This window comes from Aquarana catesbeiana, linkage group LG01 (assembly GCF_042186555.1).
Source record: "Aquarana catesbeiana isolate 2022-GZ linkage group LG01, ASM4218655v1, whole genome shotgun sequence".
Classification (NCBI taxonomy): Eukaryota; Metazoa; Chordata; class Amphibia; order Anura; family Ranidae; genus Aquarana; species Aquarana catesbeiana.
The window spans coordinates 370768955-370822532 of record NC_133324.1 but is presented as its reverse complement, the minus strand read 5'-3'; the positions used below and the strand labels follow the sequence as shown (position 1 = coordinate 370822532).

At 41.8% G+C, this 53578-nt stretch overlaps 1 protein-coding gene across 1 annotated transcript; it reads right to left on the bottom strand.

Moving 5' to 3' along the window:
• Positions 1–21673: 21673 nt before the first annotated feature.
• GAS1 (growth arrest specific 1) lies at positions 21674–27805 on the bottom strand. Its single transcript, XM_073633373.1, has one exon. The coding sequence runs from the start codon at positions 27592–27594 to the stop codon at positions 26767–26769; it is 828 nt and encodes a 275-aa protein (XP_073489474.1). The 5' UTR covers positions 27595–27805; the 3' UTR covers positions 21674–26766.
• Between the last annotated feature and the right edge of the window lie 25773 nt (positions 27806–53578).

Here is a 53578-nt window from a genome sequence, read left to right as displayed (position 1 = left end):
CATCCATCTGAGTTGTGTAGCGTAGGTAAAGGAATCTTTTAGATTTTTTTCTGTTCAGCATAAGTGTATGGCAAAATTTAACCGCTGGTTGCTCCCACTATACACTATGCATTCCCTGTACTGACCTACTTGTATGTAAATACGCCAACTTGATCATACTGCACACACACACACAATACTGCCTGCAAATAGCCTTGTCTAGAAATCTTCTATTTTTTTTCTGGGCGTAGGGGTTCCTGCAGTATTCAGTTATGCAAATATTGACTCAGTCTAGGAATACATCTAGAAAATGGCTCCAGCCCCTCCAATCTGTCTTGTACTACCATAAGTTAGTGATGCCGTCTATCTCTCTCCACAACAGAATTATCATTTCACATACAGTAGAAATTAGGTAAGTATGAATTCTCTTTCAGTACAAAGGGAACACTTGCATACTTAAACAAGCTGCCACACCAACACTGATTTCACATTTGTAGCTTGGCCAAAGTTGCCATAACGGAGCAGGATCACTATGGGGTTTATTTACTAAAGGCAAATCCACTCTGCACTATAAGTGCACTGCAAGTGCACTTGGAAGTGCAATCGCTGAAGATCTGAAATGAGGGGAAGCTCTGCCAAGGAAGAAATATAGAGCAGCAATTATTCCATTCCTACTGAATACAGCAAAGGCATTAATTCCGAAACAATGGAATTCAAATACAATCCCGACGATAAAGGACTGGTTTAGGGAGGTAGATAAAATTAGGCTAATGGAAGAAGTAATACATATGCAAAATAACTCGGAAACAAAATTTGTACTTGGAAGAGCTGGTTGGAATTCAGACAAACCCAGATTTATGTGAACTATGTGGGAAGTAACTAGACATTCCGCCGTTTCCCGCATTTGTCCCCGTCCCCCCTTCCCAACTCCCCCCCCCCTTTTTTTTTTCTCTTTCTGATATTGGTACACAGAAATTAGGCACACTTCATTGGAGAACATTGCGATTGATTTAAAAAAAATCGAGACTTTCTCCTCTTATAAATTAATAAAAGGATTTGGGAAACTCACAGTTTATTTATGTAAGTACTTCATTTATGTAAGTAAGAAGTCACAGAGAGTATGAAACAATATAGATGACGGGTGAGGGTATTATTAGGGGGTGTGTTTTTTGTTTTTTTGTCCACGGAATAGGCACTTTAAGGAGGAATCTCCAATAGGTCGTAAAAAGTTGAGTAATTTCTCTCTTCATAAATTAATAGAAAGGGATGGGATATGTCACGTTTTATGTAAATAAGAAGGAATGTCACTAAGAGGATTTTATGTTATGAGGAACAAGGAAATTAAAAAAGACAGTATTATGCCTGCACATGATTGGGTGATGGAAATTAGCAGAGCTTTACTTAATTTACCAAGCTAAAGAAAAATTCCCTTGCAAAGGGAACTGCCTATTTGCCTTTAGTAGATCAACCCCATAAAGTAGGTTATTATCAGCTCTTATTTAAATACTGGTTGTATAATCAATGGTGCATTAAAAGTAAGTGATCAAACTACTTGCTATGTCTAATACTTTGTGGACACTGGTAACAAAGAATAAAGGGGGTATTTATTTGTTTGTGATTTACATATTTTGCTGTCTATTCAAATAATGTTGCCCCTGTATGCCCATGAAAAATATATTTATAGTTTATTTCAGGCTCATGGTTGTAGTATTCTATAAAACAATGTTTGCAAATTTAATATTGAGTGTAGGCAATAATAGATCATTAGCTGATTGCAATTTTCTCATAATAAATGCTTGCTTCCACGAAAACCGCCTAAAACCATACATGGATTGAAATTCAGCTGGTTCAGCAGGGACTGGCCATATTAAGATTCATGTATGGACAAGATGTTTGTACAGAAGTCGATCTACTGGTTGACTTCTGTACAACCGCTCTGTTGGTAAATTTCTGCTCGATCAGCAGTGCCGCCATGTATTCTGCAGCGGGGAATTCTCCCCACCCTCAAAATACAAAGGCTCAGTAGGAGGATTCCCCCATCCACCTTGAATGTGTGATTAGGGGAATTGAGTAATTTATTTTTTTTGTTCAACCTGCTAGTTGAATGATAAAAAAAAATAAAGCATCTATGGGCTGCCTAATAGGGTATTTATCTCCTTTCTGTTGCATATTTGGATATTTATCTTACTGCTGGGCATACAGGACAGGAAATGAGGCTGAAATATCTCCAATGGCAAAAAAAAATAATAAATTGTGAACATTTATTAAATTCCTAAGATATTTTTCCTACTTGGAAATAAAGTAATGTGTCCTACCTCTGTAAATATTTTTCTGTTTTGATTACTTGGGGTTTGAATCCTGGTAACTCCATTGGCTATCGAACGGGTCTAACTAGCTGTTGTTTGAGCTCCCTACCCTAAAACATATGCTGCGAAGTAGATGCATGTGCATTGTAACCTTCTGCTCAGAATTGGAGGAAAAATGTAAAAGAATGTGGAAAAATAATCACATTTTTATAGTAATAGTAAAGAAAACTGCAGGGCAAATATTTCACAACCTGGACTGAACTAGAATTTTTATTACAGTTCAAAAAATATTTGAAAAGAATGTGTGACCCTAGCATGCCCTCAGTATTAGTACTGTTGTTCTTAAAAGCAGTAAAAGCTTTTTAACAAGCATTTAGTTCTGGATGGACTGCAGCAAAATTGGGTTTCAACCCAATATCCCCCTCAAGATCCCTGCTTAACCAACGATATCCATGGCAGTTTCTGTAGCAGTGTCTAGCTACCCTTACAGGATTCTCCATAGATGGTGGCATATGGTATAGGATACATCACTGGTATAATAAGAGCAAGGTCTGTGTGAGTGTAATTTGTAAGGAGCCTTGCACCGATACCAATACCGGCATCGGTGCCGATACTAAGCATTTGCACTTGTGCAAATGCTCCGATACTAAAACCTACACCTTCAGACTCGGTTCACATATGTGTGGGCCCGGTTTGCAGTGGGATTTCAAATCTCGATCCAGGGCCATTTCGTTCAATGGTTGAGGTGAGATTACAATGGGGATTGTAGTGTATAAGATTAGAAATCGCACCCGAACCGGACTTAAATCGCACAGGACTTTTTTTCAAATCACACGGCTTGCTAGCACATATGTGAACAGGCTGTAAAAACTCACTGAAAGGCGCATGAAACTGATGTGAAACTGGTGTCTCTTCAAGAGAAATCTGTGTGGTATTCCCATCAGTTTTCATTCATGTAAGGTGTAAATGGACTCGCAAAAAAAACTGTCACATGACACTAAAAATAGGTATCGGTAATTGGTATCAGCAAGAACTTGAGAAAAGTATCGTACTCGTACTCAGTCTAAAAAACTGGTATTGGGTTGTTATCTGGTATGGAGATTTCCTCGCTGGTGTAATAAAGACTGAAATAGACCTACCACTATCACTGGGACAGAAAGTGAGAGAAAACCTAAAATCCTGAGTTGTCACCAGAACAGGAATAGAAGGGAAATCTTCCAATAAAGACACTTGTTTTGGGGACAACTATCTAAGAAAGGCTTTCCCTTGCATTGGACACATTTCTCATCACTTCCAGTTGGGTCTACAGGGGAGAAAGTGAAGGGAAACAAGAAATTCAACCATTCCCTAGTCTATCCAAAATAAAAAAAAGGTTCTGGGTTTAGGTAAATGTACTTTAATAGTATGGATGCTGGGAAGACAGCGCATGTCATTTCCTTCTGTCACTACCAGCAGAAGACTGCAATAGATTATAAGGCATGTTTTTTCCTGCATTAAGGTACAATTCATTCCACTAGCTCTTCCCCCTCCCCCCCAACACACACCCACTACCCCTAAACACTTACCTGCCTCTCAGAATCCAGCATCATGCCCGTCTGCAGCACCGATCCACTGACTTCCTGGTCTCATAGGGGACACAGGCAAAGAGTCTAGTAGAAGCAGCGCTCACTAGAGCACGATTCAAATGCAAGATCCACACACAGGTGCCCAGGCTCGGTGTGTCCTTCCACACCGGAACAGGATAAAAAATAGATGGAACTGACAGCCCTCTATTCCGGATAGCAAATTTTATTGACTGCACAAGAGTGATAATAAAACGGGTTTCGGTGAGAGCCTTAGTCATAGCATGTGACTAAGCAAATTTGGGTGCCTCTATTCATTTAGACACAGGCAAAAGCGGGAGCCATTAGCTGCATTGGCTGCATTCTGGAGATGTCGCTCATTTCCTGTCCTAAAGACACAACAGTAAGCAAGAGGAAGTCTTTCCAAACTGAATGGAAATTTCCTCTTAAAGTTCACAGATGTGGCCATCCTTTGAAAACAGTCAGTGATGGATTGCTTTTTAGAGGCATTTAACAGATGTCTTGGAGGCCATATGTTAGTTCCCTATCGCCTGTGTTAACCACTGAAAGCCTAGAGCACTGCACCACAACTGCCTGCGTTGCATGCGGTTGCATAACAGTTACGGCATTAACCCATGCACATGAATGGGTCAAGTTTGGTGGCGACTATACCTGCCAAAAATGATAGGTTGTATCATTTTTGTTATGGCATTGTGTGCTGCCTGCCATGTTAATTTGTGGCTGGGCAGTCAGGGCCAGTGAAACCACAGCTCAGCCACCAATATTTATTGCCTGCCCTCCACCTGCCTATGTAAATGAGGCTTTCACTGCAACAAGTGTTTCCTTTGGAAGTCTTCTCCTCACTTCCTGTTCTGGTGACAGCTTTTAAACTCTGGGATTTTTTATTGCTTTCATCACGTGGACAGTGGTGACCAGGATAAATAGAAAAGGTAAATTCCCAGCGCCAGCAAGGACACAGAAAACAATAAAAATATGACAGGGCTTTTGGTCTTTAGACTTTCTGTGACCTGGCTGTACCTGCAAAGTAGCTCCCCACAGACTTCTCAAAGTTGGAGGCTTTCAGGAGACTGTCCTACAGAAGTCTATGTGTAAGGAAAGTGTTCAGGCTGGGATGTAAACCAAAACTGGGGCCCATGGCCTGCTAAACCAAGGTAAGTATGCATCTGGGGAGGGGGACAGTACAGTAGTGCTTGATCAGTGAAAGGGAAAGAAAAAGAATGTGCACTTATCCTTTAAAGTGAAAATAAATGTACACTGAAACACATCTAAAAATTGAACCAACGGCATGGCAGATCCTATTTTCAAGCCTTTCAGAAAGTTGTACTTTTATGATATGACTTTTTTATATCTAAGTAAAACACTCCTTCAAGAGCACAACGTAACAGGGAAAACAACCTGTTTCTCTTGTGTAACTCTGCAAAAGAGCATTTTGAGAAAAGCATTCTTCAATATAAACTATGAGCTTCAGCAGAGAGCAGTCCTTTCCCACATCCTTCCCTGCAGCTCCTCACTGAGAGGTGTCAGCACGGCTGAAAGAATGAAGTGGCCCACACATTGTTTGCCTCAACTATTATATACTTAACATTTCCATGACAAAAGTGCCACTCGACTTCTCACCGATTAATGCAGCTTGAGGGTTCTTGTCCTCCTTTAATAAAACATTGTTGAAATCATTTATTTAGAGCCCCTGGTTACTACGGGGAGAATGGCCATCTTTGTGCCAATATATAGTGTATACAGTTCACTATTTTGTAGTAGATCATTTTTTTTCTTGGGAGGAGAAAGACACTGACTAAATGGTACCATGGGAAGTATTTATAGAAAAGGCTTTTCATTTTTTATATCACAACTTAACCATACAGTACACCCTTAATCACCTCCTGGGGCGAGCTTGGTGGCAGCATTAACCCTTTCTGTCATGCAGAGAGCAGCCTGTAATGCCCCTGTTTTTTCAACATAATGCTTGGCTTTGTTGGATATTAGGGATAAGAAAAATACAGTGGCATCTGCACAACAGCTATTCCTCCTAGACAGTATTATGGAGGCAATTCAAATATACTACTGTATATATTATAGCATGCAAGGTGATTGGGGCATCTGAGCACATTTTAATACATAAAAAGCAAATCTATTGTCAAAATCTAAAATCATATATTAATTTCCATATAATCTGAACGATCTTGGCTTTGTAAACTTACTTTGTGAAGATGCCTTACATTCACTTCCTTGAATTCTGTGATCTGTATTGACTAGCCCTGTGAGTAGGCATTGCTGCGTCACACATTTCACAGATTATGCCTCCTGAACTACGGAGGTGCTGAGAGAAGGAGACTTAAAGTAATACTAAAGCTTTGGGTTTTTATTCTAAAATGTTTTGCTGTTTTGCACACAGCAACCTTGACCCTCAACTATTCGGGTCCCTCGCAGGCGTTCCTGGCTCCTCGCCCTCAAGCAGTGCCCCCAGAGAAAGCTGCTTACCCTGGGGGCACGGCTGCCTGCTTACTCCCGAGCCACTGCTCTATGTGTCCATAAGATGCATAGAACCGCAGCTTGGCCCCACCCCCTCCTCCAATGGGCTCCTGCTGCTGTCTCAGCCAATGAGGAGGGAGTGTCCCCATCCAGCCAATGCTATTGTGAACATGGATCGGAGGGGGCTCAGATAAGGATTGGGGGGGCGCTGCACACAGTCATTACAGGTATCACTGCTTGCTGGCAGCAAGATACAATTAGATATGTAGCCCTTAGAATTTTAAAATAAACCAAAGGATTGCGCGAATGAGATACTGCAAAGCATGCAGGCGGTCCAGGAAGTTGTGAAAAGAGATGGTCAGCACACAGGCAGATCAAAGTTGTCTTCCTCTGGTCATTTATTATCCTACAAGTAAAATGCTTACAAAAATATTGGTCAGCTTTATGAAATCATATAGTTTTCCTTCAAGCTGACTTCCAGGAATTCAGCAAAAAATGCAAGCATACTATGAGTTATGTCCACTGAGGTGCATGTCACCTCTGGGACTTATCACTATTACCAATATGTGACAGGTTTATTGTGCTCCCAGGAGAATACACTGCAGCTTTGAGATAAGAGAAGCACACACAGATCTTATAGCTGCCCTTCCCCTCTGCTGCACATTCACAAAAGCCTTTCTATTTTATGAATGAGCTCACATAATGCAAAGGCTTCCTTGAATGGGCAGGAGGGAAGGGGGGGCATAGCTGTTCCAGTGACTCTGCTCTTGAAGAAACTGACTACAGTGAGCTGCATTGGTGCTCTGGAAGTTATCTTCCTGGAGCACAATAAACCTGGAAGATGTAAATACTACACATGTCTATGAGGCAGCAGGCACCTCCCTATACTTAACTCATTGTATGCCTGCAGTTTTTACAAAGTAGCTGGATTCTTCAAATTGCTTTGCTTTGCATTGAAGAGCTCATTCATTTTAAATGGCACCTCAATGCACATAGATAGCACAGCACAATGCACATGTATTGTAGTGTACCTCAGAGCACAGGTGTGATTCTTCTGTGCATTTTTGTGCGCTGCAATAAATCGAATATTTCATGTACAATTTTCAGTACATTACAGTGTGCTGGAAGCCCATTCACAATGAATAGCTTTCTTAGGACAACACACAGTTATATGCAAATACTGCACAACACATGTGCAAACAGGCCCTTGCTGTTTAGATACATTCTTATGACAATCTGAAAGTATGTATCACAAACTTACTGAGTGACGTATCAGTATGGATGTCACACCACTTCCTCAAACTCAATCTGTCTAAAACTGAGCTTGTAATATTTCCTCCTCCCCAATCCCCTCCCCATGACTTTACCATTAAGATCAACGGCACAACCATCGGTCCCTTCACACATCATGCCAGGGTGCTGGATGCCGGGTGTAATCCTAGACTCTGACCTCTCCTTCAGCCCCCATATCCAATCATTGGCTACATCTTGCCGCCTTAACCTTTGCAACATTTCCTGAATTCGCTCATTCCCGACTAACGACACCACAAAATAACGTATTTACTCCTTGGTTATTTCCCCATTTCGACTACTGCAACTCTCTCCTCACTGGCCTACCTTTATACAGGCTACCCCCCCTTCAGTCTATTATGAATGCGTCTGCTAGACTAATACACCTTACTAACCGATCCGTGACTGCTGCCCCTCTGTGCCAATCCCTTCACTGGCTTCCCCTACCCCACCGTATAAAATTCAAAATACTAACCACAACATACAAAGCCATCCACAACATCGTCCCCAGCTACATCACTAACCTCATCTGCAGATATCGCCCAAACTAATCCTCTCCGCTCCTTCCAGGACCTCCTGCTCTCTAGCTCCCTTGTTACCTCCTCTCATGCTCACCTCCAGGACTTCTCCAGAGCCTCTCCCATCCTCTGGAACTCACTGCCCCAGTATGTCCAGTCAGCCCTACCCTGTCCACCTTTAGGCGATCCCTGAAAACTCACAGTATTCGGGGAAGCCTACCCCACCTCCACCTAAGAACTTTACCCGAGCCACCTCCATCAGATCATCCCCACAGCCATTACCCTTTGTACCACCTCCTCCCTCCCTTTAGATTGTAAGCTCCACAAGCAGGGCCCTCCCATCCCTTCTGTATTGAACTGTATTGTAATTGTACTGCTCCCTATACATGGTAAAGAACTGTGCAAACTGTTGGTGCTATATAAATCCTGTATAATATTAAAGCGGAGTTCCACCCTAAAGTGGAACTTCCGCTCATCGGATTCCTCCCCCCCTCCGGTGTCACAATTGGCACCTTTCGGGGGGAGGGGGGTGCAGATACCTGTATAATACAGGTATCTGCACCCACTTCCGGTATAGCTAGCCGCAGAGTCCCCGCCCACCCTCGTTGTGTTGTGGGAAATACACAGTTCCCACAACACAACGGGGACCAGTGTAGACGCGCAGCGCGACTTGCGCATGCACAGTAGGGAACCGGGCAGTGAAGCCGCAACGCTTCACTTCCCGATTCCCTCAGTGAGAATGGCGGTGGCAGCACCCGAGGATCGAGGGACGGTTCGGCCTCGGGTGCCGACATCGCTGGACCCCGGGATAGGTGAGTGTCCTCATTTTAAAAGTCAGCAGCTGCAGTATTTGCAGCTGCTGACATCTAAAAAAAAATTTTTAGCGAAACTCCTCTTTAATAAATCACAGTTAAAATTTATGGGACATGATTATTCAACTGTGACTATGACATTCACAAAACATTTTTTGCAGGTTACTCATCACTAGTGAATGATTTGGTGAATGTCACATTCACTGGTTTATAAATATGCCCCATTCCGCATTATTGTTAAAAAAAAATGTCTAGCACACTGGGAAGTTTATATTTTATAAAATAAATTACAGTAATAAAGATTTCCTGTTGACCCATCCAATACAGTTAGCACAGAGAGGAAGTTACACAGTACAGTGCTCAATAATGCTGGTTATATATTTTTCGACAGAATCAGCCAAATTTCGAGCCATGGGTGACCCTGTCAGCACCACCTGACTCAACAAATGTCTACCTGAAAATTTGTAGCCAAACAGTAACTGCAACCATTCAAATACAGTCACTGTTCAAGTATTGCTATAGCTGCGGAAGCAAGGGAGATTCCTTCATCTTTACTTTTTAGTCAGCATTGGGGAATCAAACACTGAACTCATATTAGGTTACAGTGATTGCATTGTCTGATTTTAGCAGTTGCTTCATTTGATATATATTGATATTATTATACAGGATTTATACAGCACCAAAGGTTTGAGCAGCGCTGTACAAAATGGAGGGAGATGCAGTCACAATACAATTCAATACAAAAGTGATCAGAGGTCTACTCATTAGAGCTTACAATCTAAAAGATGGTAAGTAACAGTAGCTGGCTATCTGGTGTCACTTGATACATAGCATTCCTAATTCCTGCAATTCTCCTTCCTGGGTCATCAAACCCTGTTTTTTTCTTATATTAATGGCCCTGAGAACCATTAAAGTTTCCCATAGATACAATGTTGCTCAGTTGGAATGCTTACAGTTGGATCAGGAAACAATGTTTAGGGACATTGGCAGTAGGGAAGACCACTTAGTACATTCAGTCAATACCACCATGCAGGTTTATATACCAATCGTTCTAAAGAACAGCTGTTCGGCAAACCAATCTCCTTGTTGCTATGTCATACCTGGAAGTACATTGCACTGTGCTGCAGCATTTATTTATTTTTCATTTATTTATTACAGGTACTCATATGGCGTTGTCAATTTACGCAACGCTTTACATATGTATTATGCATCCAAATCGTCCCTGCCCTCAAGGACCTTACAATATAAGGTCCCTATCTCACATTCATACATACACATACTAAGGCCAATTTAGACAGCAACCAATTAACCTCCCTGGCTGTATGATTATTTCAGATTTTTGTGTCTCAAAGCGGTACAATTATTTTGCATAGAAATTTAGCGTTTTATATTGTAGGCCTGTAATTTTTTGCAATAACACACTTAGATCAGTCCATGAAGAGTCTAGTAGATATCCCGGGTATGATGAAGTTTGAAACACAAAATCATAAATTATAATATAATAAATAAATATAAATAATTAAAAAAATAGTAATAATATAATAATAAAATGAATTTCCCCACGATTCACTATCGCTCAATTCTGCAAGTGTTCTAATTTGCTATCGCTGTTTTCTAGCTGGTCTAAAGTTTCCAGACAGAAAGAACAGTATATATAATATAAAACTGCATGCAGGGCACGGACCAAAGCATTGGGGACAAAAGGGATGTGAAATCATTTCATACAGTACTGTAATCTGTAAATTACAGTACTGTATGTGTTATGATTTTTACATTTTTTTTAATTTGCCGCCAGGCTCCGCCCCCGTGCGTCACGACGCTCGCAGGGAATGGAGCCTGGCACACAGAGGCTTTGGGCAGAGGACAGAGCCCGCAGACACCATGGGGGGACATCACAGGATCCTGGGGACAAGGTAAGTACATCGCACCAAGATCCTGAGATGTAATCCCAAGTGTGGCTCGGGGTTACCGCTAATGGTGCTGGAATTTAACCCCGAGCCACACTCGGGAATACCGTCAGGGAGCGTAGCCTCCCTGGCGGTTTTCCCGAGTGTGGCTCGGGGTTAAAATTCAGTACCATTAGCGGTAACCCCGAGCCACACTCGGGATCGCATTGCAGGATCCTGGGGCGGCGTTACTTACCTTGTCCCCGGGATCCTGCGATGTCACCCGCAGTGTCCGAGGGCTCCGTCCTCCTCCGAAGCCTCTCCGTGCCAGGCTCCGTTCCCTGCGAGCGGCGCAACGCACTGGGGCGGAGCCTGGCGGCAAATTAAAAAAAAAGTAAAAATCATAACACATACAGTACTGTAATCTTACAGATTACAGTACTGTATGAAATGATTTCACATCCCTTTTGTCCCCAGTGCTTTGGCCCATGCCCTGCATGCAGTTTTACATGATATACACTGTTCTTTCTGCCTGGAAACTGGAGATTGTCCATAGCAACCAAAAAGTGTCCCTTTACGTCAAAAGTGGCTTTAGACCAGCTAGAAAACAGCGATAGTAAATTAGAACACTTGCAGAATTGAGCGATAGTGAATTGTGGGGAAATTTATTTTATTACTATTTTGTTTTATTTTTTTTAATTATTTATTTTTATTTATTATATTATAATTTATGTTTTTGTGTTTCAAACTTTATCATACCCGGGATATCTACTAGACTCTGGTTTGGACAGATTTAAGTGTGTTATTGTTAAGATTTACAGACCTACAATATAAAACGACAAATTTCCATGCAAAATAATGGTACCGCTTTCAGCACCTAAAATCCGAAATAATCATACCACCAGGGAGGTTAACCTACCAGCATGTATTTGAGTGTAGGAGGAAACCGGAGTACCCAGAGGAAACCCACGCAGGCACAGGGAGAACATGAAAACTCTGTGCAGGCAGTACCCTAGTTGGGATTTGAACCCTAATGCTGTCAGGCAGAAGTCTGAGCATGAACACAGTCTGATTCTGCAACCCAGGTCAATTCAGTACAAGGCTCCGCACTCAATATACTTGTACGCTGGGTTGTTCCGAGGCTTGGTACATTATGAAAGTGTGCCAAAAAGTACCTTTTTACCCTTGTTTTTTTTCAAACATTTAAGTACTTCATGAGCTACGACTGACCTTGGATAATACAGGGCCAGTGGACTGAAGCAGAGCTAGAAGTACTTTGCCAGAGGTCAGTGGGGACAAATGAAGCGTATATATCCTTTATCCAGCATGACTCCTTAATGGTGTGATCCTAGGCTTCATGCTGTTTCCATTGTTTTCTATTCACAATTAGAAAGCTCCGAGTTAGGAGCTTTGTGAAGTTACTCTATGTAAAACAAGTTGAGAATGGCATAATAATACACTGATATATATATATATATATATATATATATATATAGGCATACCCCACTTTTAAGTACACAATGAGGTTTATTTACTAAAGCTGAAAAGTTCGAAATCAGGCTCACGTCTGACCAATGAGCTTCCAGGTTTTATTACCAAAGCTTAATTGAACAAGTTGGGGTTAGAAGCTCATTGGTTTATATGCAGAAGTGAGCCTGATTTTGCACTTTCCAGCTTTAGTAAATAAACCCCATTGTGTACTTAAAAGTGGGGTATGCCTGTATATATATATATATATATATATATATATATATATATATATATATATATATATATATATATTAATGTATATATGTATAATACAGATGCTATTATATACAAATATTATAATGTATATATGTATAATACAAAGGCAGTCCCTTTAAATAATATGGTACTCTATTGACATGGATACTGCTATTGCTCTATTACCATTTAGTAAAGTGATTTCAATAACAGCATCATTTTGTGTCAACTATAACCTCTCAATCAAAGTTTCAAGAACAGTATTTAATGGTGATTATAGTTATGATGTATGGGAATTATAACTAAACATGGGGAGGCGAACAAATATGCAATTCACTTATAAAAATGAAGGTATTCATTAAAGGAGACCTAGGGTGTACAACTGAACATTTAGGCCTCATACACACGGACGTTTTTACAGTGGCGTTTTTGAGCTTATTTTGCAGCTTAAAAAGCCACTCAATGTTATTCAATGGCCTCATACACACCATGGTGTTTTTGATCTCTAACAGGCATTGACGTTTTTAAGCTCCAAAAAAAACCCCAGGACCAGTGCGTTCTGAGGCTCCAGAGTTAGAGCCGTAAAAAATGCCAGACGCCGGTAAAAGCTGTTGAACGCGGCTTAACACTGTATACAGTGTTAAGCCTCGTCAGGCGTTTCTCTGCCTCTTTTCGAAATCAGTGGTTCCCTATGGGATCTTGTTGATTTGAAGTCGCACCAGAAGTCGGATCATGATGATCTCATTTGCGGCGCGACTTGTGTGCTGAGGATCTTGAAGGGGAACCCCTGCCAAAACGAAAAAAATTGCTGTAGGGTTTCCCTCCAGGACAATACCCTTCGGCGCGGGGTCCCCCCCAAGATCCATACCAGGTCCTTATCTGAGCACGCAGCCTGGTAGGTCAGGAAAGGGGGGGAGAGCAAACGCCCTGCGCCCCCCCACCCCAAAGCACCTTGTCCCCATGTTGATGAGGACAAGGGCCTCTTCCCGACAACCCTGGCCGTTGGTTGTCGAGGACTGCGGGCGGGGGCATGGGGGGGCATGGGGGGTTCCCCTAAAAACCATACCAGACCGAAGGGTCTGGTATTGTCCTGCGGGGAACCCCACGCCAATTTTTTTTTTTCATTTTGGCGGGGGTTCCCCTTGAAGATCCTAAGCACACAAGTCACGCCGCAAGTCGGATGATCCGACTTCTATTCAAATCAATGGGATCCCAAAGGGAACCACTGATTTTGAATAGAGGCAGAGAAACGCTGCTGAAAGCTAGCGCAGCCAAACATGCATTGACGTCAATGCAAAACGCTGATAAAATCGCGTTTTTAACGGCTCTTTTTTCCTGGCATCGGTACTAGCTTTACAGCCATTTTTATAATGTCCGTGTGTATGAGGCCTCAGCATTAGCATGGCAGAATCAGGTGGAAAAAACGTTGAATGAACAGTGATTGACTCCAACAGTGATTGACTCCAATCACCATTCGGGTGTTCTGACAGCCAGGGGTGCCAACTGTCAGAATACAATAGTTGGCAGGGTAGATTCTTCCATTCATATTGTTTGGCTTGTTCAGGGGAATCTGTTAGATTTCTTTTGTTCAACTTGTAGGCTAAGCAAAAGAAATCTATGCATGTTTGGACAGCTTTAGTGAACAGCCCCTATTTCATTAGTAAATTAACTTTCCTGACTCACATACCTTGCATTACTTGACACCTAAAAAAATATACCCCTTCTTTTCATGTAAAAACCATAAGGCCTCATGCACACTGGATCTTTTTTCAGCTGCCCTTAGGGGTATCAGGCTTTTTTCCCATGCCTCTAAACTCCTCTGCATGTTAGCCTATGAGGTTGATTTACTAAAACTGGAGAGTGCAAAATCTAGTGCAGCTCTACATCGAAACCAATCAGCTTCCAGATTTTTTTTTTGGCAAAGCTTAACTGAACAAGCTGATTTTAGAAGCTTATTGGCTAGCATGCACAGCTGCACCAGATTTTGCATTCTCCAGTTTTAGTAAATCAACACCTATGTGTCCATGCACACATAGGCTTTTAGAGGAGTTTAGTGGCAGAGGCGCTTAGAGGCAGGAAGAAAAAAAAAACAACACTGTCAGTGCGCTCATGACCCGCAGAGTTTTGGCATGTTTAGCGCTTGAGCGTTATTTATTTTCAATGGCCAGAATAAATGATTTATTCTGGCCAATTAAATGAATTAACCCCCAAGAGCTTGACGCCTGTAAATATGCCCAAAAGCGTTTTACAAGCATCAGGCGTTTTTTCCTCTAAAAACTGCTACCAGGAGGAAAGGCTTCTAGGAGAGCTTGCAAAACGTCCAGTGTGCATGAGGCCTAAAAAGAGCTAGTACACTGAATTGCAAGCAACTATTCAGACTCTGAGACAGATTTACTAAAGGAGATAAAAATCTTTACTCAATATTATGTATAATGGTTCAATGTAATTATCCAATCATGTGAAAAGCAAACTCTTGTTTATTTGTTTCATTTGTACATGGTTGGAAAATTAATGCGAATCTTCAATCGGAGTATTGAGTAAAGATTCCCAACTCCCAGCTTTCCAGTATCAGTACCCATGTGTTGTAAAGCGCTGTGCAATATGTTGGCACTATATAAATCTTGTATAATAATAATAATAATTATGACAACCACATTGAGCATACCATACGCCAATAAGGTACAAACATTACCACAAATCTAACTAAATGATGGGCAAATTATGCAGACATGTACAACCCAGACAACAAAGTACAATATAAAATCTTTACCTAAATGGTACATCCATGAGGGGTATGTTATTATGTGCTTTCATGCATAGTTAGTAAGTCTTCTTCTGATTTGCTTTTCTGTATAAATATACTGGCTTGTAGGTAACTGCATTTTCAGTTACTGAATATTTAGCTACAGTATATAGCACACTTAATGACACAGGTTTAATGAGCTTTCGGGTATGAGTAATAAGTCTTGTTTTAACGTGCCTGTTTTAATATACTGGCTAGCAAGTATCTAAATTATCTGCTTTTTCAGTGGCAAAAAGTAGAACATTTTGCAGTAACACAGAGTGATTGCCTTCAGCGGGTTGCTGTACTTTGATAACTGTTATTGCCAAGTAGTTATCATTACCTCCATTAAAACTGTAATGCCGCGTACACACGGTCGGACTTTTCGTCTACAAAAGTCAGACGGACGCCGACGGACTAAAGCTGGCTGACAATCCGATTGTGTGTGGGCTTCCCCGGACTTTCAGCGGACTTTTCCAGCCGCAAATCTGACAGACTTTAGATTTGAAACATGCTTCAAATCTTTACGTCGTAACTACGCCGGACCCAGAAATCCGCTCGTCTGTGTGCTAGTCCGACGGGCAAAAACCCACACTAGGGCAGCTATTGGCTACTGGCTATCAACTTCCTTATTTTAGTCCGGTGTACGTCATCACATACGAATCCGTCGGACTTTTGTGTGATCGTATGTAGGCAAGTCCGTTCGTAAGAAAGTCTGCCGCAAGTCCGCCAAAAGTCCGCCAAAAGTCCGTCGAAAGTCTGTCGGACTTTTGTAGCCGAAAAGTCCGACCGTGTGTACGTGGCATTAGAGCTGATTTACACTAGCTTAGCTCTTTGAAAAGCGATCCACAGAGGATCACTTTTCAGAGAGCATTTGACAGGCGGTGAGGAAGTGTTGTATCACCTCCTCATTGCCTGTTTTAACTCTTAAAAGCCCGCACCTCTATTCACTTAAATGAGTCGGGTTCAGCATGCTATACTGTACTGCCTACTGAACGCGACAGGGAGAATCATTTATGCTGCTCCATGATTCTTTGCATGTGTATGGCTGGCTTTGTAGTTTAGGGGGAGAAAAAAAATCGCAGATCAATTCCCTGTTTTTACCCCCAACCACAAGTGAAAAAATAGACCTAAAACAGAAAGAGATTATAGTGTAACTAAAGGCAACGCTTTTTTAGTTTTAGTTTTGGACAGAGTGGAGAGGGATTAGAACACCTGTCAGCTTTTATTGCTGTCTGTGCCCTCATTAGGGAGATTCCCCCTCTTTATTTCTCTTTATTTCTCCTGTTTACCTTTATCATCGAATATGAAATAAAAGAAAATCCCAAATTTTGGGTTGACACCAGAACAGTAAAAGAAGGGAAATCTTCCAATGGTGATACTATTTCTGGTGACACTCTGGGAATCCCTCACTTTAGAGGGATTTCCTATTACTTCCTATTTTGACTATGGAACAGAAAGTGAAAGGAAATTTCCCCAATGGGACACAGATGGCAAAAAAACCCTGACAGTTTATAACCCTTCCTAAAGCCCGGGGCACGTGGACTGAATATTGTCTGGGGTCAGCTGGTTCAACAAAAACTGGCCCACATTCAGCCAGTGTGTACTTCAGCCTGGCCGACTTCTGTCAATTGGGCATACTGGAAAACCAGCATCCGATTGGCATCCAGTGCTGGCAGCCAATGATTGCGAGTGCTGACAAGTGTGTTTTGACGGGGGGAGAAAACAATAGCTCAGCGGTGGAGATCACTTTACTAATATTGCATAGTTAGTACAGTGAGCTCCTCACAAGCTCTTCGGTTGTTTTTTTTTTTTTTGCTTAGCCCGCTTGGTTGAACAAGAAAAAAACTTAAAGTGTGTACCAGGCTTTACTCTATTCGAAAGGAAAAAAAAAAGTTTTAACTTTAATTACACCTTTAGGACTCTTTCACACGGGGCGGATCAGTGATGATCCGCCCCGTGAACACCCGCTGGCTCAGCGGGGATCGCTCCGCCGATCCCCGCTGAGCAGAAAGATGACAGGTCCATCGCTGCACGCTGTGCAGCGACGGACCTGTCAGAGCGCCGCTCTCCCCTATGGGGGATCGGATGATGACGGACCGTAGTGTCCGTCGTCACCCGATCCGATCCGAAAACGGATGGAAAAGTAGGTTTTTCCTCCGTTACACTTTTCGGATCGGAGCGGCGTCGGATGTCAGCGGACATGTCACCGCTGACATCCGACGCTCCATAGGGATACATGTATGTCCGTTTTTCATCCGAAAACGGAAGGATGAAAAACGGACATACGGATCCCCCGTGTGAAAGAGCCCTAAGTCTTACACAGACATTTAACACAATACAAACACACATAGGCTCCATGCACACTGGCTTACAAATCACTGCTTCTACAGGAGTTTTGTGTTCTGCCTGTAGAAGCAACTCAATGTTATCCTATGTGTCCATGCACACTAGGACGATTACAGGCATATTTTGAGCTCAATGTTTACAGGCAGGGAACTTTCTGGCAGAGAAAAAACGCAAAACTCTCCTAAACGTGTTTAAACGTTATCCAAAAAATGCTCTACATGAGCGTTTTTTTTTCTGCCAAGGGAAATTGCATTTTTTTTAAGCCTAGTGCGCATGGAGCCTAAGAGATATGTTAATGTTCTAAAGAGCCAAGATGTACATAGCATTCAATGGCAACCTATCAGAATTTAGTTTGTTCCGGCAAAAGAGTAGATAAACCAATGGGAACTAATTTCCCAGTGGCTGCTTTAGCAGACCAAAAACTATTTTTTTGTTTGTGCCATGCAAGAAAAAAGGTGTAGCTATTATTTTACCATCTGTTCAGTAGGTGAGTTCTAATGCCAAAATGTGTCTGTCTAGGCTGATTATTATTTCCACTTCATGAAATTGCGTAACTATTAAAGCGCTTTTTAAGCTGGTCTCATTTGCCAAGATATGGATGCCTGTTTCTACCATATTGTTCCATAAAAAACAGAGACCCCTATGTATGTCTATTGTAATTGTGTACAAAAGCCTTTCTGTGTGCTTGGGTGCCCAGTGAAGCTTGAACCTCCTTCTATTTACTGTATGGTCACTGTCAGTTCAATGAACTGCCTCCTTGTTCTCCACTATTGTCCACCACTCGCTTAAACATTTGTCACTGAAGTGGCTCTCAAGACAAATAAACTGTCACCCAGAATGCAGAGTATGCAAGTAGGGATAAAAAAGAGGGGTTAAGAGACATTAGATAATTTTACATTAAGTTAAACAGACTAATGACTAGGCATCATCAATGGGGTTGGCATGAAATCCATACGATATACAAGAGAGAATTCTAAACCAGCCAATAAATGTTAATTGCTATTAAACTTGCTTTGCCACAGCTCTTGTTCTGCTTGCAAAAAAAAAAACAAAAAACACACACACATGCTGATTTTGTTGGTAGCAACGAGTGAGATACCAAACAAATAACGATCTTGGTATACTATGGAGAAAGTGACGCTACATATTGGGAGAGAAGTCACTTAAAAAAGATTACACGGAGCATTAGCTAACAAAAACATACTTTGAAAATCCCATCCAGATCTCATAACCACTTGGTATAGATTTCTCTTTCAGGGGAGTGGAGGCATTCACCCTATACCCCCCTCCCCCACTGCAGCACTCTGTTGATTTATGCTAGGCAGATGCTTTTGACAGGAGCCTGTAGAATCAAGTGTTGCGTTTATTGTAGTAGTTAATTATCAATCCAGCTGCCAGCATGGTCCCCTTTCTGCTGCTAATGTCTTTTTAACTTCTGAAGTAGGAGGGACATAGCTAAAGTCGCTTTTAAACAAAAGGGTACATTTTCCCAATGATAACTCTTAGCCTGTGTATGTCATCAACCCCCCGATGTCACCGAAAAAGTGTCCAAAACTAATGGCGTCATGTAAATCCCAAATTATAATAGTATTAATAATTGCTAGCCCAAACTTTTAGCGCTACATAAATCCAACATTATAACAATAAGAATAATTACTAGCACAAACTGTTGGCACTATATAAATTTGGTGTTAAAAAAAATAATTAATAGACCCAACTGTTAGTGCTATATAGATCCTGTATAATAATAATTACTAGCCCAAACTGTTAGCGCTGAATGAATCCGGGAATTATAATGAGAATTAATTCCTAAATCTCATTAATTAATTGATTACTGGCCCAAACTGTTAGCGCTATATAAATCCTGTATAATAATGATTACTGGTCCAAACTGTTAGCGATATATAAATCCAGAATGATAATAATAATTACTAGCCCAAACTGTTAGCGCTATATAAATCCTGTATGATAATAATAATTACTAACCCAAACTGATAGCAATTAAGTAATCCGGTATTATAATGAGAATTAATTAATAGCCCAAACTGTTAGCACTATATAAATCCTGTATAATAATGATTACTGGCCCAAACTGTTAGCAATATATAAATCCGGAGTGATAATAATAATTACTAGCCCAAACTGTTAGAGCTTACAATACTGGATTATTTCCACACTAACGAGCAGGGCCCTCTGATTCCTCCTGTCTTGAATTGTATTGTAACTGTACTGTCTACCCTCAAGTTGTAAAGTATGGGTAGACCGATATCGTTTTTTCAGGGTCGATACAATACCAATTTTTTGGGTACTTTTCAGGCAATCAGGTGCCGATATTTTGTACATTTAAAGTTTTTATTTTTACACTGACCTTTTAATCTTTTTTTTTTTATCACGTTTATTGCTCTCACAATGAATTTAACATCTTTGTGACAGTAATAGGTAGTGACAGGTACTTTTAATGGAGGGATCTGGGGTCTATAAGACCCCAAATCTCTCCTCTGCACTTGAAAGTACTCAAAACAACAACTTAAATCAATATCGGTACGTTTCTGGCCGATACCGATACTTTGAAAAATGTGAATATCGGCCCCCGTTAATCGGACGCTCCGATAAGAGGTCGACCCCTATTGTAAAGCGCAAACTGTTGGCGCTATAAAAATTCTGTATAATAATATCTACTAGCCCAAACTGTAGGCGCTATTTAAATCTGGTATTATAATAATAATAACTAGCCCAAACTGTAGGAGCTATATAAATTCTGTATAATAATAATTATTAACCCAAACTATTGGCACAATATAAATCCTGTACTATAATAATAATTATGAATTCAAAGCCTGCCATTTACAAATTCAGGCAGTCTGAAGATGATTGCTTGTAGGCCAGGGTTTACATCTATCCATGTCTGCTGTTTTGTCCATTTTTTAACATGTGATGTAGTGCATTTTCATTATTCTATTGAGAATAACAGCACATGAACATGCGTGTATATAACACAAACATGTCTCATTTTTCAAAGTGCACCACACCGCATAGATCTGAACAGACTGCTTCTTATGAAGCATGCGTTGTTTTGTGTTAAAACACCAAAATGTGAACAGGGCCCTAGGCTGTGACTGTGAACTAAGCTCTAACTCTTCTTAAATAAAGATACGCAGCAAGATTATAAGTTAAACCTAGACAAAATTGTAAAAATGATGTTGCCCATAGCAACTAGTATCCTAGTCCCACTGGTAGGTTACAGAAACATGAACCCTTTCTGGCTGCTAATGGCAACTGCTCTATTTTCAGTTTGTATAAATAAGCATGTAGTCAGTAAAATAAATAAAATGATTAAAAGTCAAACACAATAAAGAACTACAGTACACATAAACTATAGGTTGACGTGCATCCTTGTGCTATTGTCAGCCTGCCATCAGCTAGACTCTGCAGTACTTATGTACTGATGGCTTTTGCAAGACAAGCGTTACAACCAAGTTAAATAAACATTAGCTAAGGAGGATAAATAAACGTTCCTGTGTGCCTAACTTGGCGCAGGAGAAGTTAAAATCCCCGAACGACGGGGCTCTCCCACTCTCTTTTGTCCTCAGTGTTTGAAAGATCTTCAAATGCCCAAGTTTATTCCTACAGCAAACATTTCTATTTACAAGGTCAAGTGTATCAGCACTCGACACAGCTTAAGAGCGTAATTATTTATCTAAGGGCGTTTGAGAGTAGATCAGTAGCGTTGGCAGCCAACCAGCCCCCCCCCCCCCCCCCCTCCCCTCCAAAACAAACTAGTTTAACAATATTACAACTTCTAATTGTTCACTCATCTGTTTACCTGGTTTTAGGGATGACTTAATGGCCTCAATGAGTGATGCTGTCTGCCTTACAAACATTGCTTAGTAAATGCATGGCAATCTTCACTGTTTATTAAACAAGAGGAGCTGGCTGCTTACACACATGCAAAAAAAAGACAACAAAAAAAAATCTTTTAAAAATATTTACTAAGGAACACTGCAAAAATACATCCAATTTCATGTGTTTTCAAATATTCCTGTTATCTCATTTATAAAAATACAAAAGCGTAAGGCAGTCGTTTAAAAAAAAAAAAAAAAAAAATTTTTATACATTTCTACAAAGTCCATAAAATTCTCTGCAAAAATAGTTTTCACTTCAGCATATCTATAAAATATAAACTGTACATTTGAAGAAAAAAAAAATGTCAATGAATGTATTTTTTTCTGTACCTTTTATGTTGAAAACAATACCTTTGTTTACACGCATAGAATTCACCTCTATATTTTAAATAAATTATTCATGGAATACAATTTATATATAAAAAATATGTACAGATATAGAGCCGCAACTTATTATAATTTAAATACACTATTTATAAGTCCTAGCTAAGTAGATCACATTGACACTTCCAGTACCAGTATTAAAATGTCTCTGAATAGGTTATTTACACTTAAGTCACAAAAAAGTGTCTTAGGGCTCATGCACACAGCGCAGAAAAAAAAAAAACACACAGCTTTCGGAGGCACTTTTTTTAGGCTTCTGAATGCAGTTCTGCTACAGCCAATGTGTCCATGCACATCTGCATGCTAAAGCAGCATTCAGGGCTATACAGAATTTTTTTTTTTTTTTTTTTACACTTCAGGATGCAGCTCTAGTACAGCCAATGTGTCCATGTGCATTATGTTGTTTAGATCTGTATCCTGGAGAAGCATTCAGAGGTGTAAAAAAAAAAAAAAATGGAGGAGCGTATCACCTAAACAGGTACATGTGTAAATTAATTTTAGTGTCTAGAATAAAAGATTATTAGGGATGCCTATTCTAGAAACGACAGCATGTCCGCTTTTAAATACTGTGTCAGCATAAACATAAGTACCTTATAAGCCATTACATGCGTTTTTGGGTTTTTTTTTCCACTGGATCTTTCTGCCAGCCTCTGGCAACAAGATCCAGCGTTTGTAGAGTATTTAATGATGCCCGTGTGCATGGGCCCCTCTGGTGGCAGTGCAGAGCTTTTGTGGCAGGTTGCATTACTTAACTGTAGAACAGCAATTGTAGGGGCGTCGTGTAAATTCACCCTATGCCCACAATCTATAGGGTAAGAGCAGCATCTATGCTGTAGTTACATAGTACATACCTTTATAGCCATTAATTTACTGTATCATACTGCTTCTGGTTTAAACACAAATATCTACAATGCTTGCAAGTTTGGCACATGCAAACCTTTTTGAATGATTTACCCTATTGTGTGCTTATTATTAATATTAAGCTCTAGTAAGGCAGTTAGTTTGGTGGCACCTGATATCAACCTGTCACCATCATGCAATAAAATATAAAAGCAGCTTTTTCCTTTAAGTAGATCTAAAGCCCCATTTTGGTGAAGAGCCTCTCCTATCTAAGGCAGGAGACATTTGTTAAGGATTCCACCACCTTCAGCCAACTTGCTGGTAGATGATGAGTACTAGAGTTGACAAACAAATAGAATGGTGGAGTTGCATAGTTTGCCCTAAAGGGACCAGTGCTGCATAGTATGCATCAATGCCAAGAATCCTATAACCCTGGAACTCCCTGCCTGTTCTGTATATAGGTTACCTGTTAATACAAGCAGGGACAGCTGATGTTTAGAAGGTTTAATACTAAGGGTGGGGGAAAGGATGACAGGATCTTCAGCACTGGAAAAGGGGGTATTGTATGTCAAGACTAGAGGGGGAGTAAAGCAATTCTAAGGACCCCCATAAACCGTCTCACATTTTATATTCTAAGGCACAGCTGAGACGTAGACTAAGACAGTTGGTGATATTCGGGTCAACAAGGCAAGAGCATCACTAGTTGTGCAGAACAGTATGCAAGAACCCCCTATCATTGGCTATACCCACTGACAAGAACCCCCTATCATTGGCTATACCCACTGACAAGAACCCCCTAGCATTGGCTATACCCACTGTCAAGAACCCCCTAGCATTGGCTATACCCACTGACAAGAACCCCCTACCATTGGCTATACCCACTGACAAGAACCCCCTACCATTGGCTATACCCACTGACAAGAACCCCCTACCATTGGCTATACCCACTGACAAGAACCCCCTACCATTGGCTATACCCACTGACAAGAACCCCCTACCATTGGCTATACCCACTGACAAGAACTCCCTACCATTGGCTATACCCACTGACAAGAACTCCCTACCATTGGCTATACCCACTGACAAGAACCCCCTACCATTGGCTATACCCACTGACAAGAACCCCCTACCATTGGCTATACCCACTGGCAAGAACCCCCTATTAATGGCTATACCCATTGATTAGAAACCCCCTATCATTGGCTATACCCACCGACAAGAACCCCCTATCATTGGTTATACCCACTGACAATCAAGTAAGATATAACATTATCTATAAACGTTGTTAAAGCGTACAGATAGCCCAAACTTTTGTTATGATTGAGCAGGGAATGAAAAGAACCCCCATCAACGTATATTGCTATCTATGTGTGCCTGTTAGGTAGGTTCACCCTCTCTACTTGTCTGCTGATGACTGCTAAACCAAGAGAATTATGAAATCCAAACAGTTGAAAAAAGGGTCGAGGTGGCCATACTCCTTGCAATCCAACCAAACAATATTCTTCTGGATCCACCAACAAGTATGTAGTACAAGAGCCTTTCCAAATACACATTGGGTTTGATTTATTAAAACTGGAGAGTAGAGTGAAAAATCTAGGGCAGCTCTGCATAGTAGCCAATCAGCTTCTAACCTTAGCTTCTTCTATTAAGCTTTGACAATAAAACCAGAAGCTGATTGGTTTCTATGCACAGCTGCACCAGATTTTGCACTCTCCAGTTTTATACATCTACCCCATTAAGTGGATTCTTGTCCATAGTTTGACAGATCTGACTGTACAATTTCCTTTAGCTGTACCAACAACTATGTAGTGCAAGGGCCTGCCCTATTGGCTACATTAGGTAGGTCCTTATATTATAGTTTGGGTAAATCTAAAGTTGACTGTACAAAGATTGTAGAGGCAGACTGTAACGTGTATGGTGACTCTGCCTTTTAATGGGGACACCTGTTCCAGTGACAACTAATAGGAGAGTTCCCTTACTTCTTTTTGAGTCTCTGGGACAGATGGTAAAGGGAACTCTCCCCAATGTGACACATACAGCATAAAATATATTTCCAGGGATTTTCACCTTTCCTGAGTCCTTCCTGGGTATATTCTAAAGCGGACCATACACTATACAATCCCCTTTAGCTTTGCCAAACCTGAAAAATAAAAGGACCTATCTATGCAATCTATTCAGTTTGTATCCAGACAGGCAGGCCTTTGCACTACACAGTTGTTGGTAGGTGATTATACAATCTGACTGCATACAGTACTGCCAGCCTAAGGGTCACCAAACACATTGCAATCTGACTTTACAAATCTGAAACAATTTCAGATTTACCAAAACTATGTAGTAGGAGGACCTTAACAATCTTGTCTTCAGGCAAGCAGGCCCTTGTACTACATAGTTGACAGCCTAGAGGTCACCAAACACATTGCAATCTGATTGTATGATCAATTTTAGATTTACCAAATCTATGCAGTTAGTAGGAGGACCTATCTGAATCTATTCTGTTTGCCTTCAGGCAAGCAGGCCCTTGCACTACACAGTGGGATTGATTTACTAAAACTGGAGAATGCAAACTCTAGTGTAGCTCTGCATAGAAACCAATCAGCTTCCAGTTTTTTTTTTTCTCAAAGCTCATATGAAGAAGCAGAAGTTAGAAGCTGATTGGCTACCATGCCACAGCTGCACCAGATTTTGCACTCAAATCAACCTCAGTTGTTCGGTAGATCTAAGGGGGATTGTATGATCAGATGACTTAGTGTATGACAGCACAAGTGTCACCAAAACATTGCAATCTGACTGCACAATCAATTTTAGATTTACCACAACTATACAGTAGGACCTACCTATTTGGTTTGACAAGAAGACCCTTGTACTACATAGTCGCTGGCAGATCTAAAGAAGATTGTATGATCAGATGACTTAGTGTATGACAACCCAAAGGTCACCAAACACATTGCAATCTGACTGTACAAGCAATTTTAGATTTACAACAACTATGTAGTGGGATCAATTTGGTTTGTACACAGACAAGCAGGATCTTGAACTACATAATTGTTGGCAGATCTAAAGATTATACGATCAGATGACTTAGCGTATGACAACCCAAGGGCCACCAAACACAGTGCAATGAGTACAGTCTGTACAACCAAGTTTAGAATTACCAAAACGACATAGTAGGACCTATCTATTCAGTTTCACAGGCAGGTTCTTGCACTACATAATTGTTGACAGATCTAAAAAAGATTATTTGATCAGATGATTTAGTGTATGACAACCCAAGGGTCACCAAACACTGCGATCTGACTATACAATCCATTTTAGATTTACCACAACTATGTAGTAGAACCTATCTATGTGGTTTGTACTCAGACAAGAAGACCCTTGTACCGCATAATTGTTGGTAGAGCTAAAGGAAATTATATGATCTGATGACTTAAAAGTGTATGACAACCCAAGGGTCACAAAACACAATGCAACTTAACTGTACAATCAATTTTAAATTTACCACAAATATGTAGTAGAACCTATCTATGTGGTTTGTACACAGACAAGAAGCCCCTTGTACCGCATAATTGTTGGTAGAGCTAAAAGAGGATTATATGACCTGATGACTTAAAAGCGTATGACAACCCAAGGGTCACCAAACACAATGCAACTTGACTGTACAATCAATTTTAGATCTTCCACAACTATGTAGTAGGACCAATCTATTTGGGTTGACAGGCAGGCCCTCGCACTACATAGTCGTTGTCAGATGTAAAGGAGATTGTACAATCAGACTGCATAGTGTATGCCCAGCCTTAAAGGGTGCGCGTTCTTGCTTCCTATAGCGACGAGATTTTTTTTTTTCCTTCAGTTCCAAACGTGACAGCTGAAAGTCTTGTGCTATGTCCAGCAGCTGCCCCTGGATGGGGTTGACAGTAGATGCGTTGGCCCATCAGGAGTCCATGTCACCCCAGTAGAAGTAGCACCAGTGCCACGGAAGTCCCCAAGGTGAGCACAGAAGTGTAGGACGTGGGCGATCCATGATTGGTGTCAGTGGTGACAACATGGCGCAACTCCTCCTCCTGGGACCCTTCCCTCTCTTCGTACTCATAATCGTATTCGTAGTCCGAGTTGCCGCTGCTGCCTGGCCCCCCATTGCCCAGCTCGGCCCCAAAGCACAGGCGAGCCATGTTCTCCTTGATGGACTCACAGATGGGTCTCTCCATGCCATCACACACACAGTCATTGAGCAGCAGAGCCTTAGGCACCTGCATCATGTCCTCGATCACCCCCCGGCACTCTTCCGTACATCGCACCCCGTCGAAGAGCCGTCCACACTTGCTCAGGTAGCGGCCGAGAGAGGTGTGGCAGCGCCGATCCCCCTCGCACAGTTTGCGGGCTTCCATGCAGCCCATGATGGCCCCGCCTCCAGCCGCCGTGGCCCCGCCCCCGCCTCTTGCTCCGCTGGTCCATGGCATGCACGGCTCGATGGCCCGCTTGGTGGCTTTACAGAGCTCGTCTAAGGCGCAGTCACAGTCCTCCAGGGCCGGGCCCCCCTTCGTGTGGTTGAGTTGGATGAGGGCGGAGATGCAGTGACTGGGACAGCGGTGACGGCTGGATTCTCCCGTGGGGGCTAGGACAGAAGAACAAGCCTCGGTGTATTGGTTGTAGGCATAGCTACACTCGGGCTCCCGCTGGCACTGCAAGATGGCCTGCCAACATATGAGGCGCCGGCTTAGGGCCACCCCCAATACCGAGCCCAGCAACAACAGCAACGTGCACCGGCCCGCCATCCCCCACGACTAACAGGAGCTACAGGACATCGTAATGGAAGTCCTCATCCTTCACCGAAGGAACTCAGCGCCGTCCTCTCCTCTCCGTCCTCTCCTCTCCCGTCCTCTCCCGGGTCACGCCGTGCTCTCATCAGCCCTCATTACAGCCAAACAAGCGATGTGCAGCTCCTCTCTACTCCGGGCTGCCGGGGCTCGCTGCTTTTCTCCTCATCTCCTCGCCCCTGGCCCAGCCCCTTTCCCGGATCCCCGGCCTGCCATTGGTCCACACGCTTGTTGTTGAAACTTTTGTGTGTGTGGAGGAGATCCCTAGGAGGGGGATGGTGATGGATGGATGGAGAGTACTGGAGGGGGGGGGGGGGAGCAAATGCTTTAGGATGACACAAAGCCCACCCCTTTCCCCAGCGACTTCTCATCACACTATAACGTTCTACACATCACACTATGATGTACTATACACTATAATGTACTATACATCACACTATAATGTACTATACATCACACTATAATGTACTATACATCACACTATAATGTACTACACATCACACTATAATGTACTACACATCACACTATAATGTACTACACATCACACTATAATGTACTATACATCACACTATGATGTACTATACATCACACTATAATGTACTACACATCACACTATAATGTACTACACATCACACTATGATGTACTATACATCACACTATAATGTACTACACATCACACTATAATGTACTACACATCACACTATAATGTACTATACATCACACTATAATGTACTACACATCACACTATAATGTACTACACATCACACTATAATGTACTACACATCACACTATAATGTACTATACATCACACTATGATGTACTATACATCACACTATAATGTACTACACATCACACTATAATGTACTACACATCACACTATAATGTACTACACATCACACTATAATGTACTACACATCACACTATAATGTACTATACATCACACTATAATGTACTACACATCACACTATAATGTACTACACATCACACTATAATGTACTACACATCACACTATAATGTACTATACATCACACTATGATGTACTATACATCACACTATAATGTACTACACATCACACTATAATGTACTACACATCACACTATAATGTACTACACATCACACTATAATGTACTACACATCACACTATAATGTACTACACATCACACTATGATGTACTATACATCACACTATAATGTACTACACATCACACTATAATGTACTACACATCACACTATAATGTACTACACATCACACTATGATGTACTATACATCACACTATAATGTACTACACATCACACTATGATGTACTACACATCACACTATAATGTACTACACATCACACTATAATGTACTACACATCACACTATGATGTACTACACATCACACTATAATGTACTACACATCACACTATGATGTACTACACATCACACTATGATGTACTATACATCACACTATAATGTACTACACATCACACTATAATGTACTACACATCACACTATGATGTACTATACATCACACTATAATGTACTACACATCACACTATAATGTACTACACATCACACTATAATGTACTACACATCACACTATGATGTACTATACATCACACTATAATGTACTACACATCACACTATAATGTACTACACATCACACTATAATGTACTACACATCACACTATAATGTACTACACATCACACTATAATGTACTACACATCACACTATAATGTACTACACATCACACTATAATGTACTACACATCACACTATAATGTACTACACATCACACTATAATGTACTACACATCACACTATAATGTACTATACATCACACTATAATGTACTACACATCACACTATAATGTACTACACATCACACTATAATGTACTACACATCACACTATAATGTACTATACATCACACTATAATGTACTACACATCACTCTATAATGTACTACACATCACACTATAATGTACTATACATCACACTATGATGTACTACGCATCACACTATAATGTACTATACACTATGATGTACTATACACTATGATGTACTACACATCACACTATAATGTACTATACACTATGATGTACTACACATCACACTATAATGTACTACACATCACACTATAATGTACTACACATCACACTATAATGTACTATACATCACACTATAATGTACTACACATCACTCTATAATGTACTACACATCACACTATAATGTACTATACATCACACTATGATGTACTACGCATCACACTATAATGTACTATACACTATGATGTACTATACACTATAATGTACTACACATCACACTATAATGTACTATACACTATGATGTACTATACACTATGATGTACTATACACTATGATGTACTACACATCACACTATAATGTACTACACATCACACTATGATGTACTACACATCACACTATAATGTACTACACATCACACTATAATGTACTACACATCACACTATAATGTACTACACATCACACTATAATGTACTACACATCACACTATAATGTACTACACATCACACTATAATGTACTACACATCACACTATAATGTACTACACATCACACTATAATGTACTACACATCACACTATAATGTACTACACATCACACTATAATGTACTACACATCACACTATAATGTACTACACATCACACTATAATGTACTACACATCACACTATAATGTACTACACATCACACTATAATGTACTACACATCACACTATAATGTACTACACATCACTCTATAATGTACTACACATCACACTATAATGTACTACACATCACACTATAATGTACTATACATCATACTATGATGTACTACGCATCACACTATAATGTACTATACACTATGATGTACTATACACTATGATGTACTACACATCACACTATAATGTACTATACACTATGATGTACTATACACTATGATGTACTACACATCACACTATAATGTACTACACATCACACTATAATGTACTATACACTATGATGCACTATACACTATAATGTACTACACATCACACTATAATGTACTATACACTATGATGTACTATACACTATGATGTACTATACACTATGATGTACTACACATCACACTATAATGTACTACACATCACACTATGATGGACTACACATCACACTATAATGTACTACACATCACACTATAATGTACTATACATCACACTATAATGTACTACACATCACACTATGATGTACTACACATCACACTATAATGTACTATACACTATGATGTACTATACACTATGATGTACTACACATCACACTATAATGTACTATACACTATGATGTACTATACACTATGATGTACTACACATCACACTATAATGTACTATACACTATGATGTACTATACACTATGATGTACTACACATCACACTATAATGTACTACACATCACACTATAATGTACTATACACTATGATGTACTATACACTATGATGTATTATACACTATGATGTACTACACATCACACTATAATGTACTACACATCCCACTATAATGTACTATACATCACTCTATAATGTACTATACATCACACTATAATGTACTACACATCACACTAGGTGGCTGGTGCTCAAAATTTTTGGGGGTGCGCAAGCAAACTGAAAAAGGCTGAAAAAAAACATCAATTGCAGCCACTGTGCCCATAAAATGCAGCCTCTGTGCCCATCATATGCAGCCTGTGCCCATCATATGCAGCTTCTGTGCCCATTATATGCAGTATGTGCTCATCATATGCAGCCTGTGCTCATCTTATGCAGCCTGTGCCCATCATATGCAGCCTATGCCCATCATAGGTAGCCTCTGTGCCCATGATATGCAGCCTATGCCCATCATAGGTAGCCTCTGTGCCCATCATATGCAGCCTTAGCCCATCATAGGTAGCCTCTGTGCCCATCATATGCAGCCTTAGCCCATCATAGGTAGCCTCTGTGCCCATCATATGCAGCCTCTGTGCCCATCATATGCAGCTTATGTGTCCATCATATGCAGTCTGTGCCCATAATATGCAGCTTCTGTGCCCATAATATGCAGCTTCTGTGCCCATAATATGCAGCCACTGTGGCCTCCCCCCCCCCACTCGCCCGCCATCAGACCGACACTTCATCCATCATATGCAGCCTCGGTGCCCATCTTATGCAGCCTGTACCCATCATATGCAGCCTCTGTGCCCATCTTATGCAGCGCCTGTGCCCATAATATACAGCCTGTGCCCATAATATGCAGCCTGTGCCCATCATATGGAGCCTCTGTGCCCATCTTATGCAGCACCTGTGCCCATAATATGCAGCCTGTGCCCATAATATGCAGCCTGTGCCCATCATATGCAGCTTCTGTGCCCATAATATGCAGCCACTGTGACCTCCCCCCCACTCGCTTGCCATCAGACCGGCACTTACCCCATCCAGGTGACGGCAGCGAGCTGTGGGATGGGCAGGCAACGGCTCTTGCATCCTCCATGGTTCTGTGCGTCTCCTCCATTTCGCTGGGTGTGGGGCACGCAGCACACTGGAGAGGAGGTGCGGCACTTACCAGGCTGTTGGGTCCTCTCCGCTCCTGTGTCAGCAGCGGCGGCGGCAGAGGAGTCCGATCCTCCAGCTTCCTCCCCTGTGTGTCTCTTCCCGCCAAAGCGCCGGGCATAGCGATGCCCGGCGCACACCCGGACACCCGAGGGGTGGTGTGCGGGTAACCAAAGAAATAAAACACCAGCCACCACTGCTTTTGACACTTTTTGGGGACCAGTGACACTAATACAGTGAACAGTGCTAAAAAATATGCACTGTCACTGTACTAATGACACTGGCAGGGGAGGGGTTAACATCAGGAGCAATCAAAGGGTTAAATGTGTTCCCTAGGAGTGATTAGTGCTTAGCAGGAACACAGGATCAGAACATTTCCCTCTCACAGAATGGTGGTCTGCCTTGTTTACATAGGTAGATTGCATAGGTAGATTGCCGTTCTGCCTTTCTCCTAAACGATCGGCGGACATGGCGTCCGCAAGGCCCGCTGATTATCTCCCGCTGTGTCCAGTCACAGTGGGAGTGGGTCACCCGCAATCCAGACCTAGACGTGCCAGATCATATACTAGGTACGTGATCTGGCGCCGAGCGGCCGCCTTTCCGCAGTAAAATCTATGGTGAATACAGTCCACAACTGGATAAAAAAAGTGCATGGAAAAGTGGAATGATAAGTTAGTCATGTGAATAAACCACTTAGAAAAAGTATCCTTATATGAAGTATAAAATCCAGGTGTAGATGATCGGTAATTCAAAATATCACCAAATGAACAAAGTGCAAACTCCCCAGAGCCAATTGCTGTCTAAATTATAGGACAGCAAAGACGCATTCAATAATTGCTGACCTTCCTCTTAGGGGTGCAGGTGATAATCAATGGATGTGGCTGATCTTCCAATCTCTATCATGAGGCCATCAGGGGAACTGCTTACTCTCAGCCAACCAAAACCAGGAAAATCACCAACGCCAGAAAAAAAATACTCTCATTCCCTGTACACACGGTCGGACATTGAGCAGACATTCCAACAACAAAATCCATGGATATTTTCCGACAAATTTTGGGCCAAACTTGTCTTGCATACACGCGGTTGCACAAAGTTGTCGGAAAATCCGATCGTTCTGAACGCGGTGACGTAAAACACGTACGTCGGGACTATAAACGGGGCAGTAGCCAATAGCTTTCGTCTCTTAATTTATTCCGAGCATGCGTGGCACTTTGTGCGTCGGATTTGTGTACACACGATCGGAATTTAACTGATTGGATTTTGTTGTCGGAAAATTTTATAGTCTGCTCTCAAACATTGTGTGTCGGAAATTCAGACGGAAAAAGTCCGATGGAGCCCACACACGATCGGAATTTCCGACAACACAATCCGATCGCACTTTTTCAGTCAGAAAATCTGACCGTGTTTACAGTGCAATAGTGTAGTATTTATTATAAATCATGAGTTATAAATAATAAAAAGCAACTAATGCCGTGTACACACGACCGGACTTTTTATCGGACTCAACCCCAAAGGACTTTTTGACGGAGTTCCGACGAAACGGACTTGCCTACACACGATCACACCAAAGTCCTACTGATTCGAACGTGATGACGTACGACTGGACTACAATAGGGAAGTTGATAGCCAGTAGCCAATAGCTGCCCTTGCGTCGTTTTTGGTCCGTCGGACTAGCATACAGACAAACAGATTTTTTGATAGGATTCGAGTCCGTCGGAAAGGTTTGAAACATGTTCTATTTCTAAAGTCCGTCAGATTTTTCGACAGAAAAGGTCAGATGAAGCCCACACAGGATCGAATTGTCTGACGGATTTGTTCTGTCTGACCTTTGCTGTTGAAAAGTCCGGTCATGTGTACACTGCATTAGATCCACAAAAACAAATTGCATGAGCAAAAAGTAGATAACAGCAACTTATGTCAAATGCCGCCAAAGCGCAAATGGAGGAATGGTGGCTGGACCTTGAGTATAATTAGAGATGGGCTCGGGCGTGTCCGGGATCCCACCTGCCTGATCTCGCCAGGAAGCCGACACTGCACACAGCTAATCACAGGCAGTGAGACATTTCTCAATCTGTGCAGCTGTGGATCGCGAAAATGTCTCACTGCCTGTGATTAGCCGTGTGCAGTGTCTGCTTTCTGGTGGGATCCCGAACACGCCCAAGCCCATTCCTAAGTATAATGCAGCTAATACAAGTAGTTCTGAAAGTACATAAGAAACTTGGGCAAATGTAACTTAAATAAGGTGCTGCCAAACTGAACTCAGCATGGCGGCTGGACCTCCAGCATGTAAATCAAGCTCTACGGCCGTTTCGCACCACACGCATCATCAAGAGGCTGAATTTTCATGCTGTAGACCAGGGTGCCTTGTCAAAGTGCCTAAAAACTGCCCAAAAATTGTACACAAGCTGGCGTGGAGATGAAGCATGTCTTTTAGTTACACAAAGCCACAGGTTTTCATTGTACACCATTACAACCTTCTAACGACCAATGGCATCATCAGTTGATAAGGAGGATGTCAGTTGCCTGCATATCATCCTTGTTTGACCCTCCCTTGCCTCTCTCCTTCAGGTTTGGGGTCTCATTAGCTAAGTGATGGGGAAAAAAGGGAGGGAGAAGAGAAACATTGGAATACTAGTCAGTACCAATTTGCAAAGTGTATTTGCTTTGGGAGAATAAATCACCTTTAATGTTGGGTGTCCTACATGTATTGATGTTGCTGCATTATGTAAATCTATCAGAATAGTTTTTACAATTTAGAATGTTTGGAAATTAGGATATTTTGAGGCACTCAGGACTTTTATGGTACCACTGAACTCACAACTCTAGATACTTGTTAAAATCATAACATTTATTGCACCAATCTTTAAAAAGTTTTTAAACATACATTTTTATCAAAAACACTAGACAAGGCACGAAAATAATAAAAACACCAAAAACAATATTTCCCCTTCAGAGGCTGGATATTTTAACATAGTATCCTCCAAACATGAGGGATCTACATTGTATGATAATCCAGTCTTTCACTCAACATGTTTCGCGGGACAACCACTACTTCAGGAGTTTACCTGGTTCCCGACCGGCGCACGCCGATGTACGTCAGCAGAATGGCACGGCTGGGCAAATGGGTGTACCCGTACGTCCCTTTAAATTTGCTGCCATGCCATTGCGTGCGCGCGCTGGCCGAGACCTCCGTGAGTCGGGTCGCGGGTCCCGCAGACTCGATCGCCGCGGGGATACCCACAATCGCCTCACGGAGAGGAAGAATGGGGAGATGCTAATGTAAACAAGCGTGTCCCCGTTCTGCCTAGTGACAGTGTCACTGATCTCTGCTCCCTGTGATCGGGAGCAGAGATCAGTGACGTGTCACACGTAGCCACGCCCCCCCACAGTTAGAAACACTCCCCAGGACATACTTAACCCTTACACTGCCCCCTAGTGGTTAACCCCTTCACTGCCAGTGTCATTTACACAGGAATCAGTGCATTTGTATAGCACTGATTGCTGAGTGATAAAAAGGCCATAAAATTATCCCCTATTTTGTAAACGCTATAACTTTTGCTCAAACCAATCAATAAACGCTTATTGTGATTTTTTTTTACCAAAAATATGTAGAAGAATACATATCGGCCTAAACTGAGGAAAAAAAAAAAAGTTTTTTTTATATATTTTTGGGGGATATTTATTATAGCAAAATGTAAAAAATAATGCATTTTTTCAAAATTGTCGCTCTTATTTTGTTTATAGCGCAAAAAATAAAAACCGCAGAGGCGATCAAATACCACCAAAAGAAAGCTCTATTTGTGGGAAAAAAAGGACGTCAATTTTGTTTGGGAGCCACATCGCACGACCGCGCAATTGTCAGTTAAAACGACGCAGTGCCGAATCGCAAAAAGTGCTCTGGTCTTTGGCCAGCAAAATGGTCCGGGGCTTAAGTGGTTAATCAGGAGTATTAATCTGGGGTACCTCAAGACTGTCCATAATTTTGGAGGTGCCTCGAGATTGTCCATAATTTTAAAGGGGGCCTTGACTCAAAAAAGGTTAAACAACACTGCTGTAGACTTGCAGAGCTCTTGCTGTAGACCAGATGTCTCCAAACTGAGGCCAGAGGAACGAATATGGCCCTTTTCTTGCCTTTGCCTGGCCCTTGAGATACTATTTATTCTATTGACAGCAATATTGATGCACCATTCCTCCCACTGACACCAACGATGGGGCACTTTTCCGTCCACTGATGACACCAACAATATGGCATAATTCCTCCCACTGAAACCAATGCTGGTGCACTGTTCCTGTCACTAATACCAATGATGGAGCTCTACATCTCCTACTGATCACATTTTCTAAATCCCACTGACCACCAAGCCTGAGACATTTTGAACTTCCGTTGATGCTGGGTCATTTTCCATGTTCACTTCTCACAGTCTGGCACCCCCTGAAAACTGAAAAGCAGTAAACTGGCCCTTTGTTTAGGACGTTTTGGGACCCCTACTGTAGACTCACCACTGCAACTTTGCTCTTGCTAGAGACTTACCATGCAAATTTGCTACAAATTGGAAACTTATCAACTAGAACTTGTGCTTTAAGTGCTCTGCAAGTGTACAACTTGCCAGTTAAAATGTGCAGCAAGCTGATAAGACTTATGCCCCGTACACACGGTTGGACTTTGTTCGGACATTTCAACAACAAAATCCTAGGATTTTTTCCGACGGATGTTGGCTCAAACTTGTCTTGCATACACACGGTCACACAAAGTTGTCAGAAAATCCGATCATTCTGAACGCGGTGACGTAAAACACGTATGTCGGGACTATAAACGGGGCAGTGGCCAATAGCTTTCATCTCTATTTATTCTGAGCATGCATGGCACTTTGTCCGTCGGATTTGTGTACACACGATCGGAATTTCCGACAACGGATTTTGTTGTCGGAAAATTTTATAGCCTGCTCTCAAACTTTGTGTGTCGGAAAATCCAATGGAAAATGTGTGATGGAGCCCACACACGGTCGGAATTTCCGACAACAAGGTCCTATCACACATTTTCTGTCGGAATATCCGACCGTGTGTACGGGGCATCACCGTACTAACACATCCAATGTTAGTGTGGCGATGTCCGCGCTGAGCTATTGTGTTCTGACAAGGGGGCTGCCCCCATCCGAACACAGTGATCAGAGTGCGAGCTCTGATCAGATGCTGGTTTTCCAGCATGTTCCTTCGGCAGAAGCCAGCTTCTGTCGGACGAGGAGCTGTACACACACAGGCCGAACGTAGGCTGATAGCTGCTGAACTGATCGTTTTCAGACATTCTTTGAGCTAGGTTAATTTTTCTGAATAAGTGAATCAACCCTTTAAAGTGTCACAAAACTTTTTTTTTTTAGTTTTGGATAGAGTGGAGAGGGATTAGAACCCCTGTCAGGTTTTAATGCTGTCTGCGCCCCTGTTTGGGAGATTCACCCTCTCTATTTGTCCTGTTTACCGTTATCATTGAAAGTGAAAGTGAAGAATATCCCAAATTTTGGGTTGTCTGCAGTAAAGTAATAGGGGGAAATCTTCCAATGGGGACACTCGTTCTTGTGACTAGGGATTCCCTTATTTTGCAGGGATTTCCTCTCACTTCCTGTTTGGCTATGGGACAGGAAGTGAGGGGAAATCACTGAAATGGGACACAGAAGGTGAAAGAAAATCTGAAAGGGGTTATAACACTCCCTTACTGTATCCAAAAGGAGAAAAAAGTTTTGCCCGTAGTTCTATGTTAAGTCCTCAAGCCCAGGTAGACCTACCATCCCAAATGTTAAAGCAGAACTATACTCATCTTCACTCCAGCAATATGGAGCTCCCCACTAGACAATGACATCTATAGTCAGCCAGCTTCCAGGTCTCGATTGCCAGCCACTATCAGCTGGCCCAAGATGACGGTATTCCCACACACGGGAGGGAGTTCCGTCAGCATTGGCATTGCCAAATTTGTGCAATGAGCACTAGTGGCTCCTCCCCGCATCGGGAAACCACCTAGAAGAAGCGTTCTCCGTGGGGGTTCCCATACGGGTGTGCTCCTGAGTCCAGCTTTTACGCCCATAGACACAGAAAGCCGGACTTGGCCCAAGCACCCGCTTCATTGGATTTGATTGACAGCAGCGGGAGCCAATGTCTGCGCTGCTATCAATCTATCCAATGAAGAGCCAAGACACCGGCCAGAGGGGGTGAGCGCATCTCCGGCGTAGGAAAGAACGGGCTCAGGTAAGTAAAACGGGGGGGGGGCTGCTCAGTGAGAGAAGTTTTTTCACCTAATGCACAGGATGCATTAAAGTGAAAAAACACGAGGGTTTAGAACCCCTTTAAGCCTCTTAATCATGCACCCCTTTCGAAGCGATTGTACGATAATCAGATCATTAGTAAAGAGCTTTCGGGAGCCGATCATGACATCGATATTATCCGATATCCATGCAGAAAATTTTTTTCCGTACGATGCCAGATCGTATGATTTTCGTTTAATTCAGTACAGCTGTCATTCGAAAATGCAATACAACACATTACTTCACTTCTGAATTTTTTATTCTGGCGTGCGAGCATTTTCGTGACTTTAGTAAACTCTTCAGGTTCGATCTGAGATTAGCGTGCGAAAAAAAACGGATGATCATTCGTCCGATAATCTCATTGTGTGTACCGGGCATTAGCTGCCTGTAGTTTGTAGTGGTAACATTTGATACACTGTTAAACATTGCAGAGAAATGAGCTGACTGTTGCATTGTGTTACATAATTGTATATACAGATAAATACAATTTAACCAGATAGTGCTTGTGCCATAGCATGCAGAAGAAAGCGATCCTCTCACTAGGTTACAATCCAGAAAATTGCTATACTACACTGTGAGAATAGATTCCATCGGGGTCAGGCGGAATGCCTGAGGCTCTGAAATGTCTCAGCTCAGATGTACTGCATGTTTGGGATGTGAGAAACTGCTATGATAGTTCAAGAATGAACAGGGCAGCCATCTAGTCTCCATAAAATCTATTAACTTGTAAGAAAAGGAAAAAGCTGTGTGAGTCAATGAGACTTACTGTCATGCTAATCCTGGCATATATTGATTTAGTGGTTGTTGATTTTTTTTTTCTTACTTACTACTAGTACTGCTGCTATTAAGATATATTTAATACATTTAAATTATGATTTTTTAAATATCTAACTGTACTATTGGCAGTGCTTAAAGTGATTTTCAAATAATAAACATGTCATACTTACCTGCTCTGTGTAATGGTTTTGCACAGAGCAGCCCCGGTCCTCTTCTGGGGTCCCCCACCAGTACTCCTAGCTCTTCCCCATTCCAAGTGCCCCATAGCTTGCTATGGGGACACTTGTGCAGGCTCACTCCTGAGCCAGGCTCTGTGTGTCCTTTGACACTCACACAGCACAGCTTGGCATTGCGCCCGCTTCCTCCTCACAGGCTGTGATTGACAGCAGAAGAAGCCAATGGCTCCTGCTGCTGCCTCCATGGCCAGTGAGAAGAAAGAGCCGCTGCTCTCAGGCACAGCACTGGATTGAGATGGCGCTCAGGTAAGTTTAAAAGGGGGGGGCTGGGGGTTGAGCTGAATACGGAAGGATTTTTACCAATAGAATGCATTAAAGTAACAAACCTTTCTGCCTTTAGAACCACTTTAAAGTTAAATAACAGGAGCAAAAACTTTAATTTAAATATATTTCTTCACAACCACAAAGGATATAAATCCACTTTGTGAGCGCCAAATGCCTTTGCAAACTCAGATGTTACCATGTAAACGTAGCAATGACATAAAGTATATAGCAGCAGCACACATCTTCGGAGTCCAACAAGAACTTTTTATGTCACAGTTAAAAAAACATAGTGGGTCCCAACGCTAATACGTTTCTGCCGAGAACGGGCCTTAATCATAGCAATGACATCATCAATGGACTGTACATAGCTTGTGCAGGGAGCAGAGCTGTGGGAGGGACTCAGCAGGCTCCACCTACTACAGGCTGTCTACAGTAAACTACAACAGGGGGCGGAGGCAAGACCAGCGATCCTGCACAAGGAGAGAGAAGCACAGTGACCGGTCTTTATTACAGGAAGTGGCAAAGAGGCCCTTGCACAGAGGCAAAGTTTAACATTGGATCACTGCACAGATCTGGAAGAAATACACAAAGCGCACCAAGATTCAATCAAGAATACACATGACATGTATATACATATTTTTTGCTTAACCTAGAGTTCAGTTTTAAATGTTCCCTCTGCCATTAGAATCTTCAGCATCCAACACACTTTTAGGTGAATTTGGTGCAGGGCTGGTGCAAGGATTTTTGACACCCTAGGTGAAACCTCATTTTGCCACCCACATTGGCTCCACCCCTGACTCCACCCCCTTTGCCATGCCCATGTGACAGGAGGTGGCGCTATACTAGAAACATCTGCCCTGCCCCCTCTAGCGCTGGCTCCAGTACTGCGCTGCACCACTAATTATACTACCGGTCAGACGAAGCAGCTGCCTGAGACTGAGTTAGTTACAAACTGCAGCCTGCGGAGCATGCAGACGCAGAGGGAAACCTGTGGCCGGGCGCCCCTAGGCAGTAGTGCGCCCTTGGCGGCTGCCTAGTTTGCCCAGTGGTAGCACCGGCCCTGATTGGGTGGCTTCACCCACTAGTGTGCTGCTGTTCTGCTATGGTGTATATAGGACACATTACTGATGTAGTGGGTGGCTTGTGCAACTGCAATGCAGGCATCCAACACACTTGCTGAACATTCTACTAGCGTCTTTTTTTATACTCTGAAACATTCAAACTATCTATCTATCTATCTATCTATCTATCTATCTATCTATCTATCTATCTATCTATCTATCTATCTTTATTACAAATATAATTATTGTTAAGAGACTCTATGATTTTGAATTGCAAACATCTTAGGGTTTTACACTCCTACAGAACTGTAACAATGACTTGATAAAAACGATTTACATTTCATGTAACATAATAAAATGTAGGCCAACTATTTTTTCTGGCACCATCAGATCTTATACCAAACTGCCCTTGAAGCTCACTTGCAGGGTGGATTTAGTGCTGCATGAAGCCTGGTTAATGTGGTTGTTGTGGCAGCGGAGTTCGGGAAAATATTTGCTTTTTTTTCTAAGTAACGTGCAATGCCACATTAAAACATACAGCAAATCTGCCATTAACCACAAGAGGCAGCGGTGTCTACAGTCTGCCAGAAAAATCTTTCTTTTTTTTTTTAAGCATAACAGAACACATGTATAATGCAATATATAACATATACAGCAATTCTTTAACATTTTGATGTTTTGTAAGTCTCTTTTGGAGCACTTTCTACACATTGGGTCATTTACCATATTTGCATAATGTTATTTAGTTTTGCTTGCTACAGAGACTGAATATGCAGCAACTTAGTAACAAATAGGAGTAAAGCCTGGTACACACGGAGGAATGATCATCCTTAACCACTTAAGGACCAGCCTCGTTTTGGAATTTAGGTGTTTACATGTTTAAAACAGTATATTTTTGCTAGAAAATTACTTAGAACCCCCAAACATTATATATTTTTTTCTAACACTAGAGAATAAAATGGCAGTCATTGCAATACTTTTTTTCACACCGTATTTGCGCAGTGGTCTTACAAGCATGCTTTTTTTGGAAAAAATTCACTTTTTTGAATAAAAAAATAAAACAACAGTAAAGTTAGCCCAATTTTACGCCGAGTAAATTGATACCCAACATGTCATGCTTCAAAATTGCGCCCGCTCGTGGAATGGCGTCAAACTTTTACCCTCAAAAATCTCCATAGGCAACATTTTAAAAATTCTACAGGTTGCATGTTTTGCGTTACAGAGGAGGTCTAGGGCTAGAATTATTGCTCTCGCTCTACTGATTGCGGCGATACCTCACATGTGTGGTTTGACCACCGTTTTCATATGCGGGCGCTACTCACGTATGCGTTCGCTTCTGCGCGCTATGGGGACGGGGCATTTAAAAAAACATTTTTTTAAATTTTTCTTATTTATTTTATATGATTTTATTTATTTTTACACTGTTTAAAAAAAAAAATTGTGTCACTTTTAATCCTATTACAAGGAATGTAAACATCCCTTGTAATAGAAAAAAGTAAAAAAAAAAAAAAGTAATTTAAAAAAATGACATTGAAAAAAATATGCCTTTAAGACGTATAGGCGGAAGTGACGTTTTGACGTCGCTTCCACCCTGCAGTGCAATGGAGACGAGTGGGCGCCATTTTCCCCTCACTTGTCTCCAGGCACAGCTAGAGGACAGACGCCTCCACCGCTACCGACGGCTCTGGTAAGCGGCGGAGGGCACCGGATCGCGGCGGGAGGGGGGGCCTCTCTCCCGCCACTGATAAAAGTGAGTTCGCGACAAATCCGCCGCAGAGACAACTTTTATCTTGTAGCCGACCGCCGCACGAAAACGGGGATACCGGTGTTATGGCAGCTAGCTGCTGCCATAACAACGATATCCGCCGGCAAAGTTAGGAAGTACATCGGCGTGCGGCAGTCGGCAAGTGGTTAACAAATAGGAGTAAAGCCTGGTACACACGATGAGATTATCGGATGGATGATCATCCTTTTTTTTTTTTTTTTGCATACTAGTCTCCATATCAAAAAAGAAGAGGATACTAAAGTACGAAAATTCTCATATGGCCAAATAAAAAGTGATGTAACGTATCGTATTGCATTGGTATTGTATTTTCAGACAAAAACTGTACTGATTAAATGAAAAAATCGTACAATCTAGTATCATATGAGAAAAATGTTTGTGTTTGTCTCTTCGGATAATTTCGGACTAACGACCAGATTATCGTACGACCAGAAGATAATCTGGTCATTAAAGCTGTGTACCAACGACCAGATTATCTTACGATCACTTTGGTATTTTCCATCTGATTTTCTGATCGTGTGTACAGGATTTACAGGACAAAGCCTGGACACCATTTTAAAGGTCAACCTCCCCTTCCCTAGTCTACTGATACTCACCTTGCCAGCACTCCCTTCCACTCCTTTCTTCTTTTGCTGCTGGAGGCATTACCCAGTGCTTCTGGGTTTATTTTAACCCCTTGGCGCTGGCCATATGCAAATATTTGATCTCTCCGTGCCTGATCCTCGGCGCCTAAGAGAGCACGTGAGCCCAGCACAGTTATCGTCGACTAACCAAAAGCTTTTCGTAAGTTTTCGGGCCATGTGACCGCCGCCCTCTCATCTATCCCCTGCAGCATTCAGGAGAAAAAAAATACCTGTTACATTTGGAGAATGTAATTCACTCTATTTTTTAGCTCTTGGACTTGGTGATTGGCTAAATGCTATGCCATGGGGACAGGGAGACAATCAGTCCTAGAGATCCGAGTTGATACAAGGTTATCTTACCTCGTTTCCAAGATTGAATGGGATGGACAGGGAGCAAAAGAAAGATAGGTGCTAAGGAGAAGGGAAATAAAGTGAACCTGTTGCTTTTTTCTTGCAGGGGAAAGCACAAGATCACATTAAAGGTTAGGAATCATGAGCCAGCAGCTTATTCATGCTACAAAAGTCACTAGCAATTAATCAATATTACATATTATACATTCATTATAAGTGTTGTATCAGATTGAACAAATAGCTTCCTATAGTGTATGCTACATGAGTACCATGCGGTAGTAATTACATCTGGCATGGACTGGTATTTGTTTTTGGGTTTAGACACTTTAATCAGGTTTATCAAATTCCTTTATATACCTAAAACAATCAACCAGAGAGCATTAATAAATATGTCTATAAAATATAATAACTGAAATAAGGAATGGCAAATAACAAATGTTAAAACAATGTAAAAATGACTTGGAGGTAAATGTTACACTAGTAACTCTTGTGCTTGCTTCCTAACCATTCATTTTGGTTTCTCTTTCAAATCAAGAAAGGCTGAAAAATCAACATCACCATAACATGAAAATAGCAATGGATTAATGAATACAAGGGACTTAATATGCCAGATGTGAACCAGCAAATCCTACATACGGGATGAATTAAAATGAGGATATCCTACATTTCCAAAGGGGAAATATGTAAATGATCATTAATTGTCTAATTGCATATTCATGTAGATATCTGTCCGGAGTGAATAAATAAGTGTAATTCCATATGAATCTAACCTACTTACACACAGTAAGAATTTTGGAAGTGTCCCAATTTTGTGTTAATCAGCACACTAAAATTATATAAAAAGATTGTTCTTTGTCCTCATAGTAATAATAGCCACACATTTGTTTAAATAGTGAAAATCAAAACTTTGAGTTTATTTCTTATTTTTTTACCCAAAATGCAAATGTACAGTATATATTTAAACTAAATTTGTTTCCTAGTTTATCACAATTAGCAAGTGCTAAAAATCCCTTGTAAAAGTTGCGCCCTATCTTACCAAACCCAAAATAATGGAGTCACTCTTGTTAAGCTGATTGTTTATACACAAGAGTGTGACATCATTTCTTGGCTCAGAAATAGCTAAGACGATTGGGCAGAACTGGGAGGTTTTTTTTGGCATCTCCTGAAATCTACATATTAACTATGCAAAGAAGAAGTATTTGTTTTTAATTGTCCAACATTGGTTGTCTAGCATAAAGTTACTCATCCTACATTTGGGATAAAGAAGAAAATGAGGCTTCTGCAGGTTCTGCACACACTTCTAGGTGCATGCACTTTATACCTGTTAGCAGATTTATTTATTTATTTACTTTATTTACTTGTTTATTTTTAAATAAATTGCAACTGTACAGATAAAATTACATTGATTGGTCAATGAAGTTTTACAATTAATAATCCTGTTATATAAGTTTTGTAATTTCTTGGGAATCATTTATATATTTTTTTAAAAAGACATTTAATATTTGGTGGTTGCAATATATTTTGTTTGCAGAGCACACTTGTAGAAAGCCCAGCCCTTACTGCTCAGTTGTTGAGTGCTTCTAACTGACAATCAATGTGTGTGTGAATCTGCTAGGAGAGGATAGGCATGTGCCACTTTTCTGACTCATTCAGCCACATGTGCAAATTGATAAGCAGCTATTTAGGTTTGTGACAAACCGTTGTCCTCAAACAGAAAATCCAGGGCCCATAATCAGAACGCAAGAGGCTAGCATTCAGTCCTCTCCAAAAGCCTCTGTCCCGGCTAGGTCTGTCACAAGGTTATTCCCACCATAGGATTTTCAGGCCGTTCACAGCATAGTAGTGTGTCAGGTGGATGAACAACTGCAGCATATCCTTGAGTGTGCAAACTGCTAGTTGCAAGTGGTAAATATGAATACAAAAATTATATTTTTTACATTTCTTTGGCTGTGAAAATTATATTAAAAAAATGCACAAAACACTTTGGGGTTGATTTACTAAAACTGGTACAAAATCTGGTGCAGCTGTGCATGGTAGCCACACCTCAGCTTGTTAAATTAAGCTTTAATAAAAAAAAAAAAAAACTGGAAGCGGATTGGTTTCTATGCAGAGCTGCACCTGATTTTGCACTCTCCAGTGTTAGTAAATCAACCCTAATGCGTATTATTTACAGCTTTCACTTGTTGCCATTCAAATGTCAGGATGTTGCTGTTGGGAGAACACAAATCTGGGATCCCTACAGAATATAAATTCATGTGGAAAACATAATAATCTGACACACCCCTACCATATCCCACTATGGAAGGGTGGCCTCGCTGACCTAGAGGTACTGTGCATTGCTTAGTGAGATGTGGTAAATGTATGCTTCATCAATGACTGAAGCCCAGAATATCTATACTATAGACACCCGGGTTCATGGGCTTGTGGGCTGCCTTATGCCCCGTACATACGGTCGGACATTGATCGGACATTCCGACAACAAAATCCTAGGATTTTTTCCGACGGATGTTGGCTCAAACTTGTCTTGCATACACACGGTCACACAAAGTTGTCGGAAAATCCGATCATTCTGAACGCGGTGACGTAAAACACGTACGTCGGGACTATAAACGGGGCAGTGGCCAATAGCTTTCATCTCTTTATTTATTCTGAGCATGTGTGGCACTTTGTCCGTCGGATTTGTGTACACACGATCGGAATTTCCGACAACGGATTTTGTTGTCGGAAAATTTTATATCCTGCTCTCAAACTTTGTGTGTGGGAAAATCCGATGGAAAATGCCCGATGGAGCCCACACATGGTTGGAATTTCCGACAACACGCTCCGATCAGACATTTTCCATTGGAAAATCCGAGCGTGTGTACGGGGCATAACAGTATAATTTTGGCAAGTAAAGGTAAAAAGTAAGTAAAGGGTACCAATGGGTGCCTGGAAGTGCCTTATTCTAATGACACGTTTACTTAGCTAACTTTTTAAATTTAGAAATCTAACATTGATTTGGGTCAGTCTAATTTTTGGTATTACAATATATAAACTAATAGGGACACCAACAATGCAATCACAAACCCAAAAATTCTCAATACCTAGGTTGCTGCGCCTATAACAGTGACAAACACTATTATTAAATCAAAAGGTCAGAAAAAAGGGCGCTACCTATAAATAAATTGCAATATAATAAAATAGCATTAAAGTGTGCATCGATTAATGCAAAATATCATATGCAAATCCATATAGTAAATAAGTCCAGAAAAAGCTAAAATAAAAAAATAGATGTCCAATCACCGTGTTCCTAAACAGTGAATATACTGTGATAAGTGCTCCAATCTTCATAAAAGTGCTTCACCCAAAGTGCAAAAAATCTGTATGGGCTCACCGGAACTAGTCGGGCCACCACATAATCATGAAGCTTATACATATTTAATTCCCCTTCTGAAAGATAATAGGCAGCTCCTCCACTAGTTTTCCAAACTCCTCTTCCCCGATGTTGACACTGTAAAAGGGCTCTAAAATGGACCACAAGAGGGACGTATATAATGTAATACTATTTAATAAAAATACCACATAAAAATTGTATCCACTCACATGTTTACAGGAAAATACAAGCATAAGACATGTGCAGCTCGATCCCCCAAAACAAGATCCGGCATGCGTTCCACTCAAGGGAAGTGATGTCAGTGCGTGTCAGACCTGCGCTTCAATGCATTTCACGCATGCACGCGTCATCAGGAAGCCCTTTTACAGTGCCAAAATCTGGGAAGAGGAGTTTGGAGATCTAGTGGATGTATAAGCTTGATGGTCATGTGGTGGCCGAACAGTTCTGGTGAGCACATACTGATTTTTTGCACTTTGGGTGAAGCACTTTTATGAAGATTGGAGCACTTATCACAGTATATTCCCTGTTTAGGAACACTGTATATTCACAGTATATTCACTGTTTTAGACATCTATTTTTGGAGATTTAATTGTTAATTTAAATCTATTCTGGACCTATTTACTATATGGATTTGCATATGATATTTTGCATTAATTGATGCACACTTTATTGCTATTTTTATTACATTGCAATTTATTTATAGGTAGCGCCCTTTTTTCTCACTTTTTAATTTTTGGTATTGTTTAAACTTTGTGTTCCTAAACTGATGTTTGATATTTTTGTACTATTTATTTAAAACTTGTTATTTTACAATCAAACATTTAATACAGGGAACGCCCATGAAAGGTGTCTTAGAGCACAGAGCACAGCAAAAAGTATTTGACTGCAGACTTCCTCTCTCTGACTGAAACTCTGTATGGACCTCTCTAAACAGAGCAGGCAGGTAGGGGGTGTGTCATTCCTTTGAGTATCTAACTTTTGTCTGTACATTTCAGCTTGAGCTATTGAGCTTTGTAAAAAAAAAAAAAAAAAAAAAAAAAAAAAAACATTTCAAGAATATATAGGTAAGAGTTTTAACTGCTGATTAGGAGGAACGAGCACCAAGGAGGACGCGAGCTGGCTGAGCTCCTCAGGGGCAGTTGTAATCTGTTGCCATTCGGACACTAAATCACCTTCTGAGGCTCCATCACCCCTATACAGCCTTCTAGACCCCCCCTGCTATACCCCGGGAGGGGTCTTTCCTAGCTCCAGCTGCACATCTTGCTCCGGGTCTACGGATCACGCTGCGCCGGGGTCCCGGTCGCCATCTTGGGGCCTACTGCCTGCACGGAGCCTCCAGCCTGGCATTCCTGTGACCCGAGCGCTGTGCGGGCATCTGCCTTGGGTCGGCGGCCTCCCGTGCCAGGGACCAACGGTGGTGATTTGCCTGCGAATTCACAACTCCTCTTCCCTGGGGCCGGTCGCCATCTTGTGGCCTGTGACTCGATCGGAGCCTCCGGCCTGGGGTATTCAGGCTCTGGACACCAATCAGAAGCTGGGACACAGTGAGTAACGACATCCACCCCTTACCCACGCACCACGTGGACACTAGACTGCTCTTTTAGAAGCGGCGCCCACCCGGCCGGGTGAAGCCGCTAGGAAAGTCCGCGGCTCCGGCCTACCTCTGGAAGCCGGCGGCCATTTTGGTGCTCCATATACACCCTCTTAGACTTTTTGTCTCACAGAACCTCACTGAACTCCCTTATTGTTCCCTGCAGCAAGATCCCCCCCTCAAAGTGCTGTGCCACATATCATATACTGGGACTTTGGCTGCAGACTTCAGCTGTCTTTTTTGAGCCCCAAATAACACTGCAACTCCTGACTGACCGCTGCCGCTGGGAAGATTTGTGGCTCTGGCCTGCATCTGGAGACCAGAAGTCACCTTTGCGCCCCTAATGGGAATCCCTCTGTATGCTGGTAGTACCTTGATGAATGTGTAACTTTGCTCAGATGTGAGGGGGGTGCTCTTTACAGCTATCGGCCATATAGTTCCAATTATGCCCGCAAAACCATCTAAACGTCGGTCTGCCCCAGTTAAACGTCCAAACAAGAGATCATTACTCAATTCAGCCACCACTGGCTCTATTCAGCAATATTTAGCCAACGCACGTGGTAACCAAGCCAGAACCTCGAGAACAAGCGCTTCTCCATCATCCCGCGCCGCATCGGTGAGAGAGAGCTCTCCGGCATCCTCTTACTGCTCAGATCTCATGGATGATCCTGGATCCCCCGCGGGCTCTGAAATGTCTGTACTTATGAGCGGTCTCAAAAAAGAACTTGCAGGCATGTTTCACGGTTTGGAGAAATCCATTAAAAAGGAAATAACTGCAGTTAGATCTGATATGTCACATATCTTGGTCAGAGTGGAGGAAACAGAGCAGCGACAAGACACGCAAGCAGTAGCTATCAAAGAACTGCAAGACACTGTTACCCAACTGGCGTTCGCCCACCGAGCATCTCTATATAAGCTTGAAGACCTCGAGAACCGTAACCGTAGAAATAATATACGTGTTAGAGGTCTGCCGGAAGCCACTGGAGACTCTGATCTTGAACCTTCTATAAGGGGCATTTTCAATACTATTCTGGGTAACCCTGCCACTGCACCGTTACGCTTTGACCGTGTGCATCGTGCCCTAAGACCCCGTAATGCTAACTCAGATCTGCCCAGGGATGTTATATGTCGCCTGCACTACTTTGAAGATAAAAATGCCATCATGGTGAAGATGCGAGGACTCCCTAGCATTGACTTTGACGGTGCAACTATTACCATCTATCCAGATCTTTCCAAGGACACTCTAGACCGTCGTAGAGTCTTAAAACCGCTCCTTGACCGACTACGCTCTGATGGGATCACATACAGATGGGGCTTTCCTGCCTGCCTGATAGCCACAAAAAATGGTCGCTCCCATAGGCTGAGATTTCCTGAGGAACTTTCATCTTTCCTGCAAGAGTTACATCTCTCGCCCATGGAACTCCCAGGCTGGCAGGATCCAATCCCTAAATTCTCTTGCCCTATTGACGCTCCTTGGAAAAAAACCCCCTTAAAGAAGAAATGCACTTCTCTCCCGGGTTCTGCACAAAAACATGGCTGAACCACTTACTTTTTCACCCAGACCTTTACCATTAATGTGGACGGTGTCTCTCCTACAGGGTCTCTGGAAAAAGGGAAGGGAAGAGAGAAAAAATCTTTGTTTTTGTATGTTTTTTTTATAGAGTCCGACTTTGGCCGCTATGTTTTTCATACTCCTACCTGCCTACTTTTGACTAAAGCGGACTCGACACTACTCTGACCAGTGTTTGATCTTCCTTTTTTCTTTTCCTCTGGATTGTATGGATCAAGCCCTAAGCTGGTTTACATTTTGGATACCCTGTAGGATGTACACTGTTTATTCTGATTTTGGTTTTATTTGTACTATTTGTACGGTTTTTCATATTTCTAACTGGAACTTATTGTTTTCTTGCTAGATGCAAGTTATCTGTTAATTTGTTTTTTCTTTACAGGCCGTGCGCTGTTGGAGCGCACACCCCTTACTACCTCCCTCCTACAGCATAACCTCGCCCCATCTCCTTCTGGGGTAGGCGAGTGCGAACGGCCCGGAAGTTGCCCCATCCCACCTCTGCTCAGGGTTTGGGGTGGCCTTTCGCTCTCTCTTTCCCCAACGGGACCACTGCAGATTTCTGCGTGACATTCATTCATTTCCCACAGGTTCTTTAATTTACATGTATATCTTCTATATATGTTTATCCTTTTCCTTTTCTCCTCATCTCTCTCTTTACTTACTCTCTCTTCCCTTTTCTCCTTCATTTCCCTCTCCTTGTTGGCATGCCTGGCTAACCTGTTTGAAGGCTTACATCTTATTTCTAAATGGCTAAGGTAAAGTTAATATCCTATAACGTTAGGGGTCTTAATGTTGCTGCTAAACGTCACCAAGTATACCGGGAACTGAAACAAGCTACATGCTCCATTGCCTTTCTTCAGGAAACCCACTTAACTCACACGACACCCGTTAAACTGACGTCACCTAACTTTCCACAGTGGTATTATAGCTTATCAGACACTAATAAAGCTAAGGGGGTAGCTATTGGTTTTTGCAGAAACATGTCCTTTAGGTTATCTGAAATGCTTGCAGATGATCACGGTCGCTATCTTTTTCTCAGGGGTTTCATTGGAAATACTCAATGCACTCTTGCGAACATATATTGCCCGAACCATAATCAACCAACCTTTTTCTCCCAAATACTGACTAAATTGTCACATTTTGCTAAAGGACTTACTATCCTAGCAGAGGACATAAACATGCCATTAGACCCCTCTATTGACACGTCACAATCTCGCTCTAATATTTCTTTCAAACGCCTGAAATTTGTGAAAAAACGGCTTCTTGATCTTCAATTAATGGACGTATGGCGCCTTCTTCACCCCAAGGAGAAGGATTTCTCACATTACTCCTCAACGCATCAATCATACTCTAGAATTGACAATATTTTCTTAGATCACTTTCACCTTCCTCTCTTACACTCTACTCATATAGGCACCGCGTCTATCTCAGACCATGCACCTGTGTCGATGACATTGACCATGCCTTCCCTTCCCCGACGCACCACCAATTGGAAGCTGAATGACTCCCTTCTCTCTGATGAAGTGGAGGTCTCCATGTTGGCTTCTCATTTATCGCAGTATTTCAAGGAAAACAAACCTTCTGATACCTCCCCCTCTATTGTGTGGGAAGCTCACAAGGCTACTATTAGAGGCCGACTTATTGAGCTTGGTGCTCGGAAGAAAAGGGAACATGGTCAACAAATTGACCAGGTCTTACAACAGATAGCGGCTCTTGACAAACAACATAAACTTTCTTTACATACTACACATCTCCAATCCCTCACACTTAAACGAGAGGAACTGAAATCCCTCCTTAATTTAGACACCAAGCGAAAGTTCCAACGCCTGTCACAGAAGGTCTACGAATGGGGGAATAAACCTAGCAGATTGTTAGCTAGATCATTAAAGACTAAGCAATCGCAATCATTTATTCCCAAAATCAAACTCCCGTCAGGTTAACTAGCTTATGCAACTCCGGATATCGCTAAAGCCTTCAGAGACTACTACTCGGACCTGTATAACGTTAAAAATGACCTGTCCTCTCTTCCTCATAAGGAGAGACGGAATCGTATGCTTTCCTACTTGACAGAGGCTAATCTTCCTAAATTGCCCGTATCCGTCCTTAAAGAATTAGAAGCAGACTTCTCGGTAGAGGAGTTTCAAGCAGCACTAAAGTCTTCCCCCTCCGGTAAAGCCCCTGGACCAGACGGGTTCACTATTCTTTATTATAAAACATTGACATCTTACTTCCTCGCCTCTCTGCATATGCAAACTCTATTTCTCACTCTTCAGGTCTACGCCCGGAATCACTTTCATCCTACATCACTGTCATTCCCAAATCAGATAAGGACCCTACCCATTGTAACAGCTATAGACCAATATCATTAATTAACGTTGACACTAAATTATTCGCCAAAGTCATGGCAAACCGCTTGCTTCCCCTTATACCCAAATGGATCTCGGCCGACCAATCAGGTTTCATACCCCCTAGAGAAGCAAAAGATAATTCCCTTCGGGCAATCTCCTTAATTCAATATGTTCAGCGCTACTCCCAGCCCACCCTACTCCTTTCTACAGATGCGGAGAAGGCTTTTGATAGGGTGGACTGGGAGTACCTTAAATTGACCTTACGCCACTTTGGCTTGGGACCCAAAATGTTCCACCGTATCTCATCCCTATACTCTGATCCCTCAGCTCAAATTAGAATCAATGGGACGCTAAGTGACCCCTTTGCTCTACACAATGGAACCAGGCAAGGATGTCCCCTCTCCCCTCTCCTGTTTGCTATTACCTTAGAACCCTTCTTGGCTACTATTAGGAACAATGCTAATATCAAAGGCATACGAATAGGCAACAAATACCACAAATATGCAGCATATGCAGATGATGTTCTATTTTTCATTCAACAACCACGCACTTCGATCCCCAACTTGATGTCTGAATTTTTCTTGTTTCATTCAATTTCCAACTTTCCATCTAAATCGGAAATTTTAAACATTAACATCCCTAAGTCTGAGGCTCTCTCGCTTAAACCCCTCTTTCCATTTAAATGGGAACAAAAATGTATAAAATACTTGGGCATTTATCTTACTCCCAATCTCCACTCTCTTTTTCGCTATAATTATATTCCCATGCTAAATAGGATCAGAAATGACTTACGAAACTGGTCCAACTTGTCTCACACCTGGTTAGGGAAAGTAAATATAATTAAAATGAATGTTTTACCTCGCATTCTCTTCCTTTTTCAAATGCTGCCATTAAGTGCTCCAGTGGGGTTTTTTACTATCTTGCAATCCATGGTTTCCCGCTTTGTCTGGAAGGACAGACATCCTAGAATATCCAGGGAGTCATTGTTCCGTTCCAAATGCTCAGGTGGCCTGGCACTGCCCAATTTCAAAGCATATTATCAAGCGACCGTATTGGCCAGACTCGCTGAGTGGAAATATGCTCTTAACTCGAAGCTATGGGTACAAATTGAGTATTTCTTGAGTGGCATGGAT

Bases quoted from the DNA above. Each gene is read 5' to 3' on its own strand.
- GAS1 (XM_073633373.1), bottom strand. From the start codon at position 27,594: ATGGCGGGCCGGTGCACGTTGCTGTTGTTGCTGGGCTCGGTATTGGGG.